Source organism: Meles meles, chromosome 15, assembly GCF_922984935.1.
Source record: "Meles meles chromosome 15, mMelMel3.1 paternal haplotype, whole genome shotgun sequence".
Lineage (NCBI taxonomy): Eukaryota > Metazoa > Chordata > Mammalia > Carnivora > Mustelidae > Meles > Meles meles.
The window spans coordinates 15,220,310-15,288,611 of NC_060080.1; the positions used below are offsets into that span (position 1 = coordinate 15,220,310).

A 68,302-nucleotide genomic window follows, 5' to 3' on the forward strand; every position below is an offset into this window, starting at 1 on the left:
GGGGGCTCTGGGGGGATGGAGACAGCCGTGCACATGAGACCACCCCAGCCGCACGGTGCTCTGCCAACAGCCCGGTCCTGGGCCAGAGGGGCTGCTTTTCTGTTGATGGTTAATGTTCACAGCTATTTCTCCGGCAGCAGGTTAAGTCACATCTGCTCAGGGCAGATATCCAGGCACAGGGCAGGCAGGCAGAGGGAGCAGCCAGGGCCTGAGGTCCAGAGACCTGGTGGGCAGACCTTCCTGCTGTAAAGCTTTGGGTCTACTAGGAAGTGCAGGTTGGCGGAGGGACAGGGGGCAGCCAGGACACTTCCTATACGGTTCAGTGCCCCAGACGATTCCGCTTGTTCTTGGGGAGCTCTTGACGTGGATTCTGAGTTCTGGGTCTGGGCAAAACCCTTTCTGGGAAAACAGCAGTCGGGACTGATATCGGACTGTGGCGTGTGGGATGAGACGGGCTAGGAGACAGTTGTGACTGAGCAAGGGATCCGGAAGACCAGCCCATCGGTGCGTGGGGTGCCGGTGGGGAGCCCGGCCACGGGATCCCCATCCTACAGGACTCGTGGTGCTGGGCAGGTTACTGCCAAGGGATCGGATCATGGACTGCAGGGCTCAGAGCAGACAGGGACCTCAAAACTGGCCTGAGGTCAGAGTGCTGCCCTCGGGGTCTCCTCTCCCCACTGGGAAGGTGGGGGATGGGGCCAACTTGGGGGTTCCCACTCTGGACCTTCTGCCACCAGCCCGGTGAGCCTTCGTGGGTCCCTTTCGTTTCATAACCAGCCAATGCCTTGGCCCCTGCTATGCGGTGAGACGCTCAGAGCACGCCACACTCTTCCCAGCTTGTGTACTCAGTTCTCGGTTACACCGTAAATAAAACACGGTGCCTTCCAGATTGTGCTTAGAAGCAGCAAACAGATCTGCAGGGGAGCAAGGCTAACGGAATACAGAGCCGGTCTAGGAGGCACAGAGGGGAGGCCCCGGCCTCAGGGGCTAGGGACAGACCCCAAAGGGCCGAAGGGCAGGCTGTGGATTCTGTGGGGACGACCATCACCCAGCCCAGCCCACTGCTCCCAGGCCTGCCTCGCTCTCCCCACCCTTTCCTGGGAAGCCTGTTGTGAGTCAGGCCAACAGGACAGAGAACACCCTCCCTCTCCACACTTACCCCATGGGCCCTAATTCTGTCCTGGGGATGCAAGCCCCCACCTTCAAGGAACCTGCTGATTGGCTGGGCTGGGGCGATGGACACTTTGTACCTCCGGAAAACCCAGAGCAACTTAGCTAAACAGAACTCCCAGCAGGAGGAAGCAGGTCATCCTATCACGTGACCAACAGCGGCTCACACCCACCCAGTTTCCAGATCACATGTGCTTAGCGTCATTGAGTGCCTACCACGTGGAAGGTATTGTGCTAAGTGGTGTTTACAACGTCCCTCGGAGATAGACAGGGTGTTGGTTATCATCTAATTCTTCCTGCTTGTCTGTGCTCCACTTGGCACCAGCTGGAAGGCTGCGTCGACTCATCGTCTGAGGCCACTCGCATGCCTGGCTCTGGCCTGGGAAGAGCCGGCAGCTGGGGGCGGGAACAGCTGGGACTCCTCACACACACCTCTCTCCGCAGCAGCTGCCGGGTAGCCAGACTCTACATGCGCTCAGGGCTCCCGGGCAAGAGAAAGCTAGGCAGACACCATATCCCCTTTTCTAAACTAGAATCTGGGGCTACACAGTATCATTTCTGCCTCTCTGCATTGCAAGCATGTCATCAAATCCCCCCCAGAATTGAAGGGAGGACAATCGGATTCCGCCTTTGGATGGGAAGCATGTCAAAAAAATGTGCGACCATGACTGTGAACATGTTTTTTAACTCACCACACAAGACAGGGGCTATGGTCCTGTTTTCGAGAGGGGCTTCGACTAAAGTGGCTTTTCCAACTCACACCGTAATTTGGAATCGGGTGAGAACTCTAAGCCATGGCTCCCAAACCAAGCCTTCCTTCTATCCAGCACCTGGCCTGATGACACAGGACTCAGAGTACTGGTGCATCTGATGAAACCTACAGACAATGTTCTCAGGGGGGGAAATGTACATGTATGAAAGTGTGTGTCTATAAACTTGTGAGGGCACTTCCTCTTTCCCGTCCACCATGTACAAAGCTTCAAGTCGCCACTCCGAACAACAAGTCAAAAGCTGGACAAACTGAGAACACAACACCTCTTCTTAGATCGTTCAGTGAGGTGGGGCACTGAGCCAACCACTGCCCCCAGAGCCAGCAGAGCGATGGGTGAATGCGTTGCAAGTGGCAGGGGGCAGAGACCTCCACCGGAGCTAATGCTGGGCAAGGAAACCGGAACGGGGATGCGCAGATGGCTGGAAGCTTAGTGAGGACAAGGTCAAGAGAGGAGAACTACAGGGGACCCAGTCCCAGGGGGAGGGGCACTTTTGTGAGTTTCATCTCCAAGGGTTCCTGGGTTCCCACAGTGAAAAGCAGAGAGAAATCCCCTTGCTTCCCACAGGGAGAGGGGAAAGGAACCATTTTGAAAGCTCTTCTTAAAAAACCCTACCCTGGGGGAAACTAGTTAAGTAGAGCTTAACCTGCTGGGGTTTTGTCAGAGCCTAACTGACCTAGAGAAAGCAAAATACCCAGCTCAACCCAGTCTAGTCATCTTGTCCCACCTAAGCGGGCAGGAAAAATGGAGAAACACTTGTGACGCTCACAGTCCAGAAGCATAGGCTCACCGAAAGACCGAGACTTAATCCCAGGACCATAGAACGTTCCCGTCACTCCATACCTCACAACCACATCACTAGAGACCTACTTAGAGCCATTTCTTTTATCCAATACATCATGTACAGCTAGCAAGAAAAAGTTACAAGGCATACTAAAAGGCAACAAAACAAAACACACTTTGAAGAGACAGAGCAAGCATCAGAACAGACGTGGCTAGAATGTTGGAATTCTCCGAACAGCAATTTAAAACAACTATAATTAAGATGTTGACGACGCTAATGAATAAAGTAGACACCAGGCAAAAACAGATGGGCAATGTACAGAGATACGGAAATTCTAAGAACCAAAAGAAATGCTAAAGATCAAAAACACAAGCAGAAATGAGGAATGCCTTTGATGGGTTTGTTAGCAGACTAGACACCGCTGAGGAAACTCTTTGTACAGCACAGGGACTGTAGCCGGTGGTATTATTGTAGCACGGCGTGGTGACGGACGGGAGCTACCCTAGCGGTGAATGCTGCTTACCGCACAGACGTGTCAGATCACTATGTTGTACACCTGAAACTAATGTCACCTTGTGCAAAACAACTCTATTTCAATTTAAAACATTAAAAAAGGGGCCCCTGGGTAGCTCAGTCATTAGGCATCTGCCTTCAGCTCAGATCGTAATCCCAGGGTCCTGGGATCGAGCCCTGCTTGGTGGGATTCCCAAATATGCAGGATGGAATGGGAAGGGCCCCCCTACACAGACTCTCCGGGCAAGACTGACCGTGAGTTTTTTTGGCAGTCCTATGGGTATCCTTTTCGGTGAGTAGGTTTGACCAAAGGTTTTCTTTTCCCCTTTTATTTATTTGGGGAGGTGATATTGCGAAAAAAGGGAAGCCTCCGGGGCCCGGGGTTTTTGGCTACGGGGCGGGGAGAACACAGTGCCATGGGGGATGTGACCTCTTCGGGTCCCCGGGGCTGTGTGACATTTAAGGCTGTGTGGACATAGGGGTTAGAGACACAAACTGAAAAGAGTTTTATTTCATTTTATTTTCCTGAAATAAAGAACTTCATGACAGCGCAGTTATAGTTAGCCCAGCAGCTAACTACCTTGACGCCCAGGGGACAAAGCATGATGCGGACTGAAGGAGAGAGGACCTACGTGGGCGGCCCAGCCCTGAGGTGATGCCGCAAGAGTTCTGCTGCTTTGGGATGCATGGGCCCCTGTGTGGAAGGAGCAGGTGACAAAGGCGCCGGCAGGTGGGACAGATGCCCCCGGGCCTGCAGGGAGAGAAGGCAGCAGGGTCCAGCAGGGGCAGCTCATTCTTGAGCACACCTCACCCCGTGGGGGCAGGGTGACTGTGCTGCCCGGAAGTCCTGTAGCGGTGTGCAAGGGTGGCGGAAGGCCTCATCTGTACCCCTACGGTGGCGGGAGCCGAGAAATTCCATCCCACCGGGGACACCGACAGAGGTTTTAAGAAAGGGATATGCAGCGGGCGAGTGACGTTGTAAAGAGCAAGAGAGTAAAACCTCACAATCAGTTGGGAAAGTGCCCTTGAACTTGGCCTTGAATGACCACTACAAGGGCTGAGACACACTGACAGAAGCCAGTTCTTTCCAGGTGGAGTATCCAGGGATACACGAAAATGCTCCATTCCGAGTGCGGTCCTTGCTAAGTTCCTACAGAAATGTTACAGGTCTCTGACAGGGGATTTTACAGGGCTTCTATGGGGTCCCTGTGGCCTCACAGTGGGGTGGAGATGCTGGATTCCTGCTGGCCTTCTGCTGAGGTTAGGAAATCTCCCCAAAGGCTGGCATGGACATGCTCTGAAATGTGACTTTATCGCTGGTGTCAGAGATGGGGTAGTTGGTCCTCGGGCCCAGCAGTAGCCCAGAGATGCTTAGGAGGGCAGACTGGGAGTCAGCCTTGGCCCTGCTGAGGGGCTATCACAGGCCCGTGGGGGACATTGTGAGAAGGAGAACATCAATGGACCCAAGAAGTCACGGCCCACTAGCTGCACTGTCCATGTGGGGGGCTCCCGGAGGGCTCAGTTCCCTGGGCGTGGGGCTCTTGGTTTGGGCTCAGGTCATGATCTCATGAGTCATAGGATGGAGCCCCACTGGGAGTCTATGACTGGCAGAGTCAGCCTGAGGATGCTCTCCTTCCGCCCCTCCCTCCACTGGCGCATGCGTAGGTGCTCTCTCTTGCTCAAATAAATAAATCTTAACAAACAAACAAAAAAGAGTCACACTGTCCATTCAGTTGCCCACTAGCCACATGGGACAATCTGTATTTACACTAATTAAAATTAAGCAAAACATAAAATTCCATTCCTTAGGCACACTAGCCGCATTGCCAGCGCTCAGCAAGCCTCCTTTGGTCGGGGGTGATGGGCTGGGTAGTGAGGGCTGAGGACATTTCCATCATCACAGAAAAGTGCCCTGGAAGGACCAAAGTCAGATGAAAGGAAAAGCAGCGCTCAGCCCGCTGGAACTGAGCCACAGGCGGAGGAGTGGGTCTCGGAGGAGACCATGAAGGACCAGCGACCCAGAGCAGGGCCTGCCCCCAGGCCCAGGTCCTTCCTCCTGCCCCTCCTGCCCAGCCCCAGCCCCAGCACCGGGGCTGACCTGGCCTGAGGCCTGTCTGCAGCCGTCCCATCACCAGGGTGGACAATGGGGCTTGCAGAGACGGGGACCTGCAAGGAGCGGCAGCTGAGGACTGTGGCCCGGCTGGGGTGGGGCCGGCTGGAGGACCGCCCACCTTCCTTCCTCATCCTAGAGAGATTTGAGGGAAGGGAGCTGGCGGGCACTGCACGCGATTGGGTTCTGTCTGCCAGCCAGAAGCCGCTGGCCTTCAGCACGGGGCTGGCCCCAGGAGGGAGGCGGTGGATGGGGGTGGGGAGATCCCTGTGTGTTTGCTTCACAGCCTCTTCAATGGCCTCAGAGCCTTTGATGTCAGAAGATGTCCTTGGCTAAGCTCCCCATGTGCTGTTTGCTCTGGGGTTTTCCTTTTATTCGTTTTTAAATTCATCTCGTTAAATTGGTTATGTAAAGAGCAGAAGAAGGAACCCAGTGGAAAAGAAAAATGCTACAGTTTATAAGCAAAGGGGAGGTGAAAGCCCGTCCGTGGCAGGTGGGGCACAGCTGAGAGCAAAGGACTGCTCGGCGGCCTCACCCTTCAGGGTGAAGGCTCTTGACACGTTCGAGTCTCTTAGAGTCTTTCTGGAAGCCGTGTCTACTTCTCGTGGATGAACATAAAATCCTTATGAAATCTTAATGAAATCCATGTAGAAGCTTCAGAGAACCCTTTCAGAAGCCATATAAAATCCTCATTGAATTCACCAGACCGCTCCTGGAAGCCTAAATCCCCACTGCCCCCCCCCACCCCTACACAATCCTGTTCCCACCTATAGAAAGAGCGAGTCACCTTGAACGGGCCTCTTTTCCTCAGAGAAAAGCCATGGGGCAGGTCTCTCTCCTGTGTCATCATAGGGGCTGGAGACACCCACCCTCCAGGGTAAGGGGATCACACAACTTTCTGTAGCCCGACTAGGGCAGACATTTTCAGGTCCTTTGCTCTGTAAACCTGGTCCCTTGGGAAGAGGGGAATTGTGTTCATGAGAATCCCAGGGCTTCTGAGAAGAGAAGGAGTCCCAAAAACCTGTGTGAAAAGTTGTCTCAGTGGCTGAATGTGAGCCCACAGGCCAGGGGTGGGTTGGCGTGTACTGCTTACCTGTGTCCCAGCACCTGCCCCTGGGCCTGGCACATAGCAGATCCTCAATAATTCTTTGTATAGGGAATAAATGAGCAAAGACGTGTTTGCAGGAAAGGACTACAGGAAAGGAAGGGCACCCACCAGGAGGACAAGGCAAACATGACCTGGGCACACAAGGCCTGGGCCAGGCACTAGCTGGGGATTGAGACAGAGAGATAGACAGAGAGAGACTCAACTAATTGGGGTGAAGCCAAGGAACAGGAAGCACCAGGGTCAGGTCGATCTTGAAGGCATCTTGGTGATGAGCGGCTGGGACCTGCAGGGTGGTCTCTGACCTATCCTGGGCACGTGGGGTGAGCCAGAACTGAGGATCAAGCCTTTGTAGGATCTGGAAGACTTTTCTGGTCATGCTTTCGGTTCCTCTCAAGGAGCATGGCTTGCTATCATTCTTCGGAGTTGCATTCTTCCAGAAACCCCCAAATTCAACCTTCGAGAGATTGGTAGAGGCACACGGAGATGGGGGCGGGGGGTCCACACCTGGCCAGTCTGGCTCGGGAGCTCGGGTTGCCAGAGAGGAAAGAGATTCTGCCTCTTCTAGCCAGAGAGGGCAAGACTCCTTCCCTGGGAGCCCTTCCCAGAAGGCAGCAGGGCTGACTCTTGTCAAACAAGCTGAACTCTGCTTTTCTGTCTGTCTGTCTGCACTGGGGGGATGGCACCACCTGTCTCAGCTGCTCCCTCTGCCCACCTGGCCAAGCCACAGCTCCTTCACTGGGCATGGCTGAGCATGGACAGGGGCCCTGGCATCTGGAGGGAGTCGTTTTGGTCCCACAGGAACAAAGCATACCCTGGATATTGTGTTTTTAAAAAGAAAGAAGGGGAAAAGAGACAAAAAAGCCATCCGGGCACCTCTACCCTCTAGCCCAGCACTTTTTTTTTTTTAACAGAAAACATCCTACTTCTGCCAACATTCAAATCCAGGTGCCTGGAAGGAACAGCTAGAACTTAAGGGAGCAAAGAGCGCGCCCCGGTCAGTCCCAGGGCCTCCCTGCACGCACAGCACCCCCGTCCCATGCGCCAGCAAGGCCTCTGGGCAGCAGGGAGCAGGGGCTGGCGTTCCCAGGAGCTCTGGTCAGCAGATCCAACCTTGGCAGCAGCCGCAGAAGAACTATGGGAGGACAAGGCAGAGCACGTGGGACCATATCACGGGGCCCTGGGGGTCTACTTGAGTCAGCACTTTGTGCTTCAGCACTGGGGAGCCTTTGGAGGCTATCGAGCAGGAGAGTGACTTTTTAGACATGCGCATTAGAAGTGCTCTATTTAGGGAAACCGAATGTTCCAGTGTGCCTGGCTCTGTCCTGGTTTTCCGGGACAGTCCCGGTTTATGCCTGCTATCCCCATTAACTCCCTGTTACACTCTCAGAAGTATCCTGGTTTTGTTTACTGGATCTTTTATGATAAGATGGAATTATTTTTGAATTTTTGAGCTATGATAGGAGCACTGCAGGTATGTTTAAAAAAAAAGAGAGAGATCTTATCTTTTAGAGGTTTATATCTCAATATTCATAGCTGAATGTTGTCTGAGATTCGCTTCCCCATGAACTGAGGGGTGGGACGGCAGCAGGGAGTAGGCGGGAGTGGAGAAGACACAAGATGGGCAGAGCTCATAATTGTCCAGGTTTGCTGTGGATACATGGGGCTTCATTATACCACTGTATTACAATACTCTTTTGAAATCGTCTACTCTAGCCGTGATCGTATAGTGGTTAGTACTCTGCGTTGTGAAATCGTCTACTCTAAAAAATCTAAAAAATCTAAAAATCTAAAAATGGGGCACCTGGGTAGCTCAGTCGGTTAAGCATCTGCCTTTTTGCTCAGGTTGTGATCTCCGGGTCCTGAGTTCGAGCCCCACGTCTAGCTCCCTGCTTAGTGGGGAATCTGCTTCTCCCTCTCCCTCTGCCGCTCCCGCCCAACCCACTCATGCTCTTTCTCTCTCGATCTCCATCTCTCTCTCAAACAAATAAAACTCTTAAAAAAAAAAAAAAAAAGCTTAAAAAGAAAGCATCCCGGACTGGATAATAAACATGGTCACTCTAGTTCAATCACCAGGAGGGATTTTTACCCCAACAGTTGGCAGCACCTAGTGACATCTTGAGTTGTCGTAACGTGGGGTTAAGGGTGCATGTTACTGCCTCTCGTGGGTACAGCCCAAGGACTCTGTGCTACTATGCACAGCACAGCTCCCACAACAAAGCATTCTTCAGCCGGAAGTGTCAGTGGTCCAGTGGCTGGGGGACCTGGGCTAGTGACATTGACTATAATTTACTTTAAAGCACCAATCCATGAACAGGAGGAATTATGTTTGTGTAGGAGTCATTGTAATTTATGCTCCAGGGATGGTTAGTTAACACTGAAAGGAATTCACACCATAGGAGCGGGTAGCAAGAGCTTCAAACACAGTTATCTGACTCTGATCCCCCAAATTCACTCGTTAGCATGAGAGGTGTTCTAGATAATGTGTCATTGGTGAAGTGATATTCAAGAAACATGTTTGGCTGGAAAGATGGTACAGGCACCCATGTCTTTACTTGAACAACACCCAGGGACGGGTGCTCTGGGTCTGTTCCCATTTGGTTCTGGGTCTCTCTCTGAGCCCCAACCACAGCTCCCCCAACTCCAACAGAAGCTTCTGTCTCCTGATCCAACTGGAAGGTGGGCTGATCCTGTTGACAGGACATAGGCTTATCTTTGGGGCACTGAACTTTTCATGCAATGCTTGCTGACACACGTAAGGACAAAGAAGGGGGGAGCCCTAGGCTTAGTGGAGAGGCTCAGATGCTGGTTTTTATGCCTACTGGCTCTTAAAAATAGGACATGGTGGCAGAATCTGGTCTGAAATTTGCTTTCATGATAACGTCCCATCACCTGAAGTCTCAGAGCCCTCACCTCGTCCCTGGGGACACGAATGTTTACTTAAAAACCTAAGAATCACGGAACGGCCATGGTGACCGAGATCAGGAGGATAATGCTGGGATAATGCTGGTGGTAGGCCGTGGGGGGACAGATGGCAGAGGAGACTGGACCTTTTCCCTCCTTCTGCATCTTTCTCGTATCTTTCTAGTATCGCTCCCCTTCCTGACATCACTGCTATGTCTCACACCTTTTCCCATGTCTCCCAACACCCACATCCGTGGCCTCAGCCATGGCCAGAAATGGTCTCTTTGTGCCCAGGGCCTCCAAGGCAGGGCAGTAAACACTCAGGACAGCTCTGGGGCCTGAGATTTGCCTCTGGAGCTGGAATTCGTCACAGTGGCCAAGACTGGCTTTCAGAAGCTTCCTTTCATCTGCCTCCAGCAGCAGCCAGGCAGGAACAGGCTGCCTCAGTGTCCTAGAAAGCCAGGGGCCTGGCTGCTCAGCGCTGGGCTTCCTGCCCGGGACATAAGAGGGGACCATGCATCTAGGGGCAGGGCGACGGTCAGTGAACAGTGAGACCGGCTGGGAGGGCCACTCAGCAAACCTTCTTTTCAGCCCTCAACAGCTCAGAGCAAGGGCACTTATCAGAGCATATTCTGAAAGCCTATTTGTCTGGAGAGAAGTGGAGAGGGCAGGGAGCCCTGAGTGTTTGGGTGGGGAAGGGGGTGGGCGTCTCAGGGAAAGTACACGGAGGGAGGCGGGAGGATCCAGAGAGAACTTTCTAGAGCTGTCACGAGATGAACTCCATTAACCTCACCATTCTGAGGAGAAGCACTGCTGCCCTAGCTAGTCCCCAACACACGTGCGCGCACACACACACACACACACACACACACACACGCACACCCAGAGGTCCCTGGGCTGTGTTAGTTAGCCTCATGGCCCTTTCTTTCCCAAGATCTCAGATTACATGTCTGACATGGAGTTTTTCTAGCTACTAATCCCATACTGTGCCAGCTCCCATGAGACCCCCAAATGCTCCCACTGGCCCAAAGGCAAGCTCCCTCAAGAGGCACCTCTAAAACAGACACAAGAGTCCTTGCAGGAGGCCAAGAGCCTCCCTGAAGACATGTGTTCTTCTATTTAGTGGGGATCTCTGGCACACAGCCATTATGGCCAAGAGTTACACCATGAGGAAGCTTCCGGTGGGAGGGAGAAGGGGTTCTGGGCCTCCTGTCATCCCCATAGCTCCCCTTCCCCAACCATGACAAATAAACATATACTATAACAAAACAACAACAAAAAACCCCAAACCAGTATGCTGCTTCCAGGCCCCTTTCCCACCAGCTCCCACCCACGCCCTGGCTGTCGGGGGCGGGGGGGGGGGGGGGGGCGCGGTTCCAAGCTCCCCCAGATCCCAGCCCACAGCAGCACTGGAATTCTACAGGGATTGTGCATGGCGCTGGCTCTGGCCTCATCCATCTGAGGTTCTCTGAGCGCAGACAGAAGGCCGGGGCTGGCTGTTGTTGATCTCTGTCTTTCCCACAACAGAACTCAGTTCCGAACCCCTCGCCCCGTCCCCACCCCCGCCCCCACGCGCAGAGGATGTCAATGAGTGTGGGCAGAAGTTAATTGCCTGGCAAGTTTGGATTCGCATCTTTGATCTGCAAACCTGGCAGTGTGGGTAGGGGAGAGAACTCGGGATCTGGGGGCAGATGGACCTGGGCTTGTGTCCCGGCTTTGTCATTTACACCGTGTGACCTGGGGCGGTCGCTTTACTCCCCTAAGCCTGGCTGTCCTCCTCCGGGAAATGGGGACAATTGTACCTAACTCACAAGGGCCCGCATTGAGGGACGATGACACAATGTGTACAAACAGTCCAGCCCAGCGCCTGGTGACCTCTTGGCTTCCTCTTGGGGATTAGCCGTGCCCAGTGATGAGTGTTTTAGTCTCAGTTTGGGGTCCTGGGCTTTCTGCATTACTGGCATAGAAAACACTTGATATAGATCCTAAGCCTCACAACAGTCCTTTGAGGAAAGCAGCATCAACAACACCACCAACTTTTCAGAGCCCAAGAGATGGTGATGCTTGGCCCAAGTCCCAGAGCTGGGAAGTGGCATCGCTGTGGTTCGAACCAAGGCCTTTGGTGTTGGTACCTGCCCTCCGCGCTTGGCAACCACGCCGCTCTGAGGCCACTCTAAAAGAGGAGATCCGCAAAGGGACGTTCTTTGCTGCAATCAGACACAACTGCTCAGTTCCTACTGGAGAATTAGGGGAGGTGGTCTCAGGCCCACCTTTGGACTTTCACTGTGGGGTCCTGGGGAACGGCTCCAGCCCAGTCCTGCGGGAGGAGCTTTGCTGAGACCTGGCAGGGGTGGCCCTGCCCATCACGTCTTCCTCCGCAGCCTGTTCGCCTGCCAGGGCCTTTGAACAATGATTAACTGCAGTGAGCAGGCCGGCGCAGGCCGGGACGGGCTCCGCGGGTGAGCTCAGCCCTTGCACAACGGCTGCCGCACCCGCCTGCTGGGCTCAGGGACGACCCAGGGAGGGCAGGGCCAGGCAGGCTCCAAGAAGCTGGGGAGACACCCCTGGAAGGACAAGGGACAGCCTGGCTGCCAGTGATCACCGCCACATTCTGCCTCCCTGGTCCCCAGCTTGCGGGGCCACTTCTGGGGGCTCCCATGGGTCCCAGGAGCAGACTCCGGCCTCAGGGCTAGGGGAGATTGGCCTTGCTGGATGTGTTTGTCAAATCCTATCACCTGAGCCTGTCCGTCTTGTCCAGCCACAGACCAGCATACGCAGATCGGACTGGAGGAGGCAGGAGCTCACCCCGAGGACAAACCACCCCCCCGTCCCTGCTCCAGGCCCTCGGCCAGTGGAGTCACACAGCTCCCTCCTCTGCACCTCCACCCCTGTCCCCGCTGCACCAGATGCACAGGCAACCGCATGTTTCAGCCTGGTGCGCCCACCCATGCGCCACCCCCAGGGCCCCTTCGGCAGGGGCACTCTGGTTCCCGGAGTGGTGGTGGCCGTGAACCTCCGTTCATACTGGGCCAAATCTGCCTCCAGACGGCGCTGCTGGGCCCACACCCTGGTGCCCTCCTCCCTGGAGGCTGGGCCTCTCCCTTAGCTGAATGAACTGCGCATGTCCTTTGTCCTGCGTGAGTCCTGCGCCCACTTCAGGTTTCAGAAGTTTCAGGAGTCCAGGGGGGTTGAGCCGTGTGGGTGGGAGATGGGGTGAGGGAGGGAAAGATAATTTCTCTGAAGCTCGGGGCCGGAGTGGGTGCCGCAGATGGGGCTGACCCTCTCCCCACCCCCTCACCCCTTCCTCAATATTCCAGGAAGGCCAGGTCTGCTGGGCCAATGAGGTGTCTTAGCTGACCTGCGTGTGCCCCTCAGAGGACTGTCCCCCACCTCCCCATAGTCCCCAGCGGTGGGGGTCACTAAGGAAGGCCTGGGCCCGCCGGGGCTGTCCGGTCTCTCCTCATAATCTGGGGACAACGTGACCCTAGGCTTTCTGCAAACTTTTCAGCCATCAACAAAGGGTGGGCTCCTCCTGACTGACCGTTTCGGGCCCAGATTCACCTGCCCAGCCTCAGGACACTCAAGTTTTGAGGCATCCTATTCACTCTCCCACAGCGCCATCCTACGCCCGAGCCTGGGTCTCATCCTCTCAGGGCCATGTGAGACCCCTGCCCGGGTCCCTCCCTCCCGCCTTCTTACAGTAAATCTGTCTCCTTACTCGGCACTCACTCCTGACAGGCAGAGAACAGAAGTTGCTCACTGCCCCCAGGAGCACAGGACCTCGTGGGGGAGACAGGCACGTGAGCAAACGGCAGACAACGGGTCAGAATTTCCACGAAGGAGGCCATGCCTGCCTTCCACACAGCACCTTCTGGATACCAGGCCCTGTTCTGAGTGGGTCCCATGTAGTTACTGGGTTTTATCTCATGAGGCTCACTGCAAGATATGTCCCCCACGGTAGCTCATGAGAGAAGAGCGGGAAATTGAGTAAGTCGCCCAAGGAGGTAAGTGGCAGGGCCAGGATTCCAACCCGGGCACCTGTGCTCTTAGCCGCCAGGTAGGCCGCCTCTGAAGCAACATAGAGAAGAAAAGGATGGCCCGGTGGTTCCTAAACCAGGTGGCGGCCAAGCTGAGCCCGAGGTATGAACGGGAGTCTGTCAGCGGAGCCTGGGGCAACCAGAACGGAAGAAATAGTACCAGCAACCCCAGGCAGGAGATGGGGACAGGGCTCCACGGACCCCCATCCCCCTGCCTGGTCTGAGTCTCCCATAATGAACACCAATTTTCATGCTGGAGATAAAACCTAAACGCACTGGAACACAATAGAGACTGATGGCATGTCAAAAAGCAGCCCCCTGAGGCAGAAACTGGGAAACTTCTCTTGTAAAGGGCCAGATGGCAAATATTTGAGACCTTGTGCCATATTTTTTCTGTCACAATGATTGCGTTCTGCCATGGGAGCCCCAAGGCAGCCACGGACGGGATGTGAACAAATGAGCACGGCCACGTGTCAATAAAACTTTATTTATGGACATGGAAATGTCGCATGATTTTCACGTCTCAAAATGGGATCCTTTTAAATGTTTTGATTGTTTAAAAGGTAAAAAGTGTTTTTAGCTCACAGGCTGTACAAAAACAGGCAGGTGGGGAGCCATGAGCCCACAGTTGGCCAGCCTCCGCCCTAAACACTCACAGAGGTGAGAACAAATGGAGGCCTCAGAGAGCTAGTTACGCAGATCAGCTAGAGCACGGGAGCCTCAGGAGTCGGGAAGGAGTCTGGGCCAAGACCGGGGAGCCTCCTGACGGGAGGGATTGTCACAGCAGCGTGGGCCCCGGGCTCAGGTTCCCACGTCTCCAGGCCCTGGCTATGGAGACCCAAGTGTTTGCTTCTCTGAGCTTCAGTCCCTTCAACTGTAAAATGGAACATGCCATTGACCTTGAAAGTCCTATGAATGGGACCAGCTGGCGGCGGGGTGGGAGGGCATTGGAGGAGTAGCCCTTATTAATTCATACCATTATTTTGTTTATTCTCAAGATTTTAGGCAGGAACTTCATTCAGATACAGGTTTTGGAAACATCTCCCTGGTGGCCACGTGAAGAATGGGTCAGGCTATGCATGAATTCCTTCCATTTCCCCTCCAGATCCCTGCTCCACCTGCTGCCTTGGGCTGGGGAGACCAGCCTGTGAGGACGGCATCAGCCCACTCCTCCACGCTCCCACCGCCAGACAGACTCAGCCAACAGGGAGCCCCAGCAGGAGGTGGGGGAAAGAAAGAGACCCAGCTCCTGGCATTAACTCTCTGCAGGGTGTCTGCAAGCTGGCGAGGGAAAGCCAAAGCACTAGGCCCGGCTGACCTCACTAGTTCTCAATGTCTTCCTGCCCTTTGCTCACATGTTTGCAAATTTTTCTGTTTATCTGAACTTGAGGGCAACCTGGCTGATTGACTCAAAGAGACTGAGACTGGAAAGAGCAACCAGTTAGGAAACCACTGTCATTTTGATGAAGGAAGGTGGAGCAATGGGACTGTGAGGGAGAGGAAGAGTTGGGACTGGGAAGATGGAGATATGCAGGACACCCAGGAGGTACCCAGGAGGAGAGGATACTCAGGAGGAGAAGATACCCAGGGGGAGAGGCAGGTATTTGCAATGGAAATGATGAGTTTGAAGTAGTGCCTGCAGGACGCCCAGGTGGCTGGATGACAGGTGTACCCCAGCCCTCCTACAGTCCCTATTTTCTACCCAACCATGAACCACCACCATGTTGGAAACAGCCTGGGAGCCTTGGAGAGGGGTCAATGCGTAAATGGTTGCCGGCCCTTTAGATGCAGGGAGAAGGTCTTGGATTCATGAGCTTAGCAGGGAGGAGTGACAGGGCATGCTGGGGCTCTCAGGAGAGGCCCAGGAGAACTGCATCCCCAAGGGGCCATGGGTGAATCAAAGCCGGAGCCACCCAGCCCATGATATTGACAAGGGATGATTCCACCCATCAGCCAAGGATGCTGAACACGAGGAGGCACCTCAATTTGAGATATATTGGGTTGTTGTTTTTTTTTAAAGATTTCATTTATTTATTTGACAGAGAGAGACACATTGAGAAAGGGAACACAAGCAGGGGAAGTGGGAGAGGGAGGAAGAAGGCTTCCTGCTGAACAAGGAGCCCAATGCGGGGCTCGTTCCCAGGACCCTGAGATCAGGACCTGAGCCGAAGGCAGACACTTAATGACTGAGCCACCCAGGCGCCCCAGATATATTTGGTTTTAAATCTTCCTTTTAACCACCCATCATTGTGACTTATTAGGGGCAGGAGGTCTGATCCAGGGTTTCCTCCAGAGGGGGTCCTGGTGTTGGGGCACACGGGGGGCAAGGGGCAGGGCACTGCTTCAGACCTCTCCAGGGCTCCATGTCCTTCGTCACCGCACTGCCTTCTGATTACGCTGTCCTTCCGCAAACACTTGATTGAATATTTCTCAGCTGAGTCACTGTTCAGTTTTCCTTCTCCCAGGAAATCAGACATACTCCGGCTTTGCCTCTCCAGCGTTCTGACCACAGCCATGCCTGACCTTCTCCTGGGATGGGCATTCAGGCTTCTCTGCTCTCTCTCACCCACAGAACGCTGGGCAGTTGGAGTCTCAGCTCAGATTCCCTGCCTTTGAGAGCACAGTAGTTTGCCCAATGCTTCTCTCCATGTGCCCACAACGAATTACCCCATCTCCTTCTCTTGCGAGGCTGGCCTGCCTCCAAGCTCCCCACCCCCACAACCTAAGCCCCAGTCCTCAGGTCTGGTATTCATTAGTGTCTAGTCGAGGTCTGATTCAGACCCATTGCTCCCCATGCAGCCCTGGCAGGCAGACAGCTCATGCTTTAGGCAACCCTGGTCTGGCCAAGTGGTTGGTCAAGCTGGATGGCCCTAGAGCGCACAGGAACAGCTCTGTGGACCTCAGCCCGAGGAGGCTGAGACAGGGCCCGTAGAACAGCCCTTTCTTCTGACTCACCAGGTGATGCTGAAACCTTGAAACACGCAGGAAGGCCTTTTTGCCCAGAGAGGCTTCCTGGCTCTGCCTTCGGGCCCGGGACCCCTCCTTAGGGTGGGCACCCAGTAGTCGCTCCTGCCTGGTCTGCACAGACCACAGGGTGTTAATTGGCTGAGCCCTGCTTTCTGGATAGTTCTGTGACATACTAGAGACTGCGGAGGACTTGAGCTCCCCAGAAGCTCCACTAGGCTTAGCTCCATTCAGCTACTAAACCTACACCTTAGTGTGCATGAGGCAATTAACCTGTAGTTCAGTCAAGCGGGTCAGGGGGGAGGACAGAATGAAAAGACATCATGCAGGGGCGCCTGGGTGGCTCAGTGGGTTAAGCCTTTGCCTTCAGCTCAGGTCATGATCTCAGGGTCCTGGGATCAAGCCCACATGGCATCAGGCTCCCTACTCAGCGGGTACCCTGCTTCTCCCTCTCTCTCCCTGCCTGCCTCTCTGCCTACTTGTGATCTCTCTCTGTGTCAAATAAATAAATAAAATCTTTAAAAAGAAAAAAAAAAGACATTATACAAGTTCATGCATCTTTGTTTTGGCCAAACCATTTTCGGCTCAGACTTCATGCAAGAAGCAGGTTTCCCACCACAAAATTCCCCAGAAACACCGAGAGGTGCCCCACAGACTGCCGCCCCCAAGCTCAGATTACAACGAGGGGCTCCAGGTCCCGTTGCAGAACAGCCCGAGCGTCGCAGAATTGGAGGGACGCAAGTCTCCGTAGAAATCAGTGGCTAGACTTTTTCTTAACACACATCCCAGCTCGCACAAGACGGTGTTGAACAAGGACATTTCTGATGAGAATCAGCCACCTGGATGAAGGCTTCTCGAGGACTCCTCGGTATAAAGGTAAACATCCCTCCCAGTCCCGTCCGTGTAAGCAATGGTGCCACAGGAGTCCCTGTGGGGTGAGGGCTTCATCAGGCATTCTCAGGAAACGCACGGGCAATCAGGAAATCCGAGGAGCCCTGAGGAGCAGCCCGGGTCGCTTTCACACTTGGGAGCCTTGCTTGAAGGCCCGGAGTTTGGTACCAGCTCCCAAGGCTCAGTTCGGGGACCATTTTCCTAAGTGCCCTGGGGAGGGGGCGGGTGTGGGAAACACCTTCAGATGGGAAGATCTGCTTCCTGTTGGGATTCCCCGGCTGGTTTCCTGAGCCTCAAGGTCACCACGCAGCCTCTATGGCAAAAAGTCAGATGAGCCTACAGAGCAGGGGAGTCTGGATTCTGGGGCCCAGGGCAAGCAGGGCCTGCCAACAGCTCTGTTTAGGAAACTATGACCGCCCCCCCTGCCAGGGCTCATTCTGACTTTCTGACTGCATGGACATGTTCAGAGGTCAGGAGCCCCAGGGGTCACTTGAACAGGAAGTTCTCAGGTCACATCAAATGTTCCATGTCACAAATCCCCCATTGAACCCCTTTTCAGGAAGTCATCAGTCTGGGCGGCAGGGTGGGGGAGGGGTGGGGTATCGTAACTGTCACGAGTAGGTAGCGTCTAGCTGTCCCTCCCGTCTGTGCACCTGGCTACAGGGCCAGCTCTCCATACCGTGTCCACAACAGCACAGCACAGCACAGGGACAAGGCCCCTGAACTAAGATCACCAGGAGCTCCAGCAAAAAAGCTGAAAACAGGGCGTCTGGCAAAAACATCCTGAGACACTGGTGTGAGAGCCTCGGACACTCCTGCGTTCCGGAGGGGGGAGACAGTGAGGAGAGATGGTCTCACCCCCTTCTCTTTCTCTCTGTGCCCATTCCTGTCTCTCCCTCCCTCTGGGTTCTAAATCCTCCCGTTCTGTCCCCAGTCAGCTGCCCCAGACCTGCACATCCCACCAGGCAGACAAAATTCTTTGTCCCATGGGCTGAGAACTCCTCAAGCCTGCACCCCACTGCCCCCGGGCTTGAGGAGAATCTGTGGGTCAGTGTAAGGGTGGGTAATGGAAGGCAGAGCTGCTTCCACTCACAGCCTCAGCCCTGTCCTGGAAGGCTCCTAGAAACTGCTGGAAGCTTCTAGAGTTACAGAAGGATCCTCCCAGTACTCCAGGATCCAGCTCAGTGACACCTCCTCCTGGAAGCCTGCCCTGTGAATGTGGGCAGTCTTAGAATCAGTGGGCAGCTGCTGAGAATGTAACGAAGGGAAGCAGAGGCCAGAAAAGTATGTGGGACGAGGAGGAAGGAGAGGGAGGAGAAGCCACAAGGTCCATCCCGGGGCTCTTGTTCTCTAGGAGGCTGGCTCCAGGGCTGTGTGGCCCCAGCTCCTGAGCATCTTTCTCCCACAGGTGGCTGCCCGTGGCACAGGCGGCACTGTGGGGAGAGGCAGCACGTAAGAGGGAAGACTTTCCTGGACAGGAAAAAAGAAGCATCCAGAAGGCCACAGAGAAGCTGCCTCCCCACAGGGGGCAGTGCTAAGTGGGTAGGGGTCACATAACTCTGGTGTCTGAGCTCCCCACCTGGGGGCACCTGCAGAGCTGACCCCTTCGTCCTGAACCCTCACAGGAAGGCTTCCCCGAACAAGGAGGGAGTGCTGGGAATCAGGAGCCCTCCTGAACCCTGACTCGCGGGAGCTCCTGTCATCACCATCCCTGCACCATCATGCTGGGGGCGGGGAGGGGGGGGTGGCCTGCTTTGACCCCTGTGGCACCTGCTACAGGGAAACCACTCTTGGAGAACCAGCACCCACGTCAGCAACGCCCAGAAAGACTGGAGTCCCCCACTTCCCCTGCCGGACGTGGTTTCTTAGCTCCTTATTTTTTCTTATCTCTAGACCTCTCCCAGTCAGAAATCCTGCCCATCCTTCTAGACCAGCCTGAGAGCCACCTCTACCCCACCCCCGGGCACCCACAGCCCTCAGCAGGCTTCTCCCTCCTCCCCTTGCTCCTACAGGGCCTAGAGGCAACTCATGGTGCCAAGTGCTCGAGTCTGATGGGTGTCTTCCCAGCAGGACCTTGGGGTCCCTAATGGCCTATTCCACTGGGGAGCCTAGGGCCGGGCTTCCTGTAGGTGCTCGGTGGGAACTCAGCGATGGACCAAACCCTCAGCTGCAGCCCCTTTGCCCTCTCCCCCTCCTCAGTCCCCGCACCTGCCAGCCTCAGGAACTCCTGCCTGTGGGTGCAGCCCTGCCCCAGGCTTTGCAGGCAGGAGCCCAGCTCCTTCCAGGCTGCGCAAACTCGGGGCCTGGTCTTAGCAAATGACCTGCCCAGGGAACTCTCCACAACCTCCCACCGGTCACCGGCCACGGCTCCTTTCTCTTCAGGGAACTGACTGCTATTCTGTGAGTCAGTAACGGGGGACGAAGGGAAAGGGTGGCCTCATGTGACAGCTACAGTCATGTGGGGAGGCGCGTCTGCTTCTGCTTCTCCAGAGAGACTGTCTCCTCCGGCCGGAAGGAGGCCCCAGTCACAATCCAGGTGCCACATGCACGCAGTGTCACCAGCCGAGGGCCTAGACGACCACCTGAAAAGTGGAGAGACACTGTGCTGGGAGCAACTGGCTCCCCCTTTGATGAGCCAGTCACTCTGAACCTCTGAACCTGCTTCAAGACTATGGCCTCAAGAACCCTAAGAATCCTCCATGTTGTGATTTCCAGAAATTCCTATGTGTGGAGAAGCACTGAGGGGCGGCCACATCCTAAAGGATCCACGAGGGGTGTCCCACTCAGCACGGCCTGCCCCTCTGGCCACACGGAAGCTTGCAGCCGTGGCTGTGGGGTTCCAACCCTAGCTCTGCCTGTCACTGGCCCATGACCCAACTCTCTGACCTTGTTTCACAGATGAGAAGACCTGAGGCCCAGGAGGGAAGGAATGTCCCCAAGATCGAGAGCTTGTCCCTGAGCCTGCTGGCCCACAGCTCTGGGCTGTCTTCCCCAGAGATCGGACACACCCTGAAGGATCAGTGTCCTAAAGAGGGCCCAGCATGTGGAGGGGTGTTCGGCTTTCAAGGGCTGGGATGAAAGCACCGCTTCTCACAGCCCGGCTGGCCAGGCCAGTTCCTCTACCCAAGAGCGTTTATGGCTACCCTGGTGACTCCGTGGTTCTGGAGGTAGGGTGGGCGCTGGATGGGACCACATGGCTCCAGAGGGAAACCCTGCAGCCAGCCCTATGCCTTTCATCTCCAAATGCCGGGGCCTCCTTCCCCACATGGTGCCCAGAAGGAGCGCAGAGCTTCCCCTCCCGGAGGCGGCCTGCGGCAGAACTGTCAGCAGGGGGTGGCGGTTAGCGTGGGTTTCCAGTGGGCGACACCTCCCCCGGCCCTTGAAGTGTGTGAGGACTTGAGCCTTCAAGGCCCTCCTCCCCGCCCTGCAGCTCCCTCTCAGCCTTTTCAGGATCATTCTTAGTGAGGGCTGGGGTGGCCCGTGGATGGGGGAAGGGCAGAGAAGGCAGAGCTGCGTGGGTGGAAGGGAAGCCCACTCCTCCGGGACACTGGTCACGGCTTGAAGCAAGTGTCTTCCCTTCTAGTTACAATCAAGGCCATGTCCGCTCACCAAGCCCCCTTCCCACAGAGCTGGAGCTGTCCGGAGGGGGCGCTGTTTCTAACGTGCGCGGAGATACTCTGTTTGCCCCTGATGCCCTGAGCCTGGGCTGGGAGTCACCCGTCCCTGGGTGGGAATTTCGGGGGGAGGAGGGTTTGGAAGGCACAGAACAGGTAGGAGCGCAGTTAACGAAGTGGCGTCCTCTCGGGGCCAGAACATCTTTTCCTGCATTTCAGTCTTTTCCTCCCTGGGCCTCCACCCCCGCCCAGCCCCAGGCCCCTGTGGGGAAGCCGGGGGGTGGGGGGGAGAGCCAGGACCCAGCCTGGTTGTGGCTCTGACCCATGGGACCTTCCCTAGAAGCCTCCATAGAACAGACACCCATGCGACCAGGGCTTTGGCTCAGGCGATCACTAGGGGCCCGTGTCCCTGACCCCCGCCGCGCCTCCTTCCGCACCTCACCCCGCTCGCCAGCCCAGGCCCAGGCAGACCCGTCCAGCGCAAGCAAGAGCTGGAGCACATGCGAAGGAAGGCGTGGGGAGCCAGTCCCCCAAGCTCACCCTCCATCCCTCACCCTCCCGCCCCCCCGGCTCTCAGCGGGGCAGGCGGAGCCCAGGTGTTTCCCATTAAGGCTTTTATTCTCGGGCTCTGGCTGAAGGAGGCGGAAGGAGCTCCCCGCTGGGCCATGCCCCCCACCCCAGGCTGCGCAGACACAGCAGGGCCCGTCCTCTCCCACCACCCAGCCGTTTGTGAGCAGCTTCTCGCCCTCCCGGGGAGGTCACCCAGGGCCCAGCTCCAGGCTCCAAGCCCATTCCTCCCACCTGTCCTTCACATCGCAGCGGCCAGAGCTAATTATCCCATGCCTCCACCAAAGGCTGCCCTGTGTGAGTGTGTGTGCGTGCGCGTGTGTGTGTCTGTGTTTTAACAACTGGCTCTGGTCTGTAGCCCTGACCAGGTCCCCTGGTGTAAATATTCTCACCCCAGCTGATTTCAAAGTACCAGCATAAGGTCGCCGAACCCGTGCCCCATCAGCGCTCACAAGCCAGGAGTTCTTAACCTCAGCACACCATCATCTCTACCCCTTTCCCCTTGACCTAGGGTGCAAAGTCCTCCTCTCCCGGCCCCCATCGTCCCTCCAGCCTCATCTCTCACTGCTTCCCCCCCCCCCCCCACGCAGACACTGAATGCAGGAGGGCACCTGTAGGTCCCTGAGTGCGCCCAGCACTCGCCAGAAACACCATCTCCTGTGTGGCCTGGCCAGCTCCTTTGGTAATACCCAAAGCAGATGTTCCCTCCTCTAGGCTATCTTCTCTGACTCCCCAAGCCCGATTAGTGTCCTTCCTCTGTGACCTGAGAACACTGCCCTTGGGCATCTATAGTATTTAATAAAGCCTGCCTGCCCTTATCACAGAACTGACGGCTCTGCAGAGGCCAGTGCATGTTCTGGGGTCTCTGGGTCTCGGCCCCTGATCCAGAGGAGGCCTCAAGACTGAGCTGAGGCAGTGAGATGCACAGAGTAGCAAGCTTGGGGCCCAGGGTTCCATGGGAGGAGCTCCCCGGGGACCCAAGGCCCTCCCTTGGGTCTTTCCTAGCAGAGCCCAGTGCCACCTTCTTGGCCAGCTTTCTAGGAGAGCTGCCGGAGAGGGACAGGGGACATGGCCCGTATTGGAGGAAGGAGCGCCCTCCCCACTCCTGGGTCTGAGAGTCACCAGGTGCCAGCCCCAGCCTGCCCTCCTCCAGCACAGAGGGGCACAGAGCTGGCGGGTGCTGGGGCCCAAGTGACCTGCCATCCCTCCCAGTTGTTTGTATCCTGGTGACCATGGTTTCCTGCAGGGCAGGCTATCATTATTGACTTTGGCACCAGCATCCAGGCATTTCGGGGAGGCCACCCTTTCCCGTGCCTGGGAACAGCCTCGGGGTGGCTGGGGCAGCCCGGGGCCTGGAAGAGCCCCACCTACCCCGTGCTGCCCAGGTGGTCCTTTGTGAGCAGAACAGGAGAGACAGGAAGCAGCAGCAGCACGGGGAGGGCTCTGGGCTTCCAAGGGAAAAAGACCTGGCTTTGCAGGTCAGCTTGGCCCCTCAGTATCTCTACAAAGTCCCGGCGTGGGGCCTTGATTTCCTTACCCGTGAACTGAAGGTAGTTATGCCTACCTTTCAGGGCTTTTGTGAACGTCAGAGTAACATCCACTGTTTATGGAGTCCTTTCAAAGTGTCCGCAGCAAAACTCACTCACATTACTCACATTATGTGTGATCCCCCCAGAGCCCTACAGCAGCAGACCTGTTAGCCCCATTTCACAGATGAGAAAACAGGTTTTGAGGAGTTTATAGTCACACAGCAAGTGAGGTACAACACCAAAGCTTCTGCTCCCACCGCTAAGCTACCCTGCGTCCCTAACACATTTGAGGGCAGGTGGGTGTGGGGCCTGGCACCTTCCAGGCCCATGAAAGGTGGTAGCTCTTATGAATCATTACCCAAAATCCTACTGTCCAGGATGGAATTTCTTAAAAATCTCTTTCAAAGTTTTACCTGAACCTGAAGGTAGGCCCTTGTGCTCCTGGGTTTCAGAGGAGGAAAACAGAGACCCAAGGCTGTGTGGGCTTCTCCGCAGTCCCGTGGGTAGTCCCCGAAGACCTGGGCTGGGCACCAGGTCCAAGGCTCTGGGCCTGTGCTCTGCAGAGGGAGGGCTGGCGAGCAGCTCCTGGGAGAAGCCTAGTGTGTCTGCTGGGGCTAACTGGGAAGAAGGCTGGAAAGACAGGGCCGAAGAGGGCTGGCCGCTGGGCCCGGACCGAGAGCAGGCAGACAGGCCGGCTCCCCACCTCCTCCGCCATCTTCTCTTCTGCCCCCACCTCGGGCCACACAACTGAGTTGGGATGGGGGCGGGGAGGCACGGGGCTCCTGAAACTCCAGCCCTGGGACCTTGTGCATGTTTCTCTTCTCTCCAGACCTGCGTCCCCACCTGGATAATGGGAATAATAACACCAGCACCAGCGCCCAGTCCCAGGACGTCAGGAGAACGTGAGAGACTGATGGTCGTGCCTGGCCTGGCCCCGTGGGTGGGAGCCCAGCTCGGGGAGGGGGTTGGGGTGGGGCCGAGAGCCTGCACTGAGCCGCAGGGGCAGGGCACATCCCTGGGATGGCTCAGCCCACCTTGCCCACAGCGACACCTGCTCTGCGTCTGCACTCTGAGGCCTGACAGCGGCTTGTCGGTTCCACCAGGAGAAGACTTCCCTAATGGGTTCCAGCGGTAGCACATTGGCTACATATGACAAAACATCCTAATTTAAAAAGAGAAAAAGGGGCACCTGTGTGGCTCAGTGGGTTAAAGCCTCTGCCTTCGGCTCAGGTCATGATCCTGGGGTCCTGGGATCCAGCCCCACACTGGGGCTCAGCAGGAAGCCTGCTTCTCCCTCCCCAGCTCCCCCCGCTTGGGTTCCCTCTCTTGCTGTGGCTCTCTCTGTCAAATAAATAAATAAAATCTTTTTTAAAAAGGAGAGAGAGAAAAGTATATAAACATTTCATATAGCCTTGAGGACCCATTGTACAGAGAAAAGCAGTTGATAAAATTCCTCCTTCTGCGGACTATGGACAGCCGGCCAGTAGTGGGCCTGGAACAAAGCCTCAGCTTCTGCTCTGGCTTGGCAATAGCCAGGCTGGACCACCCCAGGGGCGCAGCAGCTTCTGCACTGGGGCCCCCTGGGGCCTGGTGTAGACTTTCTGCCCCTGACCCTTAGGCCGCAGGGACCCCCCCTCCCCTAGGAAGATAACTGCCAGGGTCTGCCTCATCAAAGCTCCTGGGCCTGGTTAGCACCAGGTCTGGTCACCCTGCTCTGGAAGGATTCTGGAAGGTGTGAGGGGTGATCTCACCCTGTCTGTGTCCTAGGAGATGGGGAGACGGTGTCCAGAGGGAAAGAACACTGGCTGGGGATGTCCACGCTGGGGCCCCGGACGCCTTGCTAGTCAGGGGTGCTGCCCTGTTTAACCGCGGCATCTGTTACTTACCACGAGGCAGCAGCAGACCAAATGCCGGCTACCTAGTACCTCACGGAGTCCTCGGGACGCCCCATGGGGGAGATCACGTGACTGGCAGACAGAACCACCAGCATTCTGAAGCCAAGCCCCTGGTTCCAGTCTTCGCCTCAACCACCACGCTCTTCTGCCTTCTCCCTGAGCTGCGGAGGGGCGACCACCTCTCCTGCACCCCACAGCACCTTCAGGACCACTGGGAACCCCCACCCTGAGAAGCCCTCACACCTGGGGCTGGGGTGGCAGGCGAGCCAGCTGGTATGGCTCCTGGCCAGTCAGGACTTCCTAGGCTGGAAGGGCTCTACAGACCCAGGATTGAAGATGTTCCCCTGCCACGGTCTCTTGGGGGTTCAGACCTCCATTCCGGGTGAGGGGGAGGCTCTGAGGCAGCCCAAGGACACCATGCAGGCTTCCTCTGAGGCTTACACAGGCCCTCATGCTTGCTTGCCTCCCGGATCTGCAGAGTTCAGCATTTTGCTGCTTGTAAGGGTGAGAGGCCTCAATCTGGCTTGCCCCTGTGGTTGTGCAGCCTTAGCCTGGGTCAGCAGACCAACAAGGGCCAATATCCTGGTTTCCAGGTTCAAGGTTCATGGGCCTGGAGGAAAAGGTCCTTGCTCTTATAATCTGTGAGCCAAGCCCCAAACGGAGAGTCTTTCTTAATTCACCAGAGGTGCTGCACGGGCTGAGGGTGGACCTGCCTCAAAGGAGGGGGGACAGTCCCTCCAAGAGCTCTGGAGCAGGCATCCTGGCTTGCCCTCTGGCCCGGGTCTCTCTCCTCCCCAGGGGCCTGCACTTTTCCGCAGGCTCCCTCTGATAACTTCTCTCCTTCAGGGAACAGGGACCATGCCTTCTGGTCTGAAATCAGGGTGTGAACTCGGACAAAGGCAGCGCCAATGGATGAATCTAGAAATAAGGAAATCCTCACGGTTGGCGAGCACTTGGTTCATTCTAGTTGGGGGCGATTATGAGTACAGTCACCATATCCGTACCACGGAATACGACTCAGCAGTAAAAAGCAGCGCGCTCCTGATACACCACCAGCTTGGCTGGGGCTCAAAGGCAGTCTCCGAAATGAAAGAAGCTGGCTCAAAAAGCTTCGTGCTATATGATTCCGTTCATAAGACATCTGGAAAAGGCAAAATTCCCAGGACAGAAAACAGATCGGTGGTCATCAAGGGGCCAGGGGGGGAGGAGGTTTGGGCGACAGAGGGGTTACAGGGGATTTTTCAGGGCGCTGAAGCTGTTCTGTGCTGTACTGCGGAGGGCAGTACACAGCAGTCCGCGCTTGTCAAAGAATTGTACGACAATACGAACAGGTTTTCCTGTATGCAAAATAGATCTCAATTAAAAAAAAAAAAAGGAAGAAAATTACATTTCTGTTTCTGTCCCTTTTTCCATTCATTTTGACCTCCACATAAATTTGAGTAACAATGAATTTGACTTAGTGGATATTTCCAATGTGCCTCCTGCGGGCCAGGCCCTCGGCTCTGCCCACAGAAGGGAGCGGCACCCAGAAGCCTGTGCTCACTTGGGGACCCCCACCCGTGCCCCCTCCCACACCTCCCAACACGCATGTGGAGGCCCCGTGCACCCCTATCTCCCTCTTAGGGGCCTCTGGATGGCTTCAGCCTCATGCTGACTGATGGGTCAGTCGGTAACTGTGCTGAAATAGTGGAATTTCCGAGACGTTTCCATGGTTTATGGGACCATAATATTTGAAGTGGGAACCTGGGAACCATCCTTGACACGTCCCTCCTCCTTGTCACCCCACCCCTCCCATGGCCCACACAGTCAGGGAATGAGGGGGCACAAACTAGCGGGCAGGGGGCTTAGGCCTATATGGTGGCTTATGGGTATGAATCCTACCTATGTCACAATTGGAGAAGGGCAGTTGGCAATGCTGGTTTTTTTTTTTTTTTACTGACCCCAAAGTGCCCCGGACTGTTGTGCAAAAAAAAAAAAAAAAAAAAAAATCAATCCACTGGTTCATCCTGTTGATCCTCCTGTCTGAATGTCTTTACTCCTCCCCTCCCCAAGAGCACCACTTACTCCAGGCCATGTACCTCTCACAGGGACCCCTGCGCCGGCCTCGCAGCTGACCACACCCCCCATCCTCCTTTTCCTGCAGCCAGAGGGAACCCAGAACCTGACAGGGTGCTCCCTCGAAATCACCAGTACACTAGGAGCCCACGCCAATCCACTAAGAAAAGACAAAAGGCCCATCAGAAAAACAGGCCAAAACACATGAAGAAGCAGTTGCCCTATGAAAAAAGAAATCAAACAGCAAAAACCTATTCAAAGAATTAAAGAAATGAAATCAAAACCACCGTACGACACCATCTGCATCCCCCACCTCCTGGGGAAAGGAAAACGGAACCCGTGGCTGGTATGCCTGGTGACCCGTGAGGGGATGTCTGGCATCTCTCACATGCGGTCTGGGTGTGGCAACAGCCGTGGCCCAGTGGTGACATTTTGGAGGGTCACCGTGAGGGACACCTCCTTCCATCCAGAACCCAGTGCTCTAAAGGGGCCCGTGGTGTGTACTCGAGACCGTGTCCTCTGTCCGTGTCTCCTGCCATGTGTGGGAGTGGCCTGTCAGGGCAGCTTCCCAAACCGTCCGCCAGAGCATCGCCCGCAAATAAGATGCCCCCCAAGAGGGGAGAGTCGAGTCGGTCATGTTCTCTCCAGACAACAAAATGCTCCTCAGACATTAACAAGAAAGGAGTAGGGCCGAGATAGCACTGGTCAGGGGAAGGAGACGCCCATCTCCCCAGTGAGAGCCTTTCCCTCGCTTGCAACTCTTGAAAGCGCGGGCTTCTCCTCACAAGGATATGCATGGAAACCGTTTGGAGGCACGCACCCAAAACCCTGTGCAATGAAATTGCCTTTGGCGAGGGAGACAGGTGGGGAGAAAGAGGCTTTCCCTTTTCCTGGTGTGCTTGGCTGTTCTGCCTGGATTTCTAATCGTGGGCACAGAGCACTTTGATTTTTTTTAAATGTCATCGGGAAATATCTGGGGGGTGGGATGTGAGGCCAATTGGTTTTCTTCTTTGTACTTTTCTATCAAAAAGAATCAAAATCAGTGTGTTTAAATGTTGCAAAACAAACAAAAACTTTCACTGCCCTGGGGATAAAGTCCATGCTCCTGAGCTCGCCCTGGGAGGTCCTTCGGCGTCAGCGGCTGCTTCCTCTCCAGTCTCCCGACTCCTGGGTCCCTGCCACGGCCAACCCCAACTGCTCTCCACACCCCAGAGCCCCTTGCTCTCTCTTAACTCCGGGCCTTTGGCCGTGCTGTTCCCTCTACCTGGAACGCTCGGCCCCTCTGATTGCCTCTTCCTCTCGCCGTCCTCCTCCTCCAGCCTGGCGCCAGGCGCCTGCCACCCTCCCCCCACTGGCAGCGTGGCCCTGCCTGGCCTGGCCTGACCCGGCCCGCTCCCCAGCACCCTGGCCTCAGCTGTCAACCCAGAGCGCCCATCAGGCGGGGAGGGCCTTTCTGCCGGCCGCATTTCGTCACCCTGACCTGGAAGGTAGGGACAGGGCCCGTGTCACCAACAGCGACCAGGGCCCAGCACTGTGCCTGGCACACAGGACACTTCAGGAACGGTTGCGGGCGGACCGGACAGGTGACCGCCGGAGGGGAAGGAACGCACAACACTGACGGCCCCCAGGCTCATCCACCCCCCACCCCCCAGGCCGGCCTGGCTGCGGGGTGGGGTCCCGGGGCCTCGGGGTCCCCTGATGCAGTCTGCAGGGGCAGACGGAGCCACCGGCAGCAGCGCCGCCCGCTCGCTCCACGCTGGCTTCTATTTCCTCTCCGGCGGGTGCCAAGGCCCTGAACAAATATTTTCCTGGAGTGGAGGAGCGGCTTAGCTCCCAGCCCTGAGTGCTGGAAACCCCGCTGGGTCGGGCAGCTTCCAGGAACCCAAGGAGGAGCGGGGTCTGGCCCGCAGCTAGGGGAGGGGGGGTCCTCGGGGCGGCCCTCGGTGCCCGGTGCCGCCCTCCAGGCCGCCCTCGGACAGGCCGCTCCACCAGCCCGTCGCCCCCCCCCCCCCCCCCCCGCGTTCCTTCCCCCTACCGCTGTCCCTCCTCACCCCCGGGAAGCAGCCCACTTGCTCTGTTCAGCTCATGACTGGGGAAGGCTTTTGCCCTGGGCCTCTCTGCCCATAAATTAGAATCCTCTGGGATCCTGAAGAAAACGTAGGCCATGTGGGCCTCCCTCGTTTTTGCTGAAAAAGCTACAGTGGGGTTTAAAGGAACTAATTAGAATCTCAGAAGCCCTTTTAAAAGCTCCCCCCTCCCCCCGCCACCCGCTTTAACTCTCTTATTGCAAAATAACATACAGAGTGCACTGGTCTGGTGTAGAGCCTGACGGTTTCCTACAGACGCAGACACCCTTGTAATCACCACCTACATCAAGCCAAAGAAACTGCCGGAGAAGGTTCCTTCACGTCCTGGCCTCGCCAACCGCACGGCCCCAGCAGGGGCACCCCTGGCTTCTGTCAACATCAATCAGCTCTGGGGCGCCTGGGTGGCTCAGTGGGTTAAGCCTCTGCCCTCCACTGGGGTCATGGTCTCAGGGTCCTGGGATCCAGCCGGCATCTGGCTCTCTGCTCACCAGGGAGCCTGCTTCCTGCCACCCCACTCTCTGCCTACTTGTAATCTCTCTCTCTGTCAAATAAATAAATAAAATCTTTAAAAAAAAAAAAAAATCGATCAGCTTTGCCTGTTCCTGAGCTTTCTCCCAATGGAGTCGTGTGGTAGGTGCTCTTTGGTGTCTGGTTCCTGGAGCTTTATACGTTGCCTATGATACTCGTCTCTGTTGTATGTGAAACTGTAGTGTGTCCTTTTTGACTGCTGAGTAGCACTCCGTGGTATGAATGAACTGTTGCTTCACCCGTTGTCCTGTCTGGGGGTTGTTTCCAGGCTTGGGCTCTGCTGAATGAAGATTCCAACACACGCACGCTCTCATTCTGCTTGGATCATATGGAAGGCATATGTGTGTCTTCAACAGATTCTGCTCCAGAGTGCTCCTATCCATCGGCACACTCCTCCCCACACCCCCCCCCAACCAATGTCCATCTCTAATGTCAGCCTTTGTGGGGGGTGTGGTGGTGGCCAACTTTCAGAGCAAGACAGCAGCACCAGGTGGCTACAGTGAGCATCGAAGGCCAAGACTCGCTATGTGTGCTGAGCCCATGCGTCACACTGGGTCTTAGCAAAGTGCCTGCCCTCGAGACACCCAGGGTAGCAGAAAGCCACTGTGGAAGCAAACACCTCAGGGACAAGGGGAGAGGTGCCAGAAGTGAAGGGCCATAGAGGACACAGGGCCCCTCCCTTGAGCTGTGAGCCCAGCCTTGAAGTGAAGCAGGTGTGTGATAGCCCAGCTAAGGGCCCCGTTTGGGGGTGTGTCCACACTCATACACACATTCTGCAAGTGGGTGTCGAGCTGGCAAGGCTCAAAGACGGCACTGGGTGACAGGACAGGGTGCAATGGTGCTCGGGAGTGGGAGGAAGCAAGAAAGCCAGGTAAGGGCTGTGCCCATGGGCAGGCAGAGCCGGCAGGATCCCAAGTCCCTTTAGGGGGCCCAAGGCCCTCTCCTCCAGCTCCTGCAACTCCAGGAACCAGCGCTCGCCTCTTCCAGGGCAGCCCACCCGCCTTGCTCCTGTCTTGCTCTCCAGGCTGGAGAGATGGGGGATGGGGTAGGATTGATGGGGAGAGAGGACAGGGATCCCTCGGAGGTGGGCGCACAGCCCCACACTCCTCTCTGCACGGGAGCCCTCTGCAGACCCATTTAAAAGAAGCCTTTTTCCCCAGATGCTGCTTGGGGTCCACCTACCAACAAGCCTAGCCTGGGAGGGGGCACGAGACCAGTGGGACTACTGTCCCTTCTGCTGCCCGTTACCCTGCCACCACCCTGTGATGGGCCAGCCCAGAGGACGACCTCAGGCTCCACTGGAGAAGTGCACCCGGGCGAGGGCAAGGCGAGGTCCAGTGAAGTGGGGACGGGCCTCACAGGTTCTGCCGGTTCTACTCCAAACCAGGTTTCAAAGCCAGCCCCTCCTCCCCATCTCTACTGGCCTGGGCCTCGGCCCCACATCCCTGTGCAATTCCCAGAGCTGCTCCTCAGAGCCGCTCAGAGAAGTTGCAGGTGACTTCCCGCCATCCCAGCATCACCTCTCCCCACACCTCTCCCCACACCAAGTCTCCCAAGTCTCTACTTCTGCCAAAGCCTTGCCTTCCACCTGGAATGCCTCCCCTCATCCCGCTGTCCTTCAAGACCCAGTTCCAGCACACACCCCCTGACGCCATGCTGGGTTGGGTGCCCACCTCCCCCCCAGGCAGCCCACACCGCGCTCCTGGACCGTGACACCCCTGAGAGCAATACTGTGCGTCTTTGTTCTGGAAATGAAAGCACAGGATGAACCTGGGAGCCGGAGCAAACCCGAGAGGCGAACAAGGCAGAAAGTGCCATTTAAAGCAGAAACTGGCTTAAACGAAGAAGGCAACACCATCGATGTGAGAGAAGACAGCTCATTGGTTTAGAAAATAGCTCAAAAGCACTCTCAGCAAAAAATTCCACGAGTGCCCCACCCCCACACCGTGCAGGGACACGTGACCAGGTGCACACGGGCACATGCTGAAAAGGTGAGGAGAAAAGGAAACAGCACTCCATTGCTCCATTCCCAGGAGTGGGGAGGGAGAGTCACGGGAAAGCAGAAGATAGGGGAGAAGCGGGTCAAGGTCGTGGGGAGTAGGGCAGCAAGCTGAGGCCTGAGAAGGGAGAGGCAGAGAAATTCCTTGAAGTTGGGGTGCCTGAGGCACTTGGAGATGCTGTGTAACCCCTCACACTGCAGCTTTCTCCCTGCGAGGCTTCTCAGTGAAGCCAGTTTTATGGCCCCATCCTGTAGGGGTAGTGCCCTCCGTTGGGCAGGGGGAGCGGAACGCCAGCGGGGGCTCAGATCAGGAGGGACACTTAGCAGAGCAAGAGCTGTGGGTAGTGGCACAGCTTCGCCCTTTGGCGAGGAAGGGAGAAGGTGGCCTGGACACTGAGTCTTGGAACCCTGCAGGTCCCATGTGGAAAGGCCATCAACCCTCCTGGGTCCTAGTGCCGCCCTCAGGGGAGGTACACAGCCAGGGTGGGCTCAGGGGCCAAGCTGCCTGCTTGCAAAGCCCAGCTCCCCTGCCCACGGGTATGCAACTGGGCCTCTCTGGGCCAGTGTTTGTCTGTGAAGCGGGCATAGCAACAGTGGCGCCGTCTCCAAGATGGGTTAGAAGTCGGTAGTGCAGGAGACAGGAGATAATGGCGGGGTGGGGGCGGTGTCCAGCCGCATCTGGCCCACAGTGAGCTCAGTCAGAGTAGGAGTTGCCTGTTCTGCAACTGAGCTCTCAAAGTCCAGACCAATGGGCGTTCGGGGTTTTCAATGTTGAACAAGTGAGTGAGCGAAGGGTTTTGTCTCAGCCTCCAAACCCTTCAAGTGCCTTGTCAGGGAACGTCCAATTCACTCTGCAAAGCAGCCAGGAGCCTGCTCTCCCCATCCCACCGACCTACCCACCGATGCAGGGCCCTGGAGGGAATGGTCCCTCCTGCCCTGCGCTCCCAGGACACACCTGGGATGCCCGCCAGCACCCAGGGCCAGAGAGGGGCAGATGCCAAGGGCCGCAGGCGGAGAGACCTGCCGCAGAGGGGCAGCTGGGGGCAACAGCCTGGACGGGACCGAGTAAGGGGAGGGCAGCCAAATGCCCTTACAACACCAGGGCTCCCCCACTGCACTGCATGTTTTTAAACTTTGGGTCGGGAGAGAGCCTTCACATCCACAAGGCAGGGAATGATCTAGAAGGAGAGCAAGAAGGCGGGCTGGGCAGGAGACAGTCCAAGATCCCTGGAAGGAGGTGAGATGACAAAGGCGAGACCCAGGGCAGAGGGGGACACAGCCCTCCCTTACTGTAGAGGGCCCGGCACTGGTCCCGTGTTCCTCACCAACCAACAGCACGGCCCAGAGCCGGGGCCAGGCCAAGAAGAGACTCAACCACCACCACAGCCCAAAATGACAAGTGCCGTTTATTACAGTTACACGAACCGGCCCAGCCACAGGCTCGGCCTCATCCCAAGGATGAGCAGAGACGAGCAGTAACAGACCCTTCCCCACGCTTCTGCCCACACCCCTCCCCCCCAAGTCGTGTCCGGTCACACACTCCAGACAGAAAGTCCCAGTACTGAGCACAGGTTCCCTTCTCCTGGCGGCGCACCTCTCTGGGTCACGGACGGCCCCCCTCCTGGAACAGCCAACAGAGCAGCTGGAGCGGTGTCAGATCAAGTAGGCAAGCACAGGGCTGCCAGGAGGGTTGCGCTGGGGGCCTCGGGTCCTGCCGAAGGTGTGAGAGGAAGTCCGTCCAAGGTGTCTGAGAGGCAGGCCTTGGCTCCGGGACGCTGTGGGGCCAGTGGCCTCCGCCGAAGGCTGGGCTGGAGACGCCACAGCTTCTCCAGCCGTTGAAGCGACCATGCTTCGAGCTTGGCAACACAGAAATTTACATCAGGCCTTCTATAACCTTGGCTGGACTTACTGACCTCCAGAAGAACTTTAGCAAAGACAAAAAAATGAGAAGCAAAGTAACCAGAGGGACTCTGGTCCCAGAATCCCTCCTCACGGGAAAGACAAAGGCACAGAGTTTTTGGCCAAGTTTCCCAGTATCATCTGTGTTCAGAGAAAAGGCTGGTCACGTCCACACGACCAACACAGAGAGAAGCAGCAAAGGCAGGAGAGTTCACATGACTACTTTATATTAAAGTTTATTACATTTGGAAAATCTACTGTACAGGGAAAAAAACCCATTGGATTAAGTAGAGTTTTGCCAAAAGCAAAAGACTATCATTCTTTGGAACATTCCTGATTCCAGCCCAGGGCAGGGCCACAGAAGCACATCGAAGGGGAACCTGGTCCTGCGTGGAACAGCTCTGTGCCAGGTGTGCCCAGGCCCCTCACGTCACCTTCCAGAAGCAGATGTCCCCCAGAGACATTTTCTGGGGCACCCAAGGCAGGGCTCAGTCTGCGGGAGACTCTCCGGGCCCACTGCCCCGTCTCCCGACCCACAGTCCTCTCTCCTCGGTCCCCGGCCAGAGGCGCCAGGATTCCATTCTCCCCTGGCTTCTCTGCTTCACAGCAGCCTGGCCATGGCGGCGGCCCCAGGCCTCGGGCATGGCTGCTCCAGCAGCAACTGCCCACGGGCCGCCGGGATCAGTCAGCCCAGCCCCAGGGCCACCCGGCAGACATTCCATACCCTGTTGCGCACATGAGTGACAACTCAGAGACAACCCTCAAACTAGGCCTATTATGTTGTTTTCCCGATTTGGTTCTCCTAGATTAAAAAAAAAAAACAAAAACGACAAACAAAACAGAAAAGTCTGAACCCTGAAGCTGTCTCCTTGCCATAGAGGAGGGGAACAAGACGGGGGTAACCGAATGAACTTACTTAACTTACCTTAGAAGTAACAAAGTCTACTGGGCTATGAACAGAGAAACTAGAGGAAACATGTGCAAAAACAAGTTGTATCTAAAAGAGACGACCCCCCCCAAAAAACAATGGGAATCTGCTAGAGCTCCGAACTCCTCTCCCCATCCCTTGCCCCTCGGGGGGAGGAAGTGCCCCCAGATCAGGGGTCTCCGCCGGCAAGTGCTACAGAGGTACCCGCCGCCGGCCAGCAGACCCATCCAGGGCCAAAGCGGCAGGGTCCCCTTTCCCTCCAGAGTTGGGCCTGGGGAGGGCCTACTCCAGGTTGGAGAAACTGAGTCAGGAGGAGGAGATGCCAGGTGCTGGCTGTGGTGGAAAGGTCACGTGTGAGAAAGCCCCAGCGCCCAAGTCTCCAGGCAGAAGTCAGAGAAGCAGCCGAGAGCCACCCTGCCACCCCCCCGTACCCCGGGAGTCCGCAGGCGGGGCGCTGGGAGGGGGGGCGTGGTGGCGGGGCCTGCAGTTCTTCACGGAAGAGGCAAGTGGGGGCCTAGCGAGTGGTAGGGGGAGGAGGGGCACGGTCCCGGTCAGGCGTAGAACTCCTCCTGCTTGCTGGGCTTCTGGTAGGCTCCGCCATTGGCTTGTTTGGGCTCCTCCAAGGAGTAGCTGCCCTCGTCCTTCTTCTTCATCCGGTACAGCATGAAACCCACCAGGCACACGGCCAAGATGAGCCCCACGAGGCCTCCAGCAATGACCCCTGTGAGGGCAGGGAGGCCGGCTCAGCGTGGGTGAAGCAGCAGTCCCCCCACACCAGGAGGAGCCCCCAAGGCAGCCGTGGTCAGCCCTGCTCCAGGGACAAATAGAGCCCAACCCCCCCACCTGAGAGAAACTCACCTCCCAGCACTTCCTTCCTGTCCAGGAGGCCCTGTGAGGCCTCACCACCCACGGGGGCTTGATTCCGCGGGTTGGGCTCCACCGCTGACCCGGCCACGTTCTCCCCAGTCAGGTCAAAGGTGAAGTCCTACGAGAGGCAGGGACAGCCTCAGGCTGGGGTGGGCCACCTCCGGCAGCAGCATCCAGTTTTCTTTCCCAACCCAGAAGCAGCTCGGGCCTCCCCGGTCACCACTGCCACCAGCTCAGACGCACCCGACCCAGACCTCCTGGACCCCCAAAGCCTCTCATCCTATCCCGGCTGGATAGGGCCAGACCCCGGCTGGACTGTGGCAGAGACATCAGAGCACGTGAGACAAGGCACATGTATTTATATGAAAATAAGGCGACACCTGGGTGGCTCAGGCAGTTAAGTGTCCGCCTTCGGCTCAGGTCATGATCTCAGGGTCCTTGGATGGAGCCCCGCATCGGGCTCTCCCTGCTTCTCCCTCTCTGCTCCTGCCCCCCACTTGTGTGTGCATGCGCCTGCGCACCCTCTCTCTCTGTCCCTCTCTCTCTGATAAACAAATTAAAATCTTGAAAAAGAAAAGAAAATACCGTCATTTTAGTGTAAAGTGTAAAGTTACCATGACCGCAAGACAGAAAGTCAGATCGAGTAGAATTTTTAGACTCTCTTGCTGAAGTTTGGGAAGACTTCTCACAGGCAATCTTGAAGGACTCCTTTGCTCTGGTCTCCTATTTAGTCTGTCCTGCCCTGGGCCTGGCCCTGGAGTCAGGGGGAAGGTGGGACCTTGTGACCCTCTGTTCATGGTGGGGGATGGGACATGCTTACAGGACACAGGGTGCTAGGGGTGCCCGATGACTGAGCCAGAGTCCCTCGGCACCATGCACTGTACGTGCCCAGCAGCCGGCACCCTGGAAACACAGGTGACTACAGCGGGGGGCACTCACCTGCTCCCCAGAGCCCTCGCCGACTGGGAGCTGAGTGGACACTCCATCCTCCATGGCCCTCTCGGTGGCAGAAGGACCTCTGTCCTCCACATGGGGAGTGTGAGGGTCGAGCTGTCTGGGTCCCGCCGAGGGCTCACGGTGCTCAGGCTGCATGTCCCTGTGGGGATGGGACGTGGCAGGCCCTGGGGCCGTGGTGGCTCTCGCTGTGGAGGCCCGGTGAGTGGTCGGGTGCGGCGTGGTCTCACCGGGTGGGTGGGTGGTCTCCTTCTCCTGGTCAGTGAAGCCAGGCTCCACCTTGGCCAGAAGCACGGCCTCCCTCTCCTCGGGCGCCTCTTCCGTGGGCAGGACGGAGGTGGAGACGGTGGGGTTATCTGCGCCAGTGGGCTCTGGAGCCGTGGGCACGGCTGTCAGGAGCGCCACGTCCTTCCAGGTGGACGGGCTCTGCTGCGACAAGGTGATATCCGGCAGAGCACCTGGAGGCCCAGAAGCAGCTTGTTGGAGCAGGCAAGGCCCAGGACATCTAGACCGGCCAAGCTCCTGCAGTGAGGAAGGCCCGCCCAAAGACGCCCTGGCCGGCAGAGCAAACCCCTCCATGAGAAGCGGTTTCCCCAGGGGAGAAACTCTGCTTTGGAAAATGGAAGAGGAAAGCGGCCCTTTTCTGCTGCACGTGCCTGAGGGCAGCGTGGTGTCTCGAGCCACGACACACCAGGCCATCTGGGAAGGAAGCTTTCCCGCAGCTGGGGAAGCTTGCTATCTGGGTGGGGGCGTTCTCGGGAGCCTGACTGCCTTGTCCCCCGCACACACACCTCCCTGGCCCCTTCCCTGTTCACCTGCCCTCTCCCCTAGAAAGGCCTAGCACACCCCCACCAAGAACAGAGGGCTGTGTCCTACTTCCAGCTCTCAGGCCCCTACTTCGGCCACTTTCCCCACAGATGGCCTCAACCCTCTTCCAAAATCCTGCTCAAGAGCACCTCCTCTGGGAGGCCTCCCTGGTCACCTCCCACTCAAAGACTTCGCTCCCCTTCTATTTCCAGGGAATGGGGAAATAGAAGAAGATAAGGGAACATTTATGGAGGATCTACACCCCACCAGGCTGTGTTACCTTACAGCCCCCCAACAATCTTATGAAGTCAAGATATATTCCCATTTTACAGATGAAGAAAAAGAGGCCCAGAGAAGTCCCCCTTTCCAAAGATTGCCCAGAGAGTTAGGACACTATGAGCCCGTCTGTCTGCAGCGGACAGCCCCCACAGCCTTCTAGAACCCCAATACTCACTCCCCGCCAACCCACACATGCCTTCTCCTTGCAGCATCGACCTCACTCTCTTCCCTAACGTCACCCCCCAGACCCTGCTGCCTGATGGCCACCTTGGGGTCCCTCGTGTCAGCTCACCTGCACCAGAGCCAGAGAAGTTGTCGGAGTCATCCCCAGAGCCGTCCTGATCTTCAGGGGGCACATTTATGGCCACAGTTTGCTGGAAAAGGATACAAAAGGGTATGAGTAGAAGCTTGGCCAAGGCCCTGCTACTCTGGGGTCCCTGTCCTAGACAGCTGAACTCCCGCACCACACACACACACACACAGCACAGGAAAGAAACCTTTGTGTGTGGCACCAGGACCCTCAGCTCGGGGCAGCCCTCTGGTCCCCCACACACCCCCAAGTGCTATGATGACCCAGCCCTGCACCAGGTGCTGGGGATACAAAAACACGCCGGAAGGGGCAGGGCCCTTGCCCCAAGAAACTCAGCCTGGTAAGGGGGCCCTGGACCTCTTAGAAGAGCCACAGAAGATGCCATTACTGGGAACAGAAACTGTGGCCCCAATGGACCCCATCAGCTCAGCCTACACTGAAAATGGGGCCATCGGCCAGGGAGCTTCAGGGTCCAAGACTGGGGTTTTCTAGAGCCCCAGGAACAATCCCCCAGTAACCTGACTCCAGCGAGGCATGCTGGACACCAAAGTATGGACATCAAGGGTCTCGGGGGAAACGTCAGGGATGGGCATGGGACAGACCCACAGAGGACAGCCCCAGGCCTGGCCGTGCTCCCTCCCACACCTGGCCTGTTTTCTCACCAACGGGAAGGACTGGGCCCAGGCCCCCTTGGGGAAGCAAAGACAGGGTGCCCATTAGGCTAGGGACAGATGAGATTGATCTAGAAGAGGCCCAGGACTCAGGAGGCACCGACACACGGGCTATGGGCCTGGTAGGGACCCTGTGTGCCAACAGTGGTCCCAGGACACTGCCTGCCCAGTGCCGCTCTGAGCGGCTGCAGGCGCCAGAGGGTAACTCCCGAGGCAGGGGCTGCTGCTACAGGACTAGTGAGCAGGCCAGGAGGAGGCAAGACACACCACAGACAGCCCAGCAGGCTGCACAGAAGCCTGAAGCCCAGCCATGCGGGGGTGTGGAGGGCTCCCCAACACTAGTTCCAGAACGTCAGTCGGAGAAGGGAAGACCCAACGGCCAAGTGGCAGCAAGGGTAGTTATGAGTGTCCTGTTCAGCAACAAGCCTTTGACCCAGATGAGTTCGTGACACCTCCATCTCTAGAGGGCCCCAAAACATGAATAAACAGGCAGAGCAGTACAGTTCAGAGCACACGGGGTAGGAGACTCCCTGCCCTTAGCCACTTACTAGCTGAGTGGCCCTGGGGACACCACTAAACCTCTTAGGGCCTCAGTTTCTCCATCTGTAAAATGGGGACAGTAGTTATATCTACGTTCCAGGCCTGCTACAAAAATTCACTGAGGTTATGCACAGACAGCAGCCGCTGTTCTAACTTGGGGAGTGAGAGCTGCTCGGCATGGATGAGAGGATTCTGGTGCCTTCTAGGGGAGAGCTGGGACGGAGGGGTTGGGGTTTCGGAAGAGAGGCAGGACAGAGCCAGGTCACAGGAGACCCAAGGCTGGGATGCAGGGAATGAGGCCTCCCTGGGTCCCGGCCACAGGCCATGGGGTTTCACTTTTGCATGGAACAGAGCAAGGAAGAGACAGACAAGACCTTCAGCCTCCCTGAGGCCACCTAGGGCACAGCTGGGCCAGGTGGAGGCTCCCTATCCAGACCCTCAGGTCAGAGGGACACTTCAGACACGTGTAGAAACCACCGGGCTAGAAATATCACTGAGTTTCCTCTGAAAGTACAAACCCCAAATTCTACCTCTCCTCCCACCCCCCCAGAAAAAGGTTCTGGCCTAAGGGCTGTCTGGGCACTTGTGGCCCATCTACACCAACTGGCTCAGTCCCTGTCCTCCACCCGCCCCTCAGGCCACTTCCTGCCTAGGCGGTCCCCAGGTGGTGCTTCCAACACCTGGCCTGTCACCTCGGAGCTCCCCTCCGCCAGGCCTGTACCTGTTCCCTAAGGGAGCAAAGAATACTGCTCGCCAGGTAGGCACCGAGCAGGTTCCCCGACCCCAACACACCCCCACCCCAGGCCCCCCCGCAGGCCTCCAGCCCCAGGGCAGCTGGCGTGGGTGCAGGGGGGAGACACAAGCATTCGGGGGTGGGTCAGGGCGCCAGCCAGAGCAGCCGCTGCAGCACCCAAACGAGGGCCAAATCTTCTGGCAGAAGCCGGAGTCTCGGGCCCAGGTGAGAGGAGGCAGACGCTGAGGAGGCCCAGCCTCTCACCTACCGGGAGAAGCCCCAACAGGTTAGGCCTTTTCCCCAGCACAGGGCCTCTTTCACCACCAGATAAGACTGTGAATCTGCCCAGTCCCTAAAAACAATTTGTTCCCTCAACTCTGCTCAGCTTATCCCTGTGCGATCTTGTTTACACAACAAGCTCTTAAGCAAACGCTTTCTTTGCAGAAACCCGCTCCCTGACCTCAGGGGCAGCCCCTCCCCTCTCAGGGCCTGGTCTCCCGCAGGGGAAGGGCTACAGTGACCTCCGGATCCCCTCCGGCCGTGAACCTTAGTGAGGGCCTCCACTCCCTGGGGAGGAAATGAGCAGAAACTGCTGAGTTTGAACTTGGATCACTAGGTGCCAGATGACTGGCATTTTGGGGTGAGACTTCCGGTTTCACTTAGGCAGCTGTGCTAAGAGTCTGTGGCCAGCTGCCCCCAAGGCCTCCCGTGGGGCTCTCCGCAGCCTTGTCTCTGCCTAGGGCCCCTCGGAGACCACCACGTGGCCACAGGTCAGGGCTGCTGGGGGACAGATGAGTGGCCCAGCTTGGAACCCACCTCAAGTAGCCTGGGAAGGTCAAGGCAGGCCAGCTCACACCTTGAATGGGGCTCTTTAACCACAGCAGAATCCTAGGAAGCTCAGCTTTTCCTCCAACACACCAAAATTCTTATAGGAAGATCTAAACATCTGCACGTTCAGTTTGCCCAGAGGAAGGGCCAATCTGCTCCAGACCTTTAAGCCCACCGGCCCAAGAGGCCAAAGCCAGGTTTGGCTCTGGTAGAGGGCACGGGTCATGGGGCAGACACATGGAGGCTGGGGGACAGGGAGTAGGAAAGGAACTTAGCCCACCTCCATCTCAGAGCTGCTGGCCACACCCGAGCTACGTGGAAGGACTGAGAGAGGCGACCGGGGGGTCAGGGCTCCAGCAGAGCAGAACCAAGATTGTCTGAGAAACTGAGGCATTCTCGCGCACTGGAAACACTTTCTATCCCTTTCCACCTTTACCCTTCTATTTGAGGCAGGCAGGCCTGAGATTAGCATCTTGCACAGATAAGAAACTGAAACAGACAAGGGCAGGGACTTGCCCAAGGCCATGGGCTGTGGCTGCACGTGCTCCCCTCACCTTCCCAGCTCTCTCCCTCCCGCACAAGCCCCCAAAGACCCCCTGGCAGGCCCATCCGGTTTAAGGTGCCCGTCCACACTTCTGCAGCACAGACATGAAGATGCCAATCTCGTCAACACAGCCGCCCCCGGCTCCGGAGCTATGGGATGAGAGTGTCACAGAGTAAGAATGCCTGACCCCTACCCCAGCAGCCGAGGGGACCAAGGTGCCAGCCCACGCGTCAGGGCTGCCAAGGGCTGGGAATCTGCATCGGACTGCTGCCTGCCATTCCTGAGAACAGATCGGGAGTCTGTGGGCGGAGGCCAGCAGAAGAGCCTTAGGAAGGCAGAGCCTCAAGCCAAGCCCAGACCCTCTCACCCCGCACTGGCCCTAAGACAGCGCCGCCTGTGCAACCTCCATCCTGGCTGGCCGAGAGGACTGCGGCCGTGGGGCAGCAGCCCCCCCAAGACATCCTGGGGCCAAGAGCTCCATGGTAGCTCACAAGTCAAGATAGCGAGTGGACATCTCAGAGAGCTTCGAGGGAGGATGGCAGACCCCAGTGCATCCAAGTCCAGACTCATGGAAGAGGCTGCCTGGTCACCTGCTCCCCGGACTCCCGCTGCTCCGTCAGCTGCAGCCAACAGGTCCAAAGACTTGTGGTTTCCAAACTACAGGTTAGTGACCCTGAGTCACTAACCATTTGTCACCGGCTGCCTGACTTAGTGATGGAGAAAGCACGAAGCCTTTAGAAAGCATCACTGAGCTGCTCTTCAGCCAATACATGGCTAAAAGCACAGTATCATGTAAGACTGATATTAAACAGGGTCCTTGACACCAACACTCAGGGGATCACCGTCCAGGGGCTTTGGAGAGAAAAGACATGGTCTGGTCCTGGCAAGCTCCCAAGGCACACAGCCAGGAGCCCCACTTCGGGCTTCCAAACAGGTGGCTGGGGTGCAGAGGGTGACCCTCCAGGGGACACTGAAGCTGGGCCTTGAAACCCCCCCAGGCAGACCTGGAGACAACGCTCAGCCCCAAGTCACTAAGCTTGGTGACAGGGGAATGTCAGGAGTGTGGCAGGCATACACGGCCGCAGGGAAGGAGGCTCAGGTATCCATTGACCGTTATTTGTCCCAGTGGGACGATGAAGCCCGAGCTGCTGTGGTAGGGCCAAGTCACCGAGTCCACAGCCCTCCTGGTCTCCCTCAGAGCTAAAGGGGCTCGCAGCAGCGTTTCCTAGGCAGCCAGCCTTGGCGCTGGCTCTGGGGCTGTTGACTGGAGGGGCCCCCAACATGCTCCAGGAGCCCAGCTGTGGGGCCAAACACAACACGGGTCCCACAGACCTGTCAGGACAAACACCCACTATTCCCATCCACTGAGATCCCACAGGGCAGCAGAGGATTAAGAGATTCATATTTTCTTTAGGAATTGTTACTCCCTCGGTTTCTTGGTCAGATCTATGGAACTAAGGGAATGGGCAGGTCCCCCCCCCCCCCCCGACACACACACCTACAGTTCGTAACTCTTGGGTCTTGAGATCTCAGAGCTAAAGAACCCCAGCCTTCAACCCCCATCTATGTCATCAAGATGCCAAACTGACCCAAGGGGACATCCAAACCATCGCCTTTGGCCGGGCTCGGGGCTCTCTTTCTCAGGATCCCGAGAATCACCAGATGAAGTCCTCTGAGCACCATCCCTAAGGCTGACTCAGTGGGTCTCGGGCAAAGGCCCAGGACTCTGATAGTGAACAAAGTCCCCACTCGGGTAGGGATGCAGCCTATTCTTGGAGAACGCTAATCTGAACAGGAAAACATCTAGCCCGGAGTTGCCCAGGGCCTGGGTGCTGGGGAAGGCAAACCCCTAGAAGGTCCCAAGACCCTAGCTCTGGTCATGTTCAAGGAAGAGGTCCCAAACAGCAACAGGGCCCCATAAACAAGCCCTAGGGCAAAGGGATCCACGATGGCTCTAGAACATTCTCTGTATTTCTGATGCAGCCACTCCACAAACAGAGCACCGCAGTGCCTGCCTGGTCTGTGAAAGAGCCTCACCTTGGAGCTGAGGAGACCCTGAACTTCAGAGGCCTGGGCCTTCTGGCTGCTCACAGCATGAGCAGCAGGGGACAAAGCGGAGCCTCTGTCCAGCCCAGGGCTGCCGGCCGGGGGCTGCCGGCCCTCCACGGGATCTCAGGCCTGTGGCACTGACCTGGCAGGAGGAGCGGGTCTCTCTGGGCGGGCCCACCGGGGCGGGGCGGGGAGCAGGGGCTGCTGAGCCACCCTGCAGTCTTTCAGGGGCACCTGCTTTCCCGGGGTGGGGGGAAGATGGGGTGGGAGACGGGGAGCGGTGGTGGGAAAAGAATGTTGTGGAACACGCAGCCCCACTCCTGTGGCTCACCCAACACCCTGGGGCCCTGCTTTCCTCATCCGGAACACCATCTGTACCCCCTCCTTTAGCACCTGGGCAACATGGCTTGAGCACAGACCCGACGGGCCAGGCAGGTCAAACCCAAAGCACCTTGGATCCGGGGTCTCAGGGAAATCACCAGAGCCAGGGTTGCGGGGAGGGGGGAGCCTGACCAGGGTTCGCTGCCCCGGGGCGCACCTAGGCCTACTGCTCCCCTGCTGGGTGACCTGGGCAGCTCTCTGCCTCTCTCCAGACAACAGAAGGGGCCGGGCTAGAGTCCCCCAAGCTCCCTTAGTGATCTGACAGGCTAGGCTGGGACATGGGAGCAGCAGCCCCACTCCTTGTCAGCGGGAGGGGCAGGACAACGGGCCAGGGCTCCCTCCTGCCCCAGGCTATCCCAGGGGTGGCACATAAATCACCTTCTCTCCGGAGGCTTCTTTCCTACCTTGCGAGCTGCGGGAGGGAGGGGGGGGGCTTACGACACTGAGAGGCACCGATCTCCCAGCTTTGGCCTCAAGACCCTGAAATCTGGCCCCACTGAAGACGCTCCCAGGAGGTGGGGGCCCCACCAGAGCCTCAGAGCCACCCCAGCATTTCGGGCCTGACAGGCGCCGTGATTTATCAGCTCAGTGTCTCTCTACCAGAACCAGGTCAAGACGGGACCTGCAGAGGGCATGACGGGCTTGGCCTAGGGTGGCAGGGGCCCGGGCAGCAGCAGCTGGGTGACAGGGGACTTACTCTGCCCTCAGCCGGAGCAGCCATGAGGGCACCCAGGCCCCAACCCCCATCGGCACCTCTACCAGGAGGAGCGCCTTTCAGGGGACCTCCCACGCGTGAACCCTTCCCCCCACTCACACACACAACCCACCTGACCTGTCCCCAGCCTGCCACTCAGACACAGGTCTTACCACGTGGGGTGTTTCAGGGCAGGACATGTCCATACCGGCCTTAGAAACCACCCCCCCAGCCCTGTGGTAGCATTTCCCACAACACTAATGTTGGGCTTTCCAGAGGGAAACCCGAGGTCAAGGTCGCAGAGCCCTTTGCCCTGGCGCATTCTGCCTATGTCAAGTACCCAGGGAAGACAAGGCCGTGTTGAGGGAGGGAGGATCCTGGCAGCCAGCCCCAGGCCCCATGGCCAAGCCAGGTGAGAGCTGCCACCGGCACCTCCAAAACCCGCCCCCCACCCGAGCTGGCGCCCGCCTCGCAGCCCACATGCTGGGACTCGTCTCAGAACAGGCCCAGCTGAGGGCTGGGTGTGGGGCCACGGAGCTGGAAGACCAGTTCCTCAGCTTCCTGCCCCCCAACCCCGCCCGCGAGCGCCCCAGGCTGGGCGTTGAGCAAGGCTGCCCGGCCTGGCCCTGCCAGCCTTTGGCCAGGGCTACCCCAGGAGCCAGACAAGGGACGGCCAGGGGAAAGTGACCAAACCCAACACCAGGAAAACCTGGTTATAGCCTGGGCTCTGTTCCCAACTTACTGGATGACCTTGGAAAACACACTGTTTCCAGTTCCCCATCTGTCCAACAAGTGACGGCAAGGGGGCTCCTAGTTCCCAGTCTACGGCTGGGAGGTCGAGACCCGCCCTCAAGGGGCAGGCAGGTGCAGCGGTCGCAGCAGACCGCCCACCTGAGGGCTGTACCACAAACGCGGTGCTCAGTGGGCAGAGGACACCCCCGTAGCTAGTGGGGGTAAGGGCGCTTGATCACAGGGACTCAGGGTCATTGCTCTCAGCTTCCTGAGGAGGGTTATGGAGCAGGCGGGATACTGGAGATGTCCCAAATCAAGGGGACTCTGGGATGGCAACTGGCAACCCATGAGGACAGAGGGAGCAGCTAAGGCCTCCAGAGCCTTGTGCCTTCCCAACCCTGGCTATCCAAACAAGACAGCTACAACCAGAAGCTCGGTGTAGGGCTCCCCACCGGCCCTCACGGGGGCCCCGTGCACTCCTCTCTAGATAATTAACCCCCAGATTTCACCAGGCTTGGGGGCCTGACACCTCTGGCACATGGGCCTCTAGAGACAACCCCCGCCCCCGCCCGCCGCCTCCGCTCTAAATAAAGTATCCTCAAGTTTCACAGAGGCAGAAACTTGTAGCTTTGGACACACCTGCAACCAGTCAGGGCTCCAGCTGTGTATGCAGGGAAGGGGAGCTCTTCTTCACCCATTTACCCCATTGGTGTCCCTGCTGTTGCAGAGTGTCCCCATTAAAACGCCTCTGGGAAGGCTATCCAGTGCTAGTCATTCACACTAGAGTATAAAGCAGCTCTATAAGGGGGATGTGCTCATTCTGGAAGTGAGGCACTGTGGGTGGGTAGGAGCTATGGAGGATGGGAAAGGTTACCAAAGAGAGGCTGGGAGATGCCAAGAACAAATTTTTTAACCTGTGTCAGAATATGGTTGCCAGCCAACCCTATACCCAAGAAAGACTAAATTCTCTTTGTTCCCACTTTGAGCTATAGACACGGCTTCTCCTCCCACAAGCAAAAGAATAGGCTGGCCTGGGAACCTGCCTCTGGAATAAAGTATAATTCAGACTGATTAGGCACTGAGGCTGCTAGGAGCCCAGACAAAGACACAGGAAGGGCAGAGTGTCCTTGAAGGAGTCCCACAGGGGTACCAAGGCAGAGGGGAACTGGGAGTTTGGGGCATAAGCAAGATGCGGCAGAATCTTCCAGGAAGACCAGGTCTGAATAGGTTGAGCTTGCTCCCCAGGTGACTGGGGAGCTTCTCCACAGAAGCAGAGTAGCCTGGGTCCCTTGACCGTCAGCCTACCATCCGCCAGGGGCCTCTTGATGGCTGGAAGGCCCACCGAGCCTCAAACGCACAGCCCTGAGCTCCCAGGCACTGGCAGCACCCGCGCACAGTGGTCCTAAGGCAGCTGAAGGGAGACTGGATGCAGCCCCACTCTTAGGAGCTCAGAGGCACCCAGGAGGCACCCAGGAGGGGGAGTAGCATCCCCAGGGCTCAAGGACAGTCAGGGGTGGCAAGTAAGAATCTCGGGCTTTCACCTGGGCTGGGGTTTACTCGACAAACAGAAATACCTGAATTAGGCCTTAGGGGTAAAAATAGTTATGACAGCTAATACTTATTGTGGACTCTTTGCCTGGCACTAATCTAAGCACTTTAGCTGAATTAACTCATCTTCATAATAGCCTTAGACTCTAGTACCATAGTCATCCTCCCGATAAAGAAATTGAGGCAAAGGGGACAAGTCGTTAGTCCCAGGGCACACAGCCAGTGAAGGGCCAGGGGGAGGGTTTGCGGGCCGGCAGGCATGCTGTGAGCCACCCTTCAGTGAGGACCACACGGCTCCCTTGCCCTCAGAAGGAGGAGCCATCATTTCCATGGGAGATGGCAAAAGGGAAAGTGCAGAAGGAAGGACCTTAGGAGTGGGACCCTTTCCCCCAACATCCTGTGGCCCAGCCTGACCCAGCTCCCTCTCCTGGGTGACCTTAAGTCTGCAGATCTAGGGACAAGCCACTGTTCCCCCACAGTCTGGGGGTCCCTGCTCAGCTAGCCTGCGCCCCTACCCAGGTGCCCTGGTGTCCGGCCTCCTCGCACCACCCACCGGCCCAGCCCACCCCTCCTTGGGGTCAGGAGCCTGCCCCTGGCAGAGACTGGGTCATAGGTGAGCAGAGTCTGGCCTGCCAGGGAAGGTTCCAATTTCCAAGAAGGGGCAAAAGCCCTGTTTTCAGACCCCACAGTATCAGCACACGGGAGGAAGACCAGCCAGCCACTCACATGAAGGGACAACATGCCCGGACAGGTCAGACAGCCAGCAGGGGGTCTCCCCAGGGCACCCCCTACACACAGTCAGCCCCCAAACTCCCCTAGACGTGCTCCTCTGAGCCCAGGCAAGGAAGGGGCTCTCACTCATGCCACATATATTACTTCCTGGGATCTTGTCCAAAGCCCTCTGAGGCAGTTGAAAACCCCCAATTTACAGAAGTGGAAACTGAGGCTTAGGGGCAGGTGAAGAAACAGGCCGGAGGTACCCAGGGAGCCTGGTAATTATGGAGCCTGGTAACTCCATGTCCAGTGCTCGTCCCAGCCTCCACCGGTCGCCTCTCTCTGCTCCAGTCCCCGGGGATGCTCACCTACGCCACTAGCCCACCAGTCCTAGACCCCACCTGGCCTGCTCAGCCTTCAGAGCATCAGGACCCCAGAACCCACCCCAAAGGTAGGCAGATCCAAATAATCAGGCTCAGGCTGCTGCTGTCATACTGGGGGAAAGGTGGACCAGGATGTCCCTTGGACGCCCAGCCCCTAGGTCGAAGGATGCCCTGTTCAGCGGGGAGCAGGGGGTGGGGAGGTGGGCTGGGGGCGGGGTTAAGGTCACAGGTTCTCTGCTCCTCACACAATTCCCAGGATGAGGACCCAGACCTCAGGGCCTTCCCAGGACCTTACAACAACCAGAATGACCGCAGGAAAACACTGCAACTACGCTCCTCCCCCAGACCTCCCCCACCCCATACCCCCAGATGCCTGCAGGGGGTGGGGAGAGGAGGCAGGGGCAGAGTCTGAGGAGGTCCCTTTGCATCGATGGCCCATTCTCCTAGCCCAGCCCACAGCCCGCAGGCCCTGGCGAGGGGTCCCACCTGGAGGTCTCGCTGCCCTGAAGGTCCCCACAAGGCGCCCTGGAGGAGGTGCAGTTCCCACAGACAGCAGGGCCGCACCCCTGCGGTTCTCTCTGGGAGAAGGTGGAGTGACGTCAGCTTCTGCCAGTCTCGGAGGCCTCCCGAAACACCCGCAGCCTGGGGCCCTGCGAGCCCAAACCTGATCACACATCCGTCAGGGACACTTGCCAGAGATGGGACTCCAAGGCCCGGGACAGTCCCCTGGGCAGCAGGGACACCGACAACCACAGAGATCAGAGCTGGTGCTGCCGACACAGTCCAGGCCCCAAGCAGGCCGGCGAGGCCCCGAACATCAGCGGCCACTGTGGGGCAAGGGGCACGGAAACAGCAGTCCTCGGGTCCCCCAGGGCCGCCCGCTGTCATTACTTGCTGGGTCTGGAGCGGATGAGTGCACCGTGGCCCTGCAGAAGGCCCCTCTTTACCTCCACACCCTGCACCCACCCAGGGCCAGAGGCCCGCCTTGGAGGGGGAGGGCGGGTGTGGCCACAGAAAGTGGGGGGCAGCCCTAAGTGGGAAAGACGAATTCAACGTGGTTGTGATGGGACAGGACTCTTAACACCGCTGGAGATCGCGGTGCCCGTGAATGGTCCCGGAGCAGGACTGGCAGCCTCGGCCACCCCCACTGCCCTCAGCAGGGCACCACATCCGCTCTTACTTCCCATGGCCAGAAAATGACCTGTGAGCTGCGGTCTGAGCTCCTGACTAGATGCCGCTGAGGGATTCTGGGAGGAACCCTGTCCCAGCGAAGGACCTTTACTGTCACGGCCCCTCTGGCCGGTCTGCACAGACCAAGCCTCCTGTCTGGTCCCAGTCATGGACACCCTCTCCTCCGTGGGCCCCCCGACCGGGTGTAGACCGCTCCCCACCTGCACGGGGCTGTGTACACAGCAGGTGCCCGGGTTCTGGGCTTTAGATCTGGTCAAGCCAGGAAGGGCTCAGGACCCTCAGGGACCGAGGCAGGGGAACAGAGGTAGGCCCCGCCCCCAGTCCCGTGACCCAGCAGGACATAATGAACACCCCAATGCGTGATGGTCACCGGCTTCTCTGCCCCCTCCTTCCATTTCACAGATGGGCTCACTGAGGCCAAGACAGGCCCTTGCACAAAGTCACTCCACAGCGAAGAGGAGGGCCAGGGTTGGAAGCCAGGCAAGCAGAGCCTTAGTCAGCCCTGCTGGGCTGTTCCCCACCCCATGCCTGGCACATCGTGGGCTCATGGTCAAGACTGGTTGGGTGAGTGTCAGGGGAGGATCTGTGGGCCTGGCACCATGACTCAGCTGACAAGCGGAGCGATAAACACGTCCGCCTGCCCCACTGCCCCAACCTGCCCGACGGGGCTTCCGTTCTCGCCGATGAACGGACCTGGGGCACGGGGCCAGGATGCCTGGGTGTGTGCACAGAACATCACCAAGTCTGACCTTGCCCAGGGTCCCCTGTCCACCTCTGGTTCCCACTCTGAGCTCTAGGTCCACCTCCTCCAAGCAGCCTGCCCGGCCCTCCACAGAGGACCTCTCAGGCAGTGAGTGTCCCTTCAAGGCCCCAGAAGAGTAACAGCAGAGGACCTTATGCCCCTGCCATGCTCCCCACTGCCACCTTCACTGTCCCCAGGACAACGGCTCTCTGCAAACACGTGACCATCAGAGCTAAAGACGGGGAAGGAAACCCCTTGAGCAGATGGGAGAACTGAGGCACAGAGACGGAAAGACCTGCGCGGGCCAGTCAGTGGCTAAACCAGGACTAAGAAGGACAAGTGTCCTGGCTGCACTTTTCTCTAGGAAGAACTTCCAAAGACTTCGAACGCCAGCGACAGAGGAGCATCAAGAGTTGTAGCTAAAGAGGGAAAAGCCCACCAGAAAAGGAGAGAGAGAGGAAGACCGCTTGCCAGCTTCTGGAGAGGAAGCTGTAGACAGGTGGGAGCCAGGTTCCCCCCGAAACAGACCGCGGCCTACCCAGTAGAAAGGCCCACTGGGGAAACAGAGTCAGGATGCCCCAAGCAAAGCTTAGGTTTGGCTTCAACCCACACTGCGTGTCCACTACCCCACCCCCGTGTGTGCACGCACACACGCACGCATGCGGCCTCTGGTGGGGTGAGTCACAGGAGTTTTCCCAGCACCGAAGGCCAGAGGAGAAGCAGCCTCCACATACAACCGAGCAGCCCTTAGAGCCATAAACAGAGGCCAGGAGGAGAGAGACCCCAAAAAAGATGAGAAGGGGGGGCATCGGGAAGCTTCCAACTTCATGAGTCAAGGAAACACCAGTGGGCAGACGACTGCGTCGGGGAGCAGGTCCAGCCACCAGGCCTTCCCCTCTCCTGGCCTGTGGTCCCAAGCCCCAAGGCTGCCCACTGCACTCCCTTCCCCCATAAGCCTGCCTCCCCGAGCTTGCGCCCCTCCAGACACCCTGGCTCCCCAGACCTGCACAGCAGGACAGGAAGCAGGACCCTTTCCAGGGAAGCTTAGCCCACCTTCCCTCAGGCCAACCCCCGCCACCGGCTCACTCCTCTGGGTCCCAGAGCACTGAGCTGACCAGATGCCCCTGTCTCAGACCCAGAAATACTGGAGAACTTCTAGAGCCTACTCCCCACCCAGCGTAAGCTTCGTGAGGTCAAGACAAAGCAGCGCCCTCTCGCAGACAGAACTGGCCGTCCCAGAGGCTGTATGGGATGCTGCCCGTGTCTTGAAGTCACAGTTGCTGAGGTGACCGTGGGGCACACGGTCTTGCCTTTGTGGCCTCAAATGGACCTCCTTGTGTTGAGGGATACTGCCTGCCCTCCCTCGGCACTCCCCAGCCTGCTCAGAGGGAGGTTCCAGAAGGAGTGTGCCTCCTAAAGCCCCACGTCTGCTGGAACAGCTGAGAGGGAAATGACACCGTGCTGAGTCTGTTCCAGGGCGCAGGGACCTGGCGCCAAAAGCCTTCTTTCCACAGACTCCCTTAATCCCATTCCTTCTCTCTAGACACACTTAGGCAGGCCCTCGGGGTGGGGTGGGGGGGGGGGTAGAGGGTAGCTTTCAACCCACCACTCCAAGACTGGTTGTTGAAAAGAAGGAAGAAATCAGGAAATCGTTCGTTCTATAAAACTAGCAAGGTTCCAGGACCAGAAAGCACTGAATGACCATTTCTTCACTGGGCTGCTCCTGCAGCGAGAGCGGGAGCTGGAGGGGGCCAGCAGGGGAGCCCAACGCAGGAGCCAGGAGTCTTGGGAGTCTGGTCACCTGGCTGGTACCATGGTGCCTGCCTCCCAAGCTTAAAAATGGGTCTACTGATTCCAAAAACGTTTCCCCAGTGTCTAAGATTAAAGTCTGTGGAGACCGGCTGCTGCCCTGGGGACAAACACACAGGCACCATCCAAACATGGGGATAGTCACCCCATCAGGCCACTCTGCACCAAGCCAAGGACATATGGTCCCTTCATGGGCATCAGACCTGGGAGCACGTCCTACCGTGCTCTCCCGGGTCCCACTGTTTCCTGAGTAAGGCTCCTGGGAGCAACTCTTGCCTGTCCCTAAGCCGTGGGCTGAACCCAACCCAAGCCCAGGATGTTGCCAAAGCTCAAGTTTCCCTAAAGGCACTGTTCAGGCCGGCTCTGCCCAGCCCAATGCCCTCTCCATCCAAAGCATGTCCACGCACAGTTCTCTGGGACAGAAGAGCAATCACCCATAGGGCCTCGCAAGTGTCAGGCAGCCTCCTCTCCTGGGCTTCACTGGGGAGACGTCAGAGTCCAGCAACTCATTCGTGCCATACACATATGCCCCCACATCTGTACGAATCCTGCTTCTTCCACACCAGCACCTTGGAAGGGCTCACTTCTAGAGGCCTCATCCACAAAAGGAGGACAAGGACGTATCTCATAAAGGTTTGGGTAAAAATGAAATAAGAATGTAAGGGAAGCAGTGAGAGCTTGACAGCAGGCATTCAATCAAAGGGCCCCGTAATTCTATCCACAGCTCCCTTCTCCTCTGGCACTTTCATTTCCAAACACTTTCAAGTGCTCATTATGAAATGAACATGCAAATGACAGAAAGAGGACAGGGAGAACAGGTATGATGTCCGCTCTTCAGAGGACACCAAGACTTGGAAGTGAAGTGACTCACCCAAGATTACACGGTGAATCAGTGGCATGGTTGAGACTCGGTCCTGGGGCTCTACTTAATCCAAAACTGTTTGTGGCCTGCCTGGCAGTACCGGCACTAAGAAAATGCCCTTCGATCCAATTAAAACATGGTGAAGAGACAGAGGCAGGACCCATGCTGAGAACAAGAGCCCTTCCAATTACGAGTTACAAGGAGTTAGCCTCACTTGGTCCAGGCTACCTCTGTGACTAGCGAATCGCTTACAACTCAAGCCAGATGGGGGAACTCACAACATGGGGGTCCTTAGGGGCCTCCTTCCAGAGGTCATCCACACCTGTTCACCGAGGGAGCCTTAAGCACGTCCCTTGACAGCCTCTGTTATTCTAGGTACCGTCAGGGGTACTGCAGAGGTCCCAGCTGGGCCCGTGAAGGCGCAAAGTGCACGTGTCACGGATCACGAACATGGCTCACAAGCGAAACTCTCAGCACGGAAAACTCGTCGTCTGAGCAATGGTTCTCCCAACTCTGATTAGTGTCTTAGCACTGCTGGAGAAAAGTGCAAGTTAGAACCGAACAGAAAACTGCTGGCTGCACTTACATGACCACGACTGTCATCTCGGGCTGCTATCAGAGATGGGAGGAAGAGGAAGAACAAGCCAGAATTCAAAAGGTACCAACCGGGGGCACCCCGCACAGGAGGCAAAGTAGTCTGGGGAGCTCAACAACCCAGGAGATTAAATGCCTAACGTAACACGGAGACAAGTGAGGACCTCGGCCTCCCCAGATTAGATTATGCTTTGTATCCTTCTGTTACTAAAGGAAGGAAAACACACTGCAGACAGTCCTGCCCAAAGTAAGAATACTTCTGAGGCTAATGCGGATTCTTAGCTCACGAAGGAAACCTGAATACCAAGGATACCTCATTCCCAAGGGATTTCAGGACCCAAAATTTGGCAATAGGAAGCAGTCCTCTATTAAAAAAAAAAAAAATACTACAAAATTCAAGCTTTTCACTTCTTTCTAATTCTTTCCAGGCCTCTCTCCTCTCTCATCTGTCTCCCACCAGCCTCGGTTAATGAGGTTTTATTGGAACCCACCATGAGCCACAGGTAGAGACGAAAACCAGCTCCACCCTCCTGGAAGAGCTGAAGCCAGGAGTGACATCACCTCTAGAAGGCTCCGAGCCCAGGAGGAGGCAGCTAAGGCCTCCCCCACCCCCCACCCACTCTGCCAGGCCTTTGGGAAATGTCTCTACTGGCCCCCATAATTAGGGCAAAAAGGGATTTTATGCCTTTCAAGAAAGAGAAAAGGGAAGGAGAGAAAAACAAGTAACTATTCCAGAACAAGCAATTTTCCTGGCATGGAAGAAACAAAAGACCACGGGAAACTCACACTCAGAAGCCTTTTTAGGCAAACCTGTTCTTGTCTCTTGGGAGTGGTTTCGAGCCACCTTCTGCCCTAGCAGCCTTCCCTTGCTCATTCAAAGTCAGGTGCCCAGGATCACACCTTACCTCACTGGTCCCCAGGGGGAATCTGACCTGCTTTCCCACTGGGACCAAAGTGGACCCTGAGAGAAGACCAGATGTCTGCAACCTGTAGACACCATCTCCTATTTTAGGCAAACCCCACTGCCTTACTTCTTTTAGGAAGGGGAAGGGGTGGATACTTTATGCCACTTTATGTCCCCAATTTTAACCCAACATGGACATCCATTGTAAAAGGAAAAAGCTGGGCTGGGCAAGAGAAAACACGCTACCTTTATAAAAGAAAAAAGAAACCTGAACTCCAAGCCAAGGTCTGACTCCAAAGCTTAGTGCTTTCAGGCTCCACTCAGCCACAGGCTCCAGAAAGCCCTCCCACCCCCACATTCTAAGGAGACTCCCTCCTTTCATCCTTTCCCCCTTGAGACACAACTGCCTCCCAGTCCTGTGTCTCCCACTGCACTGGGTCAAAGTTTCTAGGCAAGACATAATGCCTCCTACAGCATCTGCCCTTACCCAGTACACAGGAGACAGGAAACACACTCCACGGAGAACCTCAGATCCCATCCGCTTCCCCCATGTCAACACTCTGGGATCCCAGCTTAGGAGAATGCCAGCCCCAACCAAGGCGGGCAAAAGAACCACCACCCACACTCCCCCCGATTCTGCTGGAAATAGGTGGAGAACCCCACCTCAGCAACCCCACCTGGAGAGAGTGCAGCAGCCAGGTAAGGCCAGAGGGGCCACGGAAGTAAGCCACACACCTCCACTCTCTTCTCCCGAATATTAACTATGATTCAAGGCATCAACTGAATCCCACAGAAATTGCAGCCCTGAAGAGAGAAGCAGCCAGATGCCAACTTCCTGGACCTGCAAGCCAGGAATGCACCGGAGACGGAGTTCAGAAATCCCATCAGTTGCCATGGCCCTCTCAGATTTGGCACCCTCGGCCCCCCACCTCCAACTCATCAGCAGTTCAAGAAGCATCGGGGACCCTACTCTTCAAAATAACTTCCAGAAACAACCATCGCCTGGAAAGCAGGGAGGACTCTTCCCAGATGAGCCTGGGAAACACCTCACCTGAGCCAGACCCTGTAAAATACCCGCCAGCTCTCAGGAGCTGGTAGTTTCTATGATTGTAGAGGGACCCGCTTCCAGACGGTCGGCGTTGCCGAGACTTGCGCAGATGCCACATTACCAGGGGAAGACCCGGCACCTCCCCCCACCCCCCCCCACCCGACCGCGATCCTTCTTGCCCACGTGCCTCCCTTACCAAGAGCTAGGGAAGTCGAGCCGTCCAGATGTGGCGAGAGACCGCCACTTCCGGAAGGGGAAGAGCCCCCCGCTCCGTCCGCACCTCCCCTCTCCATCCCGGGGGATGGCCGAGCCAGCCCGCGGGGAGGGCCCCGGGACCCCCGCGGCGGGCGTGGGGGCTGGGAGTGGACGTGGACACCCGGCGGCCAGCGCTGACACCTGGCGGCCGCCCGGGTCCTGGCCCACGGCAGGGCCGGCGCGGCGGGGCGGTTCCCAGGAAAGGGTTACAGGGGCCGAGAACAAAGCGCCCCCATTGGGGAAGGCGGGCTAGCGGACGGCGGCGGGGGCGGGAGATCACTTTCTGGGGGCCCTCGGGATGCTCTTTGTCGGCCAGGTCCCTCTTTAAAGGGGGACCCACCCCCTCGCCAAAGGTGGACGCCGGAGTCCTACCCGAAGGCCTCCTCCCTCAGCCACGGGCTCTACATTTGTCCCTCTTTCCCCTCGGCTCCACTGGGCGGGCCGAGGGACCCGCCTTCCCTCCGCGCGGCTCCAGCACAAAGCCAGGCCGGGGGAGGGGAAGAGCCATTCCGGCGTCCACTCGCGTGGAAGCCGCAGCCCGCGCCGGCCGTGCCCGGCCCCGCACGCGCCCCTCCGCGGGCAGCACAACTTCAGCAGCCCCGAAGTTGGGGTTCCTGCGGGGCTCTGATGTTGGGGGCCAACTTCCCGGAATCTTCCGCTGCCAGCTCGGCCCCGCTCCCTTAGGGCAGCCGACTGGAAGCCGAGGGCCCCACCTCCGCCGCCGCCGCGACCCCCGCGCAGCCCCGGCCCCGGCTCCTCGGCCAGCGCGCCGGCCCCGCTGCGCCCAAACTCGTCTCCGCCGAAGGGGCTGGGGCCCGAGCTCCGCGAGTCTGGTTTAAATTAGACTCTGCGGGCGGGGCGTCGTGGCCGCGGACACTGCATCTTCTCAGGTCGCCAGCGGAGGGGAGCCTGCGACCCCGGCGCCGCCGCAGGCTGGCGGGCTCCGACGCATGTGGAGCGGGGTCACATAATTGAGCGCGGGGCGCCGGCGCAGGCTCCTCTCCGCGGGACGCCCGAGCCCCTGGCTCTTGGCGGCGGAACCCGCGCGGCGCCCACCGACGGCGGAGGCAATTGAGGTGGAAGCCCCAGTTTCGCGGTCACGGTCCCGGGCCGGCCGGGCCAGCGCGGGAAGGAAAGTCCCCGCTTCCCCTCCCCCTCCACGTGCCGCCGGCGGCATCGGCGAGTGTGCAAGCACCGGTTTCCCGCCGCTCCCTGCCCGGCCCCGGGCCGCACTCACCGGGAGAGCCAGCTGCAGGCGGAGCGCCAGCGCGCACAGCCAGAGCCAGAGCGCCGCGCGCCTCATGCTGCCCGGACCGGCGGCGGGAGCGCGGCAGGCTGCGGGGATCGGGGCGGCGCCGCGCGGCACGGACTGCTCGGGGCTCCTGGCCGGCTCCGCCGGGTCGTTGCGCTCTGCACCGTCCAGCGCTGCCCCGCGCACAGCTGTCTACGGCGAGGGCTGCGGGACCTGCCGGCTACAGTCCGCTCTCTGCCGCTGGATTCCTCTCCGCTCGACTCCCGCCCGCACCTCTCCCGCCGAGCTCCGCCTTATAATAAACCCACAGGCCCTTAGCCGTTGCAAAAACTAGCCCCCCACCCCCAGCTCGCCTGGTCTCCGGGCCAGCCCCAGTCCCCACCCCCTAGGACCCCGCCCCCTGAGCCACCCGGCCCAGCCTCCTTGCAACGCCCCACCCCCGGCGCTCTGGCCTCGCCCCCGGCCCCGCCCCTCTCGCCCCGCGAGGCAGGAGAACCTCGCCTTCCTCCGGAGCTGTGGTCCCCCACCGGCTGTTGTGCCGGCGTTTCAGCTCTGCTGCTCCTGGGTGGCGGGGCCCGGGGCGCACCCCCTTCCGCCCCAGCCCAGTGTAGTGGGGTGCTGTCCGGGAGAGGGGCGGGAGAGGCGGGCTTCGGTCTCCGACCGTGAGCGCCAGTCTGCAGCGCCCTCTGGGCGTGGGCACCGAGCGTCCTCCAGGTGCGTCAGACTCCCCAGATCCTGGCGGCGGGAACATTTTCGGGCTGTGCGGCGCCTCCTCCGGGTGATGGGGCCTTAAACCGATGGAGCCCTCCCCCATCCTCTGGTCCGGCTTCGGAAGGGGTCCCAGCGTCCCCACTTCCCCAAGGACAGGTTCCCACATGCCCTCGCCTTCTGCCAGCACGCCAGAAAGTGCTGAAAACTTGGGGCCTTACTTTGAACAGCAGGACAGGCTCAGGACTGGCTGTAAAAGAAAAGGAAGAAGAAAAAAAAAACGTTTTCTGTGTCTTTCTGTAGAAGACTACCTTCTCTCTTTATGCTCTGAGTCTAAATGGAAAACTGAAGGGCTTTCTTCCCAGGTCGGGCCTCCTCTGACCTGCAGATCTGAGGACAACCACTTGAGTTCTGATCCTTTGTGATTCCCGGAGAGGCCCTGCCCCTCAGTGTGTCCAACACCCTTCAGGAACCTCTGTGCAAAAAGGTTATGGAAGGCCTATGGGTGTAGTGCAACGGGCCTTGAGAGAAAAGGGGAAGAACCTGCCGGTCCTGCATGGCATCTGGTAGGCCATGGACATGGTGCCAAATGACCTTCGTACCTGGACCAGGAGATCAAAGATGGCGTGTCCTCACCCATCTTCTCCCCGCAGCTGGCAGGGCTGGCCTCATTTGGTCTGAACTGGGAACCAGCAAGGTCTTCTGAAGTGTCTTGGCCTCTCAGCAGTCCCCAGTATTTCTCTTTAAACCATTTAAACATTCCTGAGTCTTGGTTATACAGGTAGGCTGGAACGACCTGCTGTGGGCCCCCGGGTTCTCCTCCTTCCCAGCAGGCCCCTCCAGACCTATGCAGCCACACTCCCCAACCAGAGCACTAAAAGATGATGCCCCCCAAACAGCGCTCAGTCCTGTTTTTGTCCCTGCTCTGGAGGGACAGACCTTGGGTGACCTTGGCAACTCCCCATTTTGGGGTCTGTTTCCCCAGGTCTGCCTTGAGGGATGATAGATGTTCATCAGGGTTTTGGGGACCTACTGTGTGGTCCCTGAGTGCCCTGGTATCACGGATCACCCAATAGCATGACGCCAGGCAGGGTCTCCGGGAGCTCCGGGAGTCCTGGTGGGTTAAATCACTAGTTGTGTTTCTTTCCGACAGTACATTTGCCCCAGATCAATGGGGATTTCTCTGGGCAGATTAGGAAGAGGAGGGACCCAAAAGAGAGGCCACAAGGGGGCATGGACGGAAAGAAGGGAAGCAGAGGGTCAGGGCTGCCCCCTGGCCTGCTTGCTTCTCCTCCAACCCGATGTCAACAAACTAGCCTTTTCTTTGAAAGCAGCTGACGTGAGCCCCTGTGCACAGATACGGCCATCCACCCCTGCTGTGCTCATCAGGTCCCTACCTGGGGACCCACCCCCAACCCCTCCAAGACCTTCATAAATCTAGCAGCTAAAGAGTTAATATGTGACTAAGCATGGGGCCTCTATCCTCCTGCCTGGGGGAACCAAGGTAGGGTCCTCATCCTGATCTGTGTTCCTAACATGGGTTATGAAATACGTTCCGTATCATCCCTGGTGAATGGATGATATATGGGTGAATAGATCCCTAACTGCCTTAAATGTTTCTTCCCTTTCCCACTAAGAGAAAGAAAGTTCCAGGAAGGCAGGGCCAGTGTCTCCCCCACCCCATTCCTCTCATTCTTCCCACAGGCACTGGGGACGTTATTGTGGGGCAATGCACAGGGCTGCCCCCTGGGGGGCGGCCGGTGGGGAGGGGCCGGACCACAAGAGGTGGGCCCCGCATGGTGTCTGTGGGACCCTGGGTGCAGGGCTGCCCTTTGCTGAGTAGGCACCTGAACTGGCACAGGTGTCCCCAAGCAGTCGGCATCTATCAACACTTAAAATGCTTTTAGTTCTCCGCTCGGGAGCTCTGCCTCGGTGAGCTTACTCTCCCCAAGAGTAAGTTTTCCCCAGGGTCTAACGGGCTTGTCTTAATGTTCATCAGTAAAAGAAAAGTGAAATAAATGTGAGTATTCCCACCCTGTGGAAAACTATACAACACTTTTTATTTTTTCAAAAAATTATTTATTTATTTGAGAGAGAGAGAGAGTGAGAGAGCGCACAAGCAGGAGGAGGGGCAGAGGGAGAAGCGGACTCCTCGGGATCAGGACCTGAGTCCAGTGCACAGGCTGACCGAACTGAGCCACCCAGGCATCCCTGTATAACAGTCTTGAAAATAAAGCAGGTGTTTAAGTCCTGACATGCAACATTTTTCAAAGCCTATATTTAGGTAAAAAAAAGTAAATAAAGGAGTGATCTTTATATGGTAGGGCCACAATTTTTTTAAAACAAAAACGTGTGTAATGTACATTGACTATGTATGTATGAAAAAAATATTTCTTCTAGGGGAGGAAAATGGGATGGCGACAGGGTAGGAGAATTTTTAAGTCTGCAGTATTATTCAGTTTTTTAATTTCAGATATATCAATGTATATATAGAGAGAGCTGAGTGGTTCAGTCCATTAAGTGTCTGCCTTCCGCTCGGGTCATGATCCCAGGGTCCTGCGGTGGAGTTCTGCGTCAGGCTCCCTGCTCAACAAGAAGTTTTCTTCTCCCTCTGCCTGCTGCTCCCCCGATTGTGCTGTTCCCCCTGCCCCCGTCTGTGTCAAATAAATAAAAAAATTTTTAATGGTAAATTTTACATTATATATATTTTACAATAAAAAGAATGCAAAAAAAACTCCACCTCTCACGTGGAGATGCAACATGGGGGGTTGGGGGGTAGGAGAAGAATAAATGAAACAAGATGGGATTGGGAGGGAGACAAACCATAAGTGACTCTTAATCTCACAAAACAAACTGAGGGTTGCTGGGGGGAGGGGGGTTGTGAAAGGGGGAGGGGGGTTATGGACATTGGGGAGGGTATGTGCTATGGTGAGTGCTGTGAAGTGTGTAAACCTGGCGATTCACAGACCTGTACCCCTGGGGATAAAAATACATTATATGTTTATAAAAAAATAAGAAATAAAAATTTTTTTAAAAATAGAAAAAAACTCCACCTCACTTGCAATACCTACCTCCCAAAATAATATAATAAAAACTTATGCAATGACTACTCAGTTTATCAAATCTTAACATGATCTTTCTTTTTATTATTTTCGTGTGAAATGAAACATTATCGATTCCACTGAGTCGTCCCAATTTATGTTTTGAGATTACCCGTGTTAATCCCTGCGCCTCTGGGTTGCTTACCTTCCTTGCTGTGTTAGCATTTATGGGATGCATATATCACGGTTTGTTTACCCAAGGACATTTGGTTGTTTCCAGCTCTTCAGTATTATATACAATGTTGCCGTTAGTTCTTGTACCTTTCTCCAGGAGTGCATGGGAGACTTTCTCTAAAGGTAGATTCAGCTGGGTTTTAGATACAACTGTATTCAGCTTTTTAGGAATTGCTCTAATTTGCCCAAACGAATTGTTCTCCAGAAGGGTCCATAGCAATTTATACTCAGCAGCAGTTATGGGCGCTCCCGTTTTTCCACATCCTCTATATAACATGGCATTGGACATTTTATATTTTGTCAGTCTGATGCAAGTAAAATATCTCATTGTCATTTGATTTTGACCGACCCCTATTATAATGAAATGTTTTACTGAAGCCTTTTATTGCTGGCTGCTTGGGCAGACATCCTGGTTGCTCCCCATATTTGTTTTTTCTCCTTTTTTTTTTTTTCAGTAAAAGCACCCCTACATTTTTTTTTAAAGATTTTATTTATTTATTTAACAGACAGAGATCACAAGTTGGCAGAGAGGCAGGCAGGGGGTGGGAGAAGCAGGGTCGCAGCTGAGGAAAGAGCGAGACGATGCAGGTCTCAATCTCAGGACCCTGAGATCATGACCTGAGCTGAAGGCAGAGGCTTAACCCACTGAGCCACCCAGGCGGCCCCAGCACATCTACATTTTACAGGCCTCTTGGCCATTAGAAATAAAGACTGTCTTTGGCACCATGAGGATTTTGCCAGTGGGACAGGAGCAGAGACGGTGTCCATACATTGAGGGAAGTGTCAAAGGGAGGAACAGTTTCTCCTCCTTCCCTGTTTTTCCTTCCTCCTGGCTGGGATGCAGATATGATGGATGCAGCTGGAGCAGTCACCTTGGACATGAAGTAAACTTGAGAACAGAGACCGTGCATGGCAGAGGACCAGGTTAGAAGGAGCATGGGTCCCCAGGCAACGAAGCAGCACACCAGCCTGGGACTGCCCACGCAGCTCTGTGCGGGATGGAGGGGTCGACTTCTGTGTTTCTTCAGATGCAGTTATCCGGATCTTCGATCCTCGCCAGGGAATCTAACTCTGAGAATACACTGGTCAACCTGGCCTTCTGCACCTGCCCCAGAAGAGTATGGGGAGGACATTTGTGTGGGGGGAGGCGGGAGAGGGATGTTTCTGAAGGTGCTGCCAATAAGTCCCCAGGCTGGTGGTGGGGTGACCCCACTAGCTCCCCAGTCCTGGACTGTATTAAATTCTGGATTTGATTCACATCCCCTAACAAGCTCTGTCCCCAAAAGAAATCTTGACGAGAAGGAAGTTGGAGTGATGGGGTGTTTTCAGACGTTGTTGGAGTGATGGGGTGTTTCCGTGCAGTCCCTCTGCTCTGCTCACACGGCTGGGGCCACTCTCATGGGGTGGCAGACTTGCTACGGGGGCGCCACAGGAGGCCTTCACCCTGGTCTGCAGGCGGCTCTGCTTGAGTCCAGGGGGATGGTGAAGAAGAAAGGTTGGGGGCAGTTTTTGTTGCAGGTTTGTTTTCATGGAGAGCCGGAGCTGTGTAACTTACATGGGTCTGTTTGCACTCCTGGGCTCTGGTATGTCCGAAGCCACCAGTGCCTGGGGCACTGCAAGTGGCCTGAACTGCACACGCTGCTTCTCTGTTGCCATCCACACATCCAAATCTGAGTTACTTCCCTGAAGCCTTCCCCTGGGGGGGATTGTGTTCATCACCTGATGCTGCCCGTCCCGCCACCCTAAGGAGACCTAAGGACTCTTTGTCTATGAGCATTTTTTTGTTCTGTTTTGTTTTTTGTTTTTGGAGGAAGATGAACTGTTGTTCATTCATCTGATAAAACGTGTCCAGAGCTGCAGGGCTGCCCAGCTCCACCTCGGGAGCAGCCTTTGTGGGAGGCTTGGACAGGAAGCTCTCCGGCAGGCAGGCGAGCCAACGCCAGCCTCACCCTCCCAGGTGCCGTCAGACTGATTCATCTGGAGCCACTTCCTGGGGTGGGGCTGCTTGTCTCTGGCCCACCGGAGCCTGTCCCTACTTCCCAGGGACCTGGCATCTGAGAAGTCGCAGGGCTTTCCCTGACTCAGACCGTGGTTGGCAAGAGGGTCAGGGGCACATGTTCTCAGAGCAGGGAAGTGGCACACTGTGTCTGTCTCACGCACCCCCGCCGTCTCAGCTGGAGCGAGATCCTATTTCCTCCCACACGTTCCTGCATGGGCCTCAGCTATGTGACCTTGAGCCAGTCAGTTAGCCTCTCTGTGCTTTGATTTGCTCCTCTGTGAACCGGGGAACTACCAGTACCTACGCAGAGGAGTAGGACTAAATGAGATAAGCGCCGTGAAGGGCTTAGCCCAGTGCTGGGCACACCGGGCCTGCGTGGGAGTGATGCTGAGGACGGGACGAGGGTGTCTGGGAGAGGTAGGTAGCGCCTCAGCTTCACCGCCCTCTCCCCTGTGACCTGGACCAACGTGCTGAAGCCTCCTGAACTCAGACTGTTGTGACAGTTACAGGGGAGATCGCACACACAACACTTAGCCCCTGGCCGCAGGCCTGGTAAACCGAGCTAGCAGAGAAGGGAGGCATTCTGAAGCCCCAGGGGAGACTCTGGGGTGGGCTGCGGAAGGCGCGCTGGCATGCGGCTGCGGGTACAGGCGTGGAGCCCGTGCGTGTCTTTGCCTCCCGGTACTGGGACTGTATTAGGCAGAGGTGACCAACAGCCCCCAGGGCAGCATTTGGCTTGGAGAAATGTTTTGCCCTCACAGTGTTTTTTAAAAAGGAGAGATTTCCGTAAGGAAATTGTATATAGGAATCCAGATTTCTGGTTTTCTAGCAGAATCAGAAGAGCTAGTAAGCCAGGACCCCCGACCCGCCAAGGCCGCGACCAGCTAAAGCCACGACTCCTGGAGTGCACGTGTCTCCCCACATCAGTTGCCCCCTGGGCCCTGCGGGAGGCTGACTTCTGAGAGCCTCTGCACAGCCACCAAGTTGGTTGGCTCTGTCCCTGTCTCCCTGAACAAGTCATCCAAGCCCTCTAAGCCTCAGCTTTGCCATCTGTAAAAGGTGTATAAGACTAGTCCCTTCCTGGGGCACCTGGGGGGTTCAATCTGCTGAGCGTCTGCCTTTGACTTAGGTCATGATCCCAGAGCGCTGGGATCAGGCTCCCGGCTCAGCAGGGAGTCTGGTTGTCCCTCTCCCTCTGCACCCCCCGCCCCCCGCTGGTGCGTCCCAGCTCTCTCTCAAATAAAAAAAAGAAACACTTGGATGGCTCAGTGGGTTAAGCGTCTGCCTTCAGTTCAGGTCATGATCCCAGGGTACTGGCTTCTCCCTCTGCCTGCCTCCCCTCCAAGTTTGTGCTCTCTCTCTTGCTCACTCTTTCTCTCAAATAAATCAAATCTCATTATATATATATATATATATATATATAGAGAGAGAGAGAGAGAGAGAGACCCCCCAGACCCATCCTAACATAGTTGTCCTGGGGGGAAATGGGAGAATATATGCAAATCACTTAACACCTGGCACTTAGTGTCCTGTACTTTCCAGCTACTTCTGTTACTGCTTCTGGTACCAGCTCATGATTTCAGGATCAAAACTGACCTCTGTGGAGACTGGAAAGGGCCTTCCTTGACTTGGACAGTTTGTTTTCTCCCCAGGTCACATAACCACAGTGTGGTAAAACTCCGAAATCCTGTCTGCCCCTCTGATCCCTTCCTACCTCCCCCCAACTCTTGGCAATGCCTGAGCTTTTTACCATCTGGTTTTACCTTTTCCAGAATGTCATGTAGTTGAAATCATATGGTATGTAGCCTTTTCCGATTGGTCTCTTTTGCTGAGCAATATGCATTTAAGCTTCTTCCATGTCCTACGGTTTGATGGGTCATTTCATCTCTGAGTAATATTCCGTCGTCTGGATGTGTCAGTCTGCTTATCCACTCACCTACCGAAGGACATCTTGTTTGCTTTGAAGTGGGCAATTATGATTAAAGCTGCTATAAAAGTCTGTGTGCGGTGTTTTGTGTAGACCTAAGTTTCCAGCTCATTTGGGTAAATACGTAGGAACGTAATGATTGGGTAATATGTTAAGACTGCCTTTTAATCTCATAATACATGAATACAATCGCATTGGACTGATTTACATATTAAAAGTCTTGCATCTATGATATATGAAAATAGCCCACTTTTATTGTTTGTGTGCACTATAGTTCTGTTTTGTTTTCAAGGTTGTTACAGTTTTGTAGAATAACCTGAGCAATTTTGTTTTCCATGCTCCGTAAAATCTATATAAACTAGGCATTGTGTGTTCCTTAAAGATTTACAGAACTTGAGGTACCTGGGTGGGTCAGATGGTTACACACTGGCCTTCAGCTTAGGCATGGTCTCTGGGTCCTGAAATTGAAACCCGCATTGGGCTCCCAGCTCAGCAGGGAGTCTGCTTCTCACTCTCCCTCTGCCTTTCCCCTTGTTCATTCTCTCTCTGTATCTCTCTGTCTCAAATGAATACGTAAAAATCTTAAAAAAAAAAAAAAAGATTTACACAACTTATCCGTTAAACAGTCTGGGCTCATGACCTTATACATCTTTGACTACCTTTTTTTTTTTCTTTCCTTCTTTTTATCCCTCCCTCCCCTCCTTTTCTTTTTTTGCTGTCTTAGCTATCTTTAGGTGTATGGTTCAGTAGTAATTCGCATTGTTACACAGCAGATATCCAGAACTTTTTCATCTTGCAAAACTAAAACTCTATACCCATTAAACAGGAAACCACTCTTGTTTCTATAACGTTGACTACTTTAAATAACCTCATATAAGGGGAATCATAAGGGGAATTGTCTTTTTGTGGTTTCACATATCATGATGTCAAGTTTATTCACATTGTAGCTTGTGCCAAAACTTCCTTTCTTTTTGAGGCTGAACAATATTCCAGTGAATGTATGGACATTTTGTTTATTCATTCATCTACTGATGGACACTTGGATTGTTTCTACCTTTTAGCTATTGTGAACAATGCTGCTACAAACAGGGGCTAGTACCACACTTTTTTTTAAATAAAAAAACGAGGTATAATTGAAATAAAACATTATATTAGTTTCAGATGTATAATGTGCATGATTCAGTATGTTTTGTTTTTTTTTTTTTTTTTAAAGATTTTATTTATTTATTTGACAGGGAGAGAGAGATCACAAGTAGGCAGAGAGGCAGGCAGAGAGAGAGGAGGAAGCAGGCTCCCTGCGGAGCAGAGAGCCGGATGAGGGGCTCGATCCCAGGACCCTGAGATCATGACCTGAGCCGAAGGCAGCGGCTTAATCCACTTTAAAAGATTTTATTTATTTATTGGACAGAGAGAGAGATCACAAGTACGGCAAAGGCAGGCAGAGAGAGAGGGGCAAGCAGGCTCACCGCTGAGCAGAGAGCCCGATGCGGGACTGGATCCCAGGACCCTGAGATCATGACCTGAGCCAATGGCAGAGGCTTAACCCACTGAGCCACCCAGGCGTCCCCCGAACACTGTTTTGATTACTGTAGGTTTGTAGTAAGTTTTGACATCGGGCAATGTGAGACCTTCAACTTTATTCTTTTGATTAGCTTCTTACTTTTATAGTTATTATTCTATTTATGTTTTCTATTATTCCTTAATTCTGGAACTTTGTAGTTCCCCAGAAAAGTTGATTTTTAATTTATAGTTAGACTTATTTTTTAAAAGATTTGAGGGGCGCTTGGGTGGTTCAGTGGGTTAAAGCTTCTGCCTTCAGCTCGCGTCATGATCCTAGGGTCCTGGGATCGAGCCCTCCATCCGGCTCTCTGCTCGGCAGGGAGCCTGCTTCCTCATCTCTCTCTGCCTGCCTCTCTGCCTACTTGTGATCTCTGTCTGTGAAATAGATAAATCAATCTTTAAAAAAAAGAGAGAGAGATTTATTTGAGAGGGAGAGTGAGTAGGGGAAGGGGCAGAGGGAGGGACAGAATCTTAAGCAGATTCCCTGCTGAGCACAGAGCTCAACACTGGCCTCATCTCCCCACCCTGAGATCATGACTTGAGCCGAAATCGAGTCAGACACTTGATTGAGCCACCCAGGCGCCCCTATAGGTAGACTTTTTATATAATGTTATATAATTAAAAAAAAAAACCTTACAATTTCATAAATCTCATTTGTGTCTTTCACCTGTTTTATAAAATTCTGATTTGCCAAAAGTATGTCTCACTTTTTTTTTTTAAGATTTCATTTATTTGACAGAGATCACAAGTAGGCAGAGAGGCAGGCATAGAGAAAGGGGGGGAGCAGGCTCCCCGCTGAGCAGGGACCCCCGATGCGGGGCTCGATTCCAGGACCCTGAGACCACGATCCGAGCTGAAGGCAGCGGCCCCAATCCACTGAGCCACCCAGGCGCCCCTCATTTTTCTTTTTAACCAATCAAGCTTATTCCTTTTTTGTGGAGTTTATTAATAATCCTTTTTGTATTTTTTGTAATTTTATTTTACTACCTTTTAAAAAAAGATTTGTTTTAGGGAGGGGGAGGGCAGAGGGAGAAGGAGAGAATCTGAAGGGGACTCTGTGCTGAGCATGTGGTCCCAAGCCCCATGTGTTGTTTGCTCTTACGACCTTGAGATCATGACCCAAGCAGAAACCAGGAAGTCAGCCAGTCGTCTGACTGTGCCATCCAGGAACCCCTTACTAGCTTCTTAAAATTATCTTCATACTTTCTTGGAGAGATGTTTTTCTCTGAGTAGCCTTTGGCCCAAGTCCCCCAAGTTCCGATATAGAGCACTGCTACTCACTTTGAAGTTGGCCCAAATGGTTTATTCCAGATGAGATTCTAACCTAGGAGTTAGCAGGAAATGTATTTTAAACATTTCTAAGATGTATTTCTAGTAGTAGATGTATTTCTAAGGTATTTTTTTGGCCTTCTTTTCTAATTCTCTTCGGTGAAACCTACTGCATTCTGCTCAATTGAATGTGTCCTGGATGATGTCAAAATGGGACTTTCAAAGCGGGTGCAGGGAAGCCTCCCCAACATCCCTCCTCTCCTGCAGGGTGATCCCCATGCTTCCCCCCTGACCCTTGGTGTAAGATGGGCCCACTGGGAGCTGAGACCCAACTTTGGGGTGAGACTGAGGTGAGCCGGGCTCGGACGTCGTGATGGGGACGTCTCTCTGTAATTTACAGTGCCAACCTCGCCCTCCCTCCGGGTTCTTGCTACTTCCAGGCTTTGCCCATCATGCAGACAAGTCACTCCCCTGCTCCGGGACGTTGGGCAACTCCCTACTCACATCCTGGCAGCCATCAGGGCAAAGCTATTACTTGTATTAGTACCAAAAAAAAAAAAAAAAAAAAAAAAAGATTAAATGTACCAATAACTAAAATGCTGTTAAATTCTTGTAGGCAAATTAAAACCCCTCCCCCAACCTTTAGTTAACTCACTGTAACAGAAGTCACTCACCACCCCTGTATGTCACAGATCTCATTTAATCCTTGCAATTCTAGTAGGTAGGTCTCATTTCCCTTGCTTACACATGAAGAGAGGAAGGCTTAAAAGTTGAAACCATTTACCTCATGACCTAAAGCTAAAGGTTTGGAATTTCGGCTGATCCCAGAGTCCTGATTCTGAACCATAAGGCTCTGATGTCCAAGAAAACTTGAATTAAGCTCAACCAAGCCATTTCTTCTTCAAACTACAGGCCTATTTCATTTGATTTAAATTCCTGGTGAATATTTAGGGGAAAAAAAAAAAAGTTCTGTGACTGAAACATTGAGGAAATGAGAAACTGTCTACAGGATATGGAGGTTAACGAAGTTAAATAAAAATGTTACCAAACTGTGAGCCTCCTGTAGGATCTGTCTGTCTGTAGGTCTCTTAGGTTCTTAGTACCAAACACTCAGATCCAAGGTTCTGTGTGCAGCCGAGTATTCCAACTTTTTAATATTTTGAGAGAGAGAAAGCATGAGTGCATGAGCAGGGGGAGGGGCGGGGGGGCAGAGGCAAAGGAAGCAGACCCCCCACTGAGCAGGGAGCCCAAGGCAGGACTTGATGTGGGACTCATCCAAGGGCTCTGGGATCATGACATGAGCGGAAGGCAGAGGCTTAATCGGCTGAGCCACTCCCGTAGCCAACAGTATTCCAACTTCACGGACGGGTGACCCTGAGGCCTAGCAGGCTAGGCTCACACAATGGAGCGGGGCTCTTGCGCCCAGCAGCCTCCTGGAGGCAGCACCCAGTGCCACAGCACTCCTGCACACCTGTGTTCAGTCGCTTCCTGTCTGGAGCATCCAAATCCCATCAGATGTTCAAT

At 56.0% G+C, this 68,302-nt stretch overlaps 1 protein-coding gene across 1 annotated transcript; it reads right to left on the reverse strand.

Annotated features, from left to right (window-relative positions):
- Positions 1–32,907: 32,907 nt before the first annotated feature.
- Positions 32,908–56,376, reverse strand: SDC1 (syndecan 1). The gene is made up of 5 exons (XM_045979801.1): positions 56,026–56,376; positions 37,549–37,630; positions 36,156–36,628; positions 35,208–35,334; positions 32,908–35,070 (listed from the first exon to the last, which is right to left on the reverse strand). Exons 1-5 carry the CDS (start codon positions 56,089–56,091, stop codon positions 34,901–34,903), a joined length of 918 nt encoding a protein of 305 aa, XP_045835757.1. The 5' UTR covers positions 56,092–56,376; the 3' UTR covers positions 32,908–34,900.
- Positions 56,377–68,302: the final 11,926 nt, after the last annotated feature.

What these genes read in the sequence shown, in the direction of transcription:
- SDC1 (XM_045979801.1), bottom strand. Translation starts at nt 56,091, where the DNA reads ATGAGGCGCGCGGCGCTCTGGCTCTGGCTGTGCGCGCTGGCGCTCCGC. An exon ending in GCCTGCAGCTGGCTCTCCCG is followed by an intron (nt 37,631 to 56,025) that starts GTGAGTGCGGCC and finishes ATCCTTTTCCAG; the next exon opens with CAAACTGTGGCCATAAATGT. An exon ending in CAGGAAGGAAGTGCTGGGAG is followed by an intron (nt 35,071 to 35,207) that starts GTGAGTTTCTCT and finishes CTGCCCTCACAG; the next exon opens with GGGTCATTGCTGGAGGCCTC.